The 61,577-nt window shown below is 34.9% G+C and overlaps 4 protein-coding genes and 1 long non-coding RNA gene across 15 annotated transcripts; 4 read left to right on the top strand and 1 right to left on the bottom strand.

Moving 5' to 3' along the window:
- The first annotated feature begins 1,934 nt into the window (after window positions 1–1,934).
- On the top strand, window positions 1,935–9,164 carry LOC147559015 (casein kinase 1-like protein 10). Its single transcript, XM_086660781.1, has 14 exons — window positions 1,935–3,115; window positions 3,205–3,245; window positions 3,660–3,729; window positions 3,918–4,066; window positions 4,215–4,310; window positions 4,420–4,490; window positions 5,522–5,583; window positions 5,693–5,756; window positions 5,872–5,956; window positions 6,204–6,330; window positions 6,554–6,624; window positions 6,699–6,762; window positions 7,370–7,509; window positions 8,678–9,164. The coding sequence occupies exons 1-14, from the start codon at window positions 3,040–3,042 to the stop codon at window positions 8,957–8,959; spliced, it is 1,398 nt and encodes a 465-aa protein (XP_086516907.1). The 5' UTR covers window positions 1,935–3,039; the 3' UTR covers window positions 8,960–9,164.
- Window positions 9,165–9,621: 457 nt separating this feature from the next.
- VPS2.3 (vacuolar protein sorting-associated protein 2.3) lies at window positions 9,622–15,490 on the bottom strand. Of its 6 annotated transcripts, none has more exons than XM_086660785.1 (11): window positions 15,286–15,490; window positions 15,041–15,085; window positions 14,468–14,502; window positions 14,327–14,377; window positions 14,104–14,208; window positions 13,898–13,969; window positions 13,556–13,627; window positions 13,334–13,414; window positions 11,893–11,928; window positions 11,749–11,804; window positions 9,622–9,919 (listed from the first exon to the last, which is right to left on the bottom strand). In XM_086660785.1, exons 1-11 carry the CDS (start codon window positions 15,317–15,319, stop codon window positions 9,868–9,870), a joined length of 639 nt encoding a protein of 212 aa, XP_086516911.1. In that variant the 5' UTR covers window positions 15,320–15,490; the 3' UTR covers window positions 9,622–9,867. The 6 variants fall into 6 exon arrangements, with proteins under 6 accessions (XP_086516911.1, XP_086516909.1, XP_086516912.1 ...); XM_086660783.1 differs by having other exon boundaries at window positions 9,622–9,922; window positions 15,286–15,488; XM_086660786.1 differs by having other exon boundaries at window positions 9,622–9,922; window positions 15,407–15,470.
- A 2,233-nt stretch (window positions 15,491–17,723) lies between these two features.
- Window positions 17,724–25,416, top strand: LOC147559013 (serine/threonine protein phosphatase 2A regulatory subunit B''beta-like). Of its 6 annotated transcripts, none has more exons than XM_086660776.1 (14): window positions 17,724–18,273; window positions 18,562–18,722; window positions 19,560–19,805; window positions 19,939–20,044; window positions 20,180–20,279; window positions 20,510–20,615; window positions 20,807–20,897; window positions 21,810–21,951; window positions 22,138–22,285; window positions 22,379–22,488; window positions 23,227–23,383; window positions 23,471–23,596; window positions 23,695–23,845; window positions 24,831–25,416. In XM_086660776.1, the coding sequence occupies exons 2-13, from the start codon at window positions 18,564–18,566 to the stop codon at window positions 23,833–23,835; spliced, it is 1,632 nt and encodes a 543-aa protein (XP_086516902.1). In that variant the 5' UTR covers window positions 17,724–18,273; window positions 18,562–18,563; the 3' UTR covers window positions 23,836–23,845; window positions 24,831–25,416. The 6 variants fall into 6 exon arrangements, with proteins under 6 accessions (XP_086516902.1, XP_086516901.1, XP_086516903.1 ...); XM_086660780.1 differs by having other exon boundaries at window positions 17,879–18,273; window positions 24,981–25,416; XM_086660778.1 differs by having other exon boundaries at window positions 17,879–18,273; window positions 24,883–25,416.
- Window positions 25,417–39,551: 14,135 nt separating this feature from the next.
- LOC147559012 (uncharacterized) lies at window positions 39,552–40,601 on the top strand. The gene is made up of 3 exons (XR_015233580.1): window positions 39,552–39,959; window positions 40,160–40,274; window positions 40,359–40,601. It is a non-coding gene; the product is annotated as an uncharacterized LOC147559012 (long non-coding RNA).
- A 687-nt stretch (window positions 40,602–41,288) lies between these two features.
- On the top strand, window positions 41,289–46,844 carry LOC147559011 (uncharacterized). The gene is made up of 2 exons (XM_086659135.1): window positions 41,289–41,910; window positions 46,834–46,844. Exons 1-2 carry the CDS (start codon window positions 41,289–41,291, stop codon window positions 46,842–46,844), a joined length of 633 nt encoding a protein of 210 aa, XP_086515261.1.
- The last annotated feature ends 14,733 nt before the right edge of the window (window positions 46,845–61,577 follow it).

Below are 61,577 nucleotides of genomic sequence, written 5' to 3'. Positions count from 1 at the left end.
GTACGAAAATATCATTTTCCACTGTTTGATTGGAAAATAAGGTGGGAAAGTCGTTTTCGTACGAAAATATCATTTTCCACTGTTTGATTGGAACAAAATGATGTGAAAATCCAATTCTCATGGTAAAAAAAGGTAGGAAAAGAACTTGATAATTTTACCACCTAAAAGGTGTGAAATTCATTTTCACACTCTTGAGAACACGCTCTCTCTCCTCATCTCTCCCGTAACTTCTAATCTGTCTCTCGTCCTTTATCTCTCCCATACTCTTCCATAAATTCTTCTTTCTCTCTCTATAAGTGTAAACCCCAAATAGATTTGGGGAAGAGATCTGAACCATGAAATCTCTGTTTCTCTCACAACTCTTCAGAACCATCTCCCAATCTCTCTCTAGCATCTCCCTTTCCTTTCAACTCAAGCAAACCCTAGTGCAACTGAGAAGTGGCAATGCTTTTATAGAAAATAAGGTATTTAAGTAAATGATGAAAAGATTGGATCAATCACTTAAGAAATTGTCGGACTTAGATTGTATAAATTCATGCAATCAAACTGAAGAATACTCAGAAAATGTTGAAGCCATTAATGGTTTTAAAACCCTAATGACAAGTTGGGATTAGTTTCAACCCAAATCTGGAAGTGGAACTGATATGAGATCAATTTAACCTAACCCAATTAGGATTCAATCACCATTATTCTAATTGATATGATATCAATTTAAGAAGTCAAATTGAAAGAGCAAATCGATCTTTATCACATGATGCAAAATTAACCCCACACGAATTGAAATTGACAAAGGAAGTCGATCGATTTCATGGTCGGATGAAACGCCCTTAACCCTAATATTTGAAGAGAGAGAGAGTAAATGGGATTGACGAGAAAAGAGGGGATAAACGAGAGGGACCATGGATTGCTTCCTGGTTCATTTAGCCATTGGGTATTAAATTAATAAATTTTAGGATTTTCTAAAGGTGCCCATAATTATTGCTACTAGCGCCCATCTTAATGTTAAAAAAGTGTCAACAGAAACAATGGTGGGTGCCATTAGATATTTTCTTTCAATTTTCTTATGCTTTATCAAACACCAAAAAATGACTTTATGATAAGAAAATCTTGGTTTTCTTTCTCATCAGAAAAAAAAATGGTTATCTTACTCAGCCTTTCTAACATATCAAACGGACCCTAAGTATAATGGCTTTTTGTAGGTCATCTTCTTGGGTGTAATTATAAATGTGGTTAACTCCCTAAAAAGTGATACTTTACCTTTTTCTACCCTTAGATGATGGATGCCGTTATCTCAGGATTAAAGTTAACCAAATTATCTTTTTCTGCAGGTACTTGATAAGTTCATTTGATTGTTCCAAATTTCGGTTCCGAATCTTGAATTTGGAGGAAAAGTGACCATACTACGGTTCCAAACTTTGTTGGACATTCTTACAGCTAGCCTATTTTACAAGAGAGTATATTTGAGAGATTCCAACAGATAATCTACAATGTAGGTAAACAACAATTTTAGAAAAATTGTACCTGGATATATCTTTGATCACACTCCAAAAGCCATGTATACATCCTTCATCTTTACTTACTTTTTCTCAATATTGTTTTTTTTATTTTCCTTTCTAAATTGGTGTGACAAACAAAAAGAAAAAAAAGAAGAAGCTAACTTTACAAACTCATGCTACGTGCTTTGAAGAGTACGGTTGAAGAACATGATGATGTTTCAACATTGTTGGTATACATTCGCATCTCTTGCTACATTGTTCATAAATTACAAAGCAAATTATTTCATGACAAAACAACTCATTTTCTGGAAATCTTTCAGACACAACCAATTTCCAAATGTTAGATTCATGTAATTATCCATTTCCTTGAAATTGTTCAAAGCTACGTGTCACTTCCACCAGACACAATATAAAACAAGAAAAAGAACAAAAAAAATTGGGCCAAATTTTCTTTAGAAATAGTCTCAATTTAGTTGTTTCTTAGTCTTTTTCTTTAATTTCATCTTCTCGATCTTCGTATCTTCATTAACCTCTTCACTATACTCGCTAACGTCCTCACATCCCTAGCTCTTCCAACTCTTCTTTGGAAGATGTATAAAGACGTAGATGAATCCTCTAGTATGAGAGACATAAGGGTAGTTTGGTCAAGTAAGTGCCACTTTATATGCAATCCGTCATCTCAGGGTTGGTATGTTAAATTACCAATTCTCAGAGGAGTAACTTCAAAACTTAATTGAATGCAAGGAGATAACCTAAATAAAATAGAGAATGAGAAAATAGAACAACATAAAAAGTAAAAGAAAAAAAATAATCTTCACCAGCTTTTGCTCTATCATTCCTTGCTTTCTTCTGCTTTTCTTCCTTCCTTCTCTCTCTCTCTCTTTCTCTCTTCTTTCTCTCTCTAAAAATACCTATTGACCTCAATCTTCAATCTGTTAGAAAAAAATTTGTCCAATTTCTTTCAAATTAGTCTTCTATTTCTCTTCCCAGATCCATAGAAGGAAAACTCCTTCATTTTTCTCTTGCCTTTCGTTTGGCTTCCCTTTTGTTGATATATCTTAAATTTCTTTCGTATATTGTCGGAGAAATCATTGATTATTGATCATCTTTTTTCTGATCGGTTTTTGATCGCATCTGACTTTTACCCTCCTTTCCTTTGTTAATTTCGTTTATTATTTTGATTTCCAAACTTTCTTAGGGTTCATATTCGCAGCCTCTGTAGAAGGAGAAATTTGGGTTTCTATTTTAGGTCAACAGATCGGGTTTTTTGTTGATTAAACAGGGAAGGTTTTGATTTGGGGGGTAAAGGTGGTTCCTTTATTTTAAAGGTTGGTCAATCATCAACATTTCAAGAGCTATATGTTCATGGAAACTAGTCAGATGTGGTGAATTTTTTTAGCTTCCTCAAGAAATCGGTGGAGGAAGAAGAATAATAGTGTGATTGATCAATGAGAAAGGGGATTTGGTTGGAAAAGGTTAGGTGAGAGGGGGTTAGGGTTAATTGGGTTATAATTGCTGCTTCTTAACCGGAATTGATAAGATCATGGAGAGTGTTATTGGGGGTAAATTCAAACTTGGACGTAAGATTGGAAGTGGGTCCTTTGGTGAGCTTTTTCTAGGTATACAAACTCTCTCTCTCTCTAACTAGATCTCCTAATTGGGGTTTTCCTGAATTGTTCTTGTTATATGATGCTTCAATTTTATGCAGGTGTTAACATACAAAGTGGGGAGGAGGTGGCTATTAAGTTGGTAGGTTCTTATTAACTTATTTGGGGTTTTTGTTCAAAATGGGTATGGCTGAAATTAGATACCAACTTTTTTGTTGCTATTAAACCTGTAATCATTCCTGTGGTTTGTGTTTGGTACTTTATTCTGACAATAGAATCTTTGATTAGTGATAGAATTTAAACTAGAGTCACAAGAATATTTAATTTTTTCTCCTAATTAGTAATTTAACTTGTTGTGGGATGAATTTGGTTCTTGTGTTTGTATCATTTTAGCTTGTATGTCACTCAAAAATGTAAAGTCTGAAGTGGTGATGATGTTTTTGTGAAGTAATGTCTTACAGCCAGTTTCTTCCTTTTAGCGTTTCTGTTTCCATATTCTCTAATAGATTACTCAATTTAGTCAATGTATTTGTCTTATCTCTGTAATCATTCACAGGAATCTGTGAAGACGAAGCACCCTCAGCTCCATTATGAGTCCAAATTATATATGCTTCTTCAAGGAGGGAGTGAGTTCCTTCTATAATTCCATGTTCACTTCTTTTCAGGGTCTCCTTTAAATTTTTCTAGCATAAAGTAGATGGGGTTTATGGATAATAACAGATGCATTTGGTAGTTGTCATAAAAGAAATTGTTGATTTGCTTGAACAGTTAAATTTTCTATTCAATCTGACGAGTAATTATTTTCTTACTGAAGCGGGAATTCCCCATCTGAAGTGGTTTGGGGTCGAGACTGAGTACAGTTGCATGGTCATTGACCTTCTCGGGCCTAGCTTGGAAGACTTGTTTAACTACTGTAATCGGAAGTTCACGTTGAAAACAGTATTGATGCTTGCAGATCAATTGGTGAGTATATGTAACCTACTCCATGGTGATTAGTTTGACGAGTTCATTTCATATGTTATTCAATATTCTACAACAACGGTTTTAGCTCGCTTTTGCAGTGCCTTGTTTTTACTATATTGTGTTTACTTTGTTCTCCTTTTTGGTGTAGATTAACAGAGTTGAGTATATGCACTCTAGGGGGTTTCTTCACCGTGATATCAAACCTGACAACTTTTTAATGGGCTTAGGACGTCGAGCAAATCAGGTTAATTTGCAGTTTGATATTGAGATATCTACTGAACTGAACAATGTCACAGAGGAATTGCTCTTGAATTCTGATTAACTTTTTTTCTCTATTCTATTATTCACTGCAGGTATACATCATCGACTATGGCCTTGCGAAAAAGTACAGGGATCTTCAAACTCATAAGCACATTCCATACAGGTACACCATCAACCCTATCAGAATATCTTTATTGAGAAAGTTAATCGGAGGATATCTGAGCTGTACCTTTTCGTATGATGTTAATGCCATATTATGCTGCTTCTTTAATTTGTGTTGGCTTTCTTGTTGGTGACTGAAATCTTAGAAATACAAAATTGTTGATAAGAATGCATTCAAGAGTGTCCTAAGCGTAGAAAGCACCTCAACTAAAAATTATTTAGTATGGTTGAAATATTTGAATGATGGAAGGACGGTCACTAACTTTCCTGCGTATTTTCATTTATTATTATTTGGATATGTATGCACTTCTCTTTTGTTTATGCTCATATCAAATGTCTAAACAGACTAAACCTTTTATTTCTGTTCGACTTGCTAAGGTAAGGCCTATAATCGCGGTTTTCTTGCGAGGGCCTGGAACCTTCTTTCGCCTACTTACTTGTTATAAAGTATATACACTTCCACTTACTGCCACTGTAATTCTGCCACAGTTTCACTTATGGAAGAAAAGGAAAAAAGTTTTGTCCTCTCTTTTTAGTAGACTTACATAATTCCAATATCTTAATTTTGAGCTAAGGAAGTATTCTTCATATTAAAATAATTAGAACAACTTAGCCTTCTTACCAGATGGTCCCCGTAAGAAAAAAGAGTAGCTGGTAGAGTCTGGGTAGAGAATCGGAGAAGAATATCTCGAATAACTTCAAGTATATTAATTAGCATACCTTTTATCTTATGTGTTGCTCATAAATGAGTACAGCATATAGAACAAGTGCAATGTGATGGCATTGGCATGTATTGGGGATGTGACTATGATCTATGCTACTATTAGTTAGTAAGAAAATGTATTCTGAAGTTGTGTTGCATAATATCGTTGTGGTACTTTGTATTATCTCGTTCAACGAGCACTTAGCAACATTTAAGCACAACATAGATTTCTTTGACTGTGTTATATGATTCTTTCCTACTTTATTAGGTAGGTTGTGGGATTTGTAATATGATATCTAATCCCAAATTCGAATTTGACTTGTGTACAGGGAAAATAAGAATCTCACAGGAACGGCGCGTTATGCAAGTGTTAACACACACCTTGGAGTCGGTGAGCGTAGTATATCATTACTGATTTTGAATGTGTTTGTGGTATGAGTCTCTGATTCAACATAGTCCATGTTATTGTTCATTTTATTAAAGTTTTTCTTACTTGACAGAGCAAAGCAGGAGAGATGATCTGGAATCTCTTGGTTATGTGCTTATGTACTTCTTAAGGGGGAGGTTGAAAACAGAACTCTATCTTGGTCATGTGTTTTGCTGATATTCATTTGGGCTTCTCTCTACTGTTCTGCATCATTCCATCTATTTAGTTAACTCTTCGTTTGCATCCTCTCAGCCTTCCGTGGCAGGGACTAAAAGCGGGAAACAAGAAGCAGAAGTATGACAAAATCAGTGAAAAGAAGATGCTCACTCCCATCGAGGTATCTATGCTATAATAGGCTATTGCTAGTCTAGGGGTAGTTAGCCAATCAACGACTGGGCCTGAAAAGTCGAGGACTAGTGAGACCTGGTTATATATAGATAGAGTTGATATTCTAGGTAAGCTCAGTATGAAAGAACTCATATCTTGATCAATGGTGCGACCCTTGTAGAAGCTTCTAAGTATAGATTTACATCAATAATGGTCATGCTCTATAAATTTCCCTGAAATTCTAATCTTACCTACAGGTGCTTTGCAAATCATATCCATCAGAGTTTATATCATATTTCCACTATTGTCGGTCACTGCGGTTTGAAGATAAGCCAGATTATTCATATCTGAAGAGGCTGTTCCGCGACCTATTTATTCGAGAAGGTAAACCCTCAAAACTAATATTTGATAAGTTTTGATTAACATCGATGACTTTCTAAATTAGTATGATAGCTGACTACTGCATAGCCTTTATATCCTGTTCATGAGTTCCAATCTCCAGGTTAGAAGTCCAAATCTGCTAAAAAAATATATGTATATTGTATTTTTTGTGTAAGAGTTATGTTGGAAGCTTATATACCAAGAGTTCATCTTCTCTCTGTTACAGGTTATCAGTTTGATTACGTATTCGATTGGACTGTATTAAAGTACCCTCAGATTGGTGGCAATTCTAGAAGGGTAAGTGTTTTCACTATTTTTTATGTGTGGGCTCATCTTAAGTACTCTTTTCTGATCCCCGTGTCTGTTTTCAGCTGCCCAGTGGTAAAGTAGGCACAACCCCAGGACCATCCGCTGAAAGAACAGAAAGGACTTCAGGTTTGTTTTCCTTCCCTGTTGATGAAGCCGGTTTCTCTAATATGATAGGACGCCTTGTTTTCATCTCTGTGGTTGACTTGAGACTCATTAAACATCATTCTTTTCACGCCAAAGCTACCACTGATCTCCATGGAAAAACACATGGGGATAATGTAGCCGCTGATTTTTTGTGAGGATGATCTCACTTTTATACCATCCTTACAAAAAATCTGATCAATCTAAAACTCGTAACTCCATCAAAAGTTCGTAGAAAGCTAAGTTTGAAATGGATGGTTCAGAAAGCTTAAAAATTCGATCAACTTTTGATATGGGTGCAGCTTTAGGACATTTCAATCCATGAGGTGTTTTACAAGTCTAGAGCATTTTCCAGATTTCGTTCTAATATCTACATGTAGTACACAAAGGATCTGTGTAACTATTATATTGAAAAATGATCTTGTTATTGATTTGGTCCGATATGTAAAAAATATCTCTTACTCGTGCAATTATAGATTTCTGTCTGCAAATTCATCGAGTTTCAGGGCACTTATATTCAACTTAAAATATGGTGAAGATACTTTCCTGGTTGACTCTTGTTACCAATCCTGATGTCGTAATTTAATTTTAGGCCTGGTGGGACAAGAGATTCGTGACAGATTTTCAGGTGCAGTCGAAGCATTTACTAGAAGAAACAGTTCAGGTTCCGGTTTACATGGTGACCACTCTAAGCTCAAGAATGGAGAGGATTCCCCGACACCAAAGGATTTGGTGAGTTACTGCTATAAGAAACTCACTTTGTTTTTCTGTTGGGTTCAATCATTTGTTGAATCCAAGGGCAGAACCGTGAATTTATATTGGGCCAAGCTGAAAATGAGAGTTAACCTATCTGGAAAATCACTATATTTCTAGTGCAGAACCAAAATTCTATGTTTTTGAGGTTATATTTAAAATTAAAGCTCTATTACTGACATATGTTTTGTTTGATGGAGATAGTTTGGAGGAATTCTTGGAAATGATGATTTAAAATAAAGTCTTTCTATTGATGTAAAGACTTAAAGGAAAAACAAACAAACTTATGATACCCGTAACTTAGTAAAAGTTTGGACCAAGGTTACCAGATTCGTTGCACCCCCTTGCAAATCGCGATCTGGTTTGCGCGAACCCTTTTAGAGTACGTTTGCGAACCAGATCGCCAGATCTAGCGAACTGCTTCTCATGAAGAACAGTAGAGTGAAGCAAAGACATACCTTAGATTTGAGTTTTAGGTTTTGAAATTTCAAGTAATTGCTAATTTATGATTTTATCTTCATGTTTTAAGTACTATTATGATATTAGACTTTGAGTAATTAGTTGTTTCATCCTTAATGAGGTTTGAAATAATTATGTCTATAATTAAGAAATAATTTTGGAATATTTAGTAATGAACCAAAATTTTATATTAAGCGAATTATGTATCAAATTAGCGTACCGAAGTGGTACACCCCCACGTACCGGATACACTCTAATAGGCGTACCGCGTACCCGTTTTCGTACCGCGTATCGGAACGTACCGCGAATCTGGTAACCTTGGACTTTCTATCAGTAAAGAACATTTTTAGCGAAATACAGATAAACATAAGATTTCTAATAAAAATTATAAAACTGGAAATGTATTATTGGAGATGTGAACCTCTTATGTGCTAATCCTCAACTATATGAACTCCAGTTGAGAATTAAATAGTAAAAGTTTCTCTACCTTACCGATTTCAAAGTTCTAACTATTGGATAGAAGAGTGAGATTTCTTGCGTCAAGTGGCTACATGTTTCCATGCACTCTTTTTGTTTTGTACTTGACAGATATACCTGTAGTGAAGTTATTATTACAACGTGCAATGCTTGGTAGTTTTGTTATCATAATTAGGTGATATTGATATCACTGCCTGCTTAATTTTGTCAGGTACCTGATTCTGAAAAACTTCGAACTTCTTCTAGGAACGGCAGCACTTCAAGGAGAGCCGTCGCATCAAGCAGTCGGCCTACTTCTTCTGGTGAACCTAGTGAGAGTCGATCAAGTCGGTTACTCTCAGGCAGCCATCGTGTTTCTTCCACGCAAAGGATCCAACCTGGACTAGAATCGAGATCGACTTCTCTCACTCGCTCCACTGGTGCAAGGGGTACACGTGATGATCCTCTTCGAAGCTTTGAGCTTCTTTCAATTGGCAGAGAGAAGCGAAAGTGAAGTAAGCAACTGAGTAAAATAAGGTGTTTCCTTTTCCTTGAAATCGAGGGAAATTCTCGTTTGTTGTTTGTACTGATTTCTTTCTCGAAGTACTTTAAATACGTAACTATGTATATGCAATTTGTTTATTTCCCTGAAGTCCGTCTCGATGATGTTACTCCATCCTTATGAACACATTAATATCATTTTCTTGTTTAATCTTCAAGAGTCTTTTGTTCTTTATTATAGCTTCTTCATCCTCTCTGGGGGAGATGGAAAGAGGAGAAACCTCACTGTTAAAACTTGGTTCTCAAATAAATGCTGTCTTTTGTTTTGAAACTTGGATATTGCAGGTGTCATTTGTTTTCCATCATTGATATCTGGACTTGATTAGTTTTCCCTTTAGTCTGGAAGATCGATAACTTCGTGAAAAAGACACAAAGAGATTTGCTTGCAAGAGGTTTGCAACTGGCTTACAAAAGGTTTACATTACAACTAATTGCAACAGGGTTCCAACTGCTTATCAAGCATTCTAGATTTATAACCAAGCCCTTGAATTGCTAATCCTTATATGGCTGACGTATCGACTCTGCAATTTCAGTAGCTAAATTTACAGCAGCAGAACTGGAAATGAGTCAGACACCTGAATTACAAACTTCAAACACGAAAACCTGAACATGAGCTACAGAAATCAACCCATTAATTCATCAAAGTAGGGAAGTACTTGATGATTTTCCTGAGTGCCGAAAGAGGAACAAAAAATCACAGACAAGAATAATTATGTAGATAAGTTTGAGATAATGAGACTACAAGAAAATAAAGTGTAAGACCATTTCCTTCTTCAGACATATATATGACTGATATGAACAGAGTATGTATAATTGTAGATATCGACAAGTAGTCGAGATGAATTTTCAGCTCTCTTTACTTCATGGGTTTCTCAAAGCAGCCAACCTCTCCTCCAGTTCATTCACTGACGAACTGCTACATAACAACAAGAAATCAAATGTGCGAGACAAATAATGGAGGATAATCAATTCTTATCACAATTACCCTGAATTAAGTTTGTACTTGAAAGAAAACACCAAAACGCAACTTACTCTATATTCCCAAATATATATTGAAAACCGAGCAGAACCATTACGGTTTTAAGAAAACAAACAAAGCGTAAGTAAGATATCATTTGCTTATAGTCCAGGCCTCCAGGGGGACTACATATGATAGTCTGTCACGATATTAACTACAGTAGCCTATTAAATCTTGTCAAACAAGATTTAATAAAAACAATAAGATTTAATAATAACAATAAGATTTAATAAAACAAGATTTAATAAAAAGAATAAGATTTAATAAAAAGAATAAGATTTAATAAAAACAAGATTTAATAATAATAAAAAGAATAAGATTTAATAAAAACAAATTTAATAAAAACAATAAGATTTAATAAGGCAGCCAACCTCTGCTTATTGTACTATTGAGTCATATTGTCAAGTAATAACTTCTCCGTTGCTTGTACACTATGTAGTTGGTCTCGGTCTCGATCTCGGTCCGGCCAAGATCGAAACGGACCGACATTCTAAGCCGAGACAGCAAGCGTAGCTATTAGCTAATGGCCTACTACTAAGGCATAAAATAAATCCTATTTTAGTAAAATTAGGTTCTTCTGTTCTTTACTTCTTTATTAGTTCTTAATTCTAGTTTTTACTACTTACTACTTATTCTAACTTAATAATTATATAAATAAATCCTAACCTACTATAATTTTGAAAGTTTCTACAGTTTTATAAGGCATAAAACCTAAAAATTCTATATAGTATTATTGCTAATTATATTAGATTCATTGGGAATACAATAAGTACTTGAGATTTAAGAAGATAATAAATAATAGTACAAAATTAGGTCTAAGAGTTTTCCAAAAAAAAAAGTTTCAAACATTAAAAATTACTGCCTCGGTCTCGGGTTGTCTCGCCTGAGTTTCGCCGAGAATCTCGGCCAAATCCTAACTCGGGTTCTCGGACGAGTCTCGTCTCGAGAGATGGACGAGACCTAGACGGGACCCGAGATTCTCGGTCGTCTCGGCCGAGACCAACCACATAGCTTGTTCAACACAAACTCTCTATAGAAAATAATGATCTTCTCTGGCCTAAAAATGATACTTAACGTCTGTTAGTAGCCGACCAAAAAATTTACTGTATACTCGGGTTCACGGATGAGAAAATTCATTTGAATAGGAAAACGTAATCAAATAGCCTAAGTTTATTTTCAACAAAAAAAAGTAAACTAAGTTTATTGTGATAGTTTTAGCGGTTCCTTTTTTTCTTGCATATTCCACAATTGTTGAAAAGCTTGTAAAGTTCAATATTGGAATCTGCAAACTAGTCCAGTCGATCCTCTGCAAAATATTCACCTAATGAAGATGATACATGCTCGGACCTAGGCTATGAATGAAAGCAGAGGGACAGAAAGATCTTTTTCCACTTCCAGAAATGTATAATATACGAGTAATTATTTATATGACATATAATATATGAAACATATAGGGTACGAAAGGAAGAACAATTAGTCCATGGTTGTTAAGGTGGGAAGTTGCAATGGACTGGCGTAGCTCTGCTATAAGATGTACAATTTTATTTATCAAAATCTTCACACTCGGTTTTTTCCAGTTGTACTTGTTGAACAGTTGAAGTATCTATTCCTTTAAGTTATGTCCCAAATTCTTTTCAAGAATTTTTAAGTAGTTACTATTATTTTAGGTCAGTTCCATCAAATTATTTGTAATACTAATTAGTAGAGAGAGAGAGATAACATACCTGCTGACATTCTCGGTCTTCCTGGCTGCAATTTTTCCCTTTGGGGCTGCCGATAACTGTAGCAGTCAAAATATGAAATTCATTATTTAACTGAAAATCCCTCAAACTGCACAAGAATACATAGGCGAGGTTACAAATACCGACCTGTGATGCGACATCTACACCAATTTCATCCAACACCTACACCAAAACAAAATAAAAAAAGAGATAAGAAGTCTAAGACTCTCTTAGGCATGTGATCACATAAATTCTGAGCAAGAAATAATAAAATTTGTTCGATGTGAGTGAGGTGGATTATTCTAAATTTTCACTGTCTCCTGAAACTATATAGTTGTTTCATTTCTTCAGCATATATATCACAAGATCCCAATATAGGTTTAACGCATCGACTAATCTCGTGTCCTAACCACACATGGATCTGCCATCAATCCAATTAGATTTATCAAATTGATGAATTGGGTATGCATTGGCAAACCAGGATTCTACTCCACTTCAGGCACAATTGAATGATTGAAAAAACCATTGTTTGAATAGGTAAAATGAAACAAGTGTTTATGATCGTTATTGTTGTGACAAAAAGATGGTTGTTATGACAGTGTTTTCTTTAAAAAAAAAAGGTGTACCACGAAAAGAGTCAATAACGGAAAATGAATGACAGAACAAACTGTTATCAGATCCTCTTTATCTTTCAAATAGTTTTTGTTTAACGAACAAAAGGCATTATAATGTTAAAATGTTGTCATAATAGTCCCATAGAACAAAGAAAATGTAATGCCTCGAATAAAGAGTGACAGTGAAGGACGTTTACATTAAAAGTCATTATAACGACCATTTTTTAGACATTAAAGAACAAAAATTGTGCACAACAAATTTAAATAATGAAACAACATTAACTGTTGAACTCCACATAAATGTTAAATTTTTTACTCGTATAGCTGATGCGGTCGTCACTTTCTAGTTTCTACGCAATGATAACGTAGACAATAACATTAATAGTAATCTTTTTATCCCATTTTAAGAATAAGATTAGTAATAAGCTTATAATGAATCATACATTTTTTACCCCTTGCCACTGGCTGTGTGGTATCAGAATAAGATTTAATAACAAAAGATTTAATAACAAAATATTTAATAAAAAGAATAAGATTTGATAAAAACAAGATTTAATAAAAACAAGATTTAGTAAAAAGAATAAGATTTAATAAAAACAAGATTTAATGCACACAAGATTTAATAAAAAGAATAAGATTTAATCAAAACAAGATTTAATCAAAAGAATAAGATTTAATAAAAACAGATTTAATAAAATTGAAATTTAATAAAAAAGAATAAGATTTAATGAAAACAAGATTTAATAAAAAGAATAAGATTTAATAAAAAAAGATTTAATAAAAACAAGATTTAATAAAAAAGAATAAGATTTAATAAAAACAAGATTTAATAAAAAGAATAAGATTTAATAAAAAAAGATTTAATAAAAACAAGATTTAATAAAAATAACAAGATTAAATAAAAAGAATAACATTTAATAATAACAGTGGTAACTAATTGACCATAAAACAGCAAAAAAGCATTTAAAGATTACCTGGTTGGTCAGCTCTTCAGATTCTTCTTCTGCTTCGTCATCGTCCAAGGCATCATCAATTGCATCTGACATCATCTCTGTCTACAGGTAATACGACACGAGTTAGTAGTACAAAATTCAAATGTAATCATCAAACAAGAGAATCAAACTCTTAGGCTCGTCTAGAGAGAATTAGACTTGGTTGAAAATTTCATACACTTCAAGTACATGTAGTTAACTTACCATCATATCCATCTGTGCTGATTGTCTCTGAAATTCTTGCACCACCTTTGCTTGCTTTGCAGGCTCCATTTGCTGTGGAAAAAGATTAAAAGGGAGTTAGTAGAAGACCTAAACAAACAAACAAACAAACAAACAAACAAACAAAAATACAAGAAAGAGACACAACGAGAATATGGTCAGTAGTCCTTCAACCATATTTGAAGTGATAACTAATTCAAGAAAAAAATCCTCCCGCATATCCATAATACATTGTCAATAATTTATTTCAAGTTATAAAGGGTGGATATACCACAAGCTTATAACACACTGACAGAAACAAATAGAGTTGTATTAGCTTCACACCTTATTCATTGCAGCCATTGCCTTACTAGCGCCTTTCATGCCAGTAGCTACAGCAGTATTGGCACACATTGCCTGCAAATAAGGATAAATACAGTTTTAAGAACTAAAACTTCTATCACAAGGGAAAAAGGGAATGGAGACAAAGAGCAAACAAAATCCATCTTAATGAACCTAGGGAGAAGACAATCAAGGGTTTGTTGATGCACCTGTGTATGTGTTGCAATACCTCGCATTTGTGCTCGACTACCTTGTAAATTTGCAATTTGTTGTCTTAGCCTTACAAGCTGACGGGCTAGAATCTTTGTTGCAGCCTGCAAGATGACAGATATACTCCCGATTCATCTCAAAAGTACGAAAAAGAAATTCTGGCACGAAGACATGGTTTTGCTGCGACATAGATCAAGATTCTAAAACTAATAGTTGACCTACCTCATTTCCTGTTTTTGCAGTTCTCTTTATCTCAGCAACAAGCCTTTTTTCCTGTCATAGTGGTGGGTCAGGCTACATCAAACACAACCCTTCAAATCAAATTTAAAAATTGATTAACAAGGGCAACATCTAGTGGCTTACTTCTAGTTGCAGCGCCCCAATTTCTTTCTCTATTCCTGAAACAAGATAAATATCCAAGGGAGGTATTTGGTGAGTAAGATAGTTCCATCAAGTTCAAATTTCAATATGAGAAAATTAAAAGTCAGATAAGGAATTTGGGTACAATACTTTATTAGAATCTAACCCTTGTCTTAGTAAAATATCTGTTGAAAACCAGACACTTATCGTTTCTACCCTGAGTTTCTTGTAGCAAATCAACCACTCCCTTTAAGTCCCATGTATATGCGTATTGCCTCATTACTTATCGTTTTATCGAACAAAAAAATTCCGCCTTTTTTCACATCACAACATTTATAGTGACAAAGGGTACTAAACAATTAATGTATACTACCATGATTACATGATTAGGACTCTAAACCAACCTTCACCTACTAAACTACATTACCCATGAATCATGAATGGGTTTGCTTAGCAAAATCGAACAAAAATTCGCATCATCAAATTCAATTGTGATCAAAGGGTTTTAAAGTCTAGCTGTCATTACATAAGTAGTGAGAGAGATAAAGAGATTCATGAAGAAAAAAAAACAGTAACCTCTTGTAGCGTTTGTCATCTCTCTCTTACTTGCCCGCATCGCTTCTGCTAACATATACACATTTAACAAAGAAAATCATAATTAGAGAAAAATAGAGAATTCAATTGAGACATAAAAATGTCATCTTTTCAAAGAATTGAAACATGGGTAATATCAAATCGAACAGAAAACGAAGATTACTAAAGAAAATTTTTGGAGATGATAAATTACAGAGAGAGAGAGGGAGAGGGGTTAGGGCAAAAACCTTTGGCGGTGGGTTTTTTGGAGAAGAGATTCATAGTTGATTGGAACGAAATCGAAGGGGACTTGATCGAGAGGTCAGATCGAATTTGTGAAGAAATCTAGAGAGAGAGAGAGAAGGGAACCTGTTTGAAACAACTGATAAGAGTCGGACGACTTCTCTTCTGCTTTCTTTCTCCTGACGAAATTAACAGATGACAATTTTACGGAAAAAAAGTTGTGAAAAGAAGGTTTATATCTTATTGGTACCATACTATGACTAACTCACTTTTTTTACCCTCATATTTTGATCAACTCTAATTTTCGCTCCCAAACTAACGGTTTTTTATCGACTAAGTTAGAGTAGTCAGTTCTTTTTCATTGATGCCTGACTGACCCCTCATAACAATCTAATTTTTCATTTTATCATCATTTTGTGTGGATGTGTGTTTCAGTCTCTGTAACTTTTGAAATTATCAAAAATAATATAAAAGGAATCAGGAGGCGGTCTAAGTGGACGTTGATCTAAATGGTCTCTTGGTTTCCATTTTCATTTCCTTCTTTTGTCGTGTGTTTGAGTCATAAATTCGTTTTCATTAATGCTAGACCAAATACTACTTAGATATTTCACGTGACTGACTGTCCCTAACGATCTGACCATCCATTTATCATTATTTTCTTGACATGTTTGTTTCAATCTCTATGACTTTTGGAAATATTAGAACTAACATAGAAGGAATCAGGAGGCCGTCTAAGTGGGAGTTGGTCTAAATTTTATTCATTTTCTTTCCAATTTTTCCATTTCATTTTTATCTTGCCTCGCCTTGAAAGAGACAATTCCGATATCATCTCTTGGTTTCCATCTTCATCTCCCTCGTTTGTTTCATACGCATGTCGTACTTCTAATTCATAGGTTTCACTGATGAAGTTCTTCAATCGACTAATGGAACTATGGTAATAACTCTCGTTAAATGGGTTGATGATATTTTTCTTACTTTTCTTACACCAATAAAAGACTTTTTCTATTGTATATTGAAACCAACTGTTCCTTCTAGGTGACTCATATTTATAAAATTTTGTACATTATAGGTCCGAGTTATGAATTGTCATATTCACAGGTTCATGAATGTATTAATATATCCCAACTCACAATACATAATTGGGAAAACTCACTCCAGTATGTTTCTTTTTTGTCGAAAAGGTAGATGAAAATTTGTTAGCTTCAACACCTCACATGAGGCTTGCACGCAGGTGAAGTTTGTACAATCGCAACGAAAACTGTTAAATTGTCTCCATGTATTTGTAAGAGTATTAATATATCCTCACTCACGGTACAATAGAAAAACTTGACCAGAACTCCATATGCCCTATGCCGACATTTTATTAAAAAAATCTATCAAATCATTTTAGCTTACGTAAAGTTTGCATGTAAATTAAGATTTTTACAAGTTCTTAGAAAAGATTTGTATACAACTTTGTTATGATACGATTCATACAGTTTTATTAAATTACTAAAAATCTTACCATTAGAGATCAAACTTGCCCAACTCCATCAATAATGATAAATATAACCACTATGTCAAACAAGATTTCACAAGATTTACGCGTAATTTGTGAAATGACTAAGACAGTTTTAATTGATTAACAAGAATCTTACTATTATAGATCAAGTGTGTCCAACTCTGTCGACAATGGTACATATTACTACTCTGTACTAAAGACGTCACAAGATTTGCACGCAAAAAATTGTATCTTTGTTCTGAAATGATTCATAGGGTTTTAATAAATTACTAAGAATCTTACCATTAGAGATCAAGCTTACCCAACTCTATCGACAACGATACATATTACCACTCTGCCAAAGAGAACTTCACAAGATTTGCACGTAATCTGCACAAATTTGTATTTTTGTTCTGAAACGATTCATACGATTTTAATAAATTACTAAGAATACCATTAGAGATCAAATTTAGCCAACTCTATCGACAATGATATATATTACCACTATGCCAAAGAGGACTTAACAAGATCTGCATGTAATCTGCACAAATTTGTATTTTTTGTCTGAAACGATTCATACGTTTTTAATAAATTACTAAGAATCTTACCATTAGAGATCAAACTTAGCCAACTCTTTCGACAATGATACATATTATCACCCTGCCAAGAGAGGACTCCACAAGATCTGCACAAATTTGTATTTTTGGTCTGAAACGATTCTTACGGTTTTAATAAATTACTAAGAATCTTACCATTATAGATCAAACTTCTCAAACTCTGTCAACAATTATAAATATAACCACTCTACCAAAGAGCGTTTCACAAGATTTGCAGCAAACTTGTATTTTTGGTATGAAACGTTTTTTACGGTTTTAATAAATTACTAACAATCTTACCATTAGAGATCAAACTCCCAAACCTTGTCGACAATCATAAATATAATTACTTTACCAAAGAGGACTTCACAAGACTTGCACGTAATCTTCACAAATTTGTATTTTTGGTATGAAACGTTTCTTACGGTTTCAATAAATTACTAAGAATCTTACCATTACCGATCAAGCTTGCTCAACTCAGTCGACAATAATACATATAACCACTCCGCAAAAAAAAACTTCACGAGATTTGGACGTAATCTTCGCAAATACGTATAGGTTTGGAGAATCTTACAAAATTTTCATAGCCCTAAGTCTAGAAAATATTGTCTCAAGTCATTTTAATAACCTAATAAGACCCAACCCAATTTCATGTGGGCGAGAAAAGTTCAATTCTCATACTTGGTTAAATTCTGTATATCTGTATTTCCCCCTCCCTCCTAGATACATCATCTTCCCTCCCCCAAGGGTTTCGAGGTTAAAAATCCGCAACCACAAACACCTGAAACTCGAATCTGATCTACTTTTCTCTTTCCTCATATCTTTCTTCATCTCAGAAACTACGAAGATTCAGTTTCTTCGTTTTGATCTATAAAGCTTTTTCGAACCTAGAAGAAAATCGTAAATGAGGTGATTTGGTAAGTGTTTTGGAGGTTAGAGTTGTGTTTTTCCGATAACGTGAATCTAGGGTTTCTGCCAAAAGGTTCTTACTTTTTATTATTTTAAGCTTTTGAATGCGTTGATTGGGAAATTATTGACGGAGGAGGTGAAGAAATGATGTGAATTGTGATTTGTAAACGAGGGGTTATATTTTATGTGTTATTGAGTTGGTGAATTAATTAAAAGTTTGGTGATTGAAGAAAAGTTGTAGTTGAGATCTAGGATTCTAGGGTTTGGGTATTGTTTGATTTGGTTCGTTGTTACAGATATGGCTAATATGGATATGGAAGTTGTAGGGGATGTATCATCCTTAGATCCGGAATTGTTACAGCTTCCGGAGGTTTCTCCATTAGCAATTAAATCGAATCCTCAGCTTGCTGAAGAGCTGTTTTCACAGTGGCTTTCACTTCCCGAAACCACTCGGAAGGTATTATTATTGTTTACTTTTATGTTATGCTTATTAAAGTTTCCGCCTTTCGCACTTCTAGTACTGAAATTAGCAATTTCGATTTTTCGCGATGTGGTTTCCTTTAAAATTTATATGCAGTTTGTTAGTAATTCAATTTTGACCGTTTTCGCTCTTATCTCAAATGAATTGGCTTATAAGTGTGGTGTTCGGATAATTCTGATTTAACATAGAACAAGATAGGTAGAAGTCATAAAGTATTACAAGAAGGTCTCTCTTAGTGTTAACAATTAAATTCCACCAAAACAATTGATATTGTGGTTTAGGTGAAAAATACATTTGATGAAACATTGTAGTCATTTCATCATTGTTTTTATATCGTCTGTCTACTTCCTTTATTAGGCGAGTGAGGTGAACAGGGTTGTCTACTTTGTTAAGTTCAACATGCTGTTACCTTTCATTTGAAGTATTCAATTCAATATAATGAGTGTATATAAACTGTCTGTTGAGTGATTTAACCCCTTTAGTACAAAATCAAGATAAATTCAAACGAAGGAGTAAAACTATATTACTTTGTTATGCTAGATGCAAATAACTTTTTATGTGTATTTTGTGCATCCTTATTGTTCTGGTTAGTAATTCATAGCCTATTGTAAAAAAATTTAAACCTTTGGGGAATGAACAATTAGATTTTCACATCCCTTTTTACCAAGATGGAGTTTTCTCTGGCTCTGAAGTCTGAATGGCTAGATGATATATGTGTGTTTCATTATTTCTATTTCGTGTGGTTTCGTTTCCTATTATTTGTTTCTCCATAATTCAGCTGAAATATTTTTCACCATTTGAATGCCCATTCAGGTTAAAGCGTTGCTTGATGATGCTAAGGCGTCTGCTCCTTTGAATGCCTCCGGGAATTCCCCTAGTGCAAATGTTGCTGTCAGCAATTCATTGCCTTCGATGTTTCCTGCTGGCAGTACACCTCCACTTTCACCGAGAAGTATATCTGGTTCTCCACGGTTTATGAAACGACAAGGGGTTGGGCCGTCCTCTTTGGGCTCTCCACTAAAGTTAGTTAGTACACCAGTACGAGAAGTTATACCTCAGGTAATAACTGACCTATTGTTGGTATCATGCCTAGGGACGTTGCTTTGTTCTTCTGTACTCTGTTTATGTGAAAATTGTAACATGACAATGTTATTTGTTGATTGAATTTGACGAGTACTTGAAATTCTTGCAGTTTTACTTTCAAAATGGTCGTCCACCTCCAAATGATCTGAAATCACAGTATCTTGCTAGAGTAGATCAGCTTTTCCTTGGTCACATGGATGGACTGCAAGTTCATGGTGAGATGAACATGTTACAAGTAAAAAAGAAAAAAAAAGCACATTCCCACAGTTTTTTTTTGTTATGCACTCACTTCATGTATTCTTTCTTGCTGCTCAATTCTTTCCCAATAACTCAAAAAAATCTATGTCCAGAATTTGAATCTGTTACAAAGGATATCTGCAAGCTACCTTCATTCTTCTCCAGCACGCTCTTCAGAAAAATTGATGTTGACTGTACTGGGATAGTGACAAGGTGTGCAGCTTCCTCCAATTAGTAAATTTCAAAATCCCAGGATCGATTTAGTTATATAAGGATCTTGATTAGCTGTCTCCAGTGATTATTATTGAGCTTGAATGCATGAAAAAAAAGAATGTCTTAAAAATTGAATTAAGAAATTGTATAAAGTTATTAATAAAGCTTTTACCTTTTCTTTTCATCCGAGTTTAATAAAGCTGATCAAGTTTACCGATCCATGTGTTAAGGGATGCTTTCGTTGATTATTGGGTCAATAAGAACATGCTGACAATGGATATTGCAACACAAATATTTACAATTCTAAGACAACCTAATCAGAAGTACCTTACTCAGGTAAGTTACCATTATTTTTCCTTCCAAAACTTGTGCTTTTTGTACAGTATGCTTGGGTCTAGGTTCTCCGCAATTTAATCATCTTTTAAAGAACTAATAGATAGACGTTTTTGGTGTGTGATTTGGTCCTTTTTTCTTTCATTTATTTTCCTTGCTTAACAGTTTTCTTAACTTTCTTTGCTTCAATACAGGACGACTTGAAACCCGTTCTTCGAGAACTCTTGGCTACCCATCCAGGTTTGGAGTTCTTACAGAGCACACCCGAGTTTCAGGAAAGATATGGTATGCCTGTATCTCATTTTTCTTCCTTATTATGTTGACATTTTGTCAGTAGTCAACTTCTACCTATCCTGAAAAACTTTTTGATTCCTCAACTGGCAGATATATGTTTCTCAGTCCACATCATATTCCTGTGTTTGAATTCTGTTATTTAGTATGTTATAGAACAGATAATTGTCATCTTTAACAGAAATCAAGTTATTTAAGGTTGCTTTGTTATTTAATTAACTTGTTTTGTTGACTTCATTCCAATCCTTGCATAATCAGATGATTGGAAATGAATGAAAGAACAAGAGATTATAATCAGAGCATATTAGTTGTTTGCATGTCCAAATTATTGACATATGAAGAAAGAATGATGTGCTTTGCATGTGAAAATAAAAATCTCAAGCAAAAGGGGTATTTCTTTCGGTGTGATGATTAACAAGCGTATGAAAGTAGTAAATCACAGCTAGCACACTCGAAAACAATATTGATTTCCAATTTTACAGGCGAGAGGATGAGTCTGATTGAGTGTTCCGTGAAATTTAAGACCTAAGTCAGTTGTCTATTCTTTGGAACAAAATAAAATGGAAGTTATTAGATTTTTCACCCAGTTGGTGGAGAGATTCTTTATAATAGGAACTTTCTTACAGTCGAAACACTTAAAGATGGATGGAGGAAAATAATGCCTGTGGACTGTTGTAGCTAGTGTAACTGTGCAGTTTCTTGACAAAGTTCAGTGTTCAGCTTGATTCTGTTGAAGTTGTATAGCGGTGGTTCCAACCTGAGCTGTATATGTCAGGAAGTTACAAAGCTACTTGTTATGGCACAACTTGATTTTTTTTGAGCGTTTCGTCTGTCCTGTTAGTGTTAGGTTTGCTGTTTGATATTGGTAATAGACTATAACTTGATTTTTTTTTTTGAATGGACCAGCTGAAACTGTCATATACAGAATATTTTACCACATTAATAGGACAGGAACTGGTCATCTTACGCTCAGAGAGCTGAAACGTGGTAATCTGATTGCTGCGATGCAACATGCGGATGAAGAAGAGGACATAAACAAAGTGTTGAGGTAGGTGTGTGGTTCAAAGTTTAAATGTCTTGGAATTATGAGTCTGAAACTGCGAAAATGGGACCTTGTTGTTCGATAGATTATAGTTTTTCAGCTAATTTATACTTTTAGTCTGTATGAGGTTTTCACTAGAACCTATTATGAGTTCTGTTAACTTGTGCTCCATTTTTAACTCCATTTCTACAGGTACTTCTCGTACGAGCATTTTTATGTGATATACTGCAAATTTTGGGAACTGGATACGGATCATGATTTTTTGATTGATAAGGAAAACCTTATAAGATATGGTAATCATGCTCTTACCTACAGGATTGTTGATAGAATATTTTCACAGGTTCGCTTTCCATCTGCTTAATAACCTCTGCTTTGTGCTTTTTAGCATTTGTTTTTCTTTCAATTATTTTAGTAACTTTTGATCTACTCACAGGTTCCTCGAAAGTTTACCAGCAAGGTAGAAGGGAAGATGGGTTATGAAGATTTTGTTTACTTCATGCTGGCAGAGGAGGATAAATCATCCGAGCCTAGTCTAGAGTATTGGTATACACCTTGTCCTTTTCAAATATAGTACACTTCAGCATACTTGTTGCATTTGTTTTTTCTATCGAACAAATTCTTTTGTGTTACGCCATTTGTTTTTTCTATCGAACAAATTTATTTATTTTAGTACATTCTAGATAAATCACACACAAGCTCACAGTTGCCTATATCATCTCTTTGTGACAGCAATTTGAGGTTTATTGCAGTAATGAAAGTTCCTGTCTAGTTATGATGTTTTGCGTTTCTATCCTATTTGACGTGGTGCGTGCTTAGAGAGAAATTGGGTATTACTGTAGTGTCGGAAGTTCAGAACTCAATTTTAATTGGAGTGCCGAATTCAACTATTCATTGTAGCACTGAGACGGAGTGTTGCATCTGTCTGCTTTGTCTTTGCCTTGCTGTCCTATTCGTACTGTTATACCTCCAATCTGATGGCTGGTGCTTGTAGAAAATAATTGTTAATATATCATACTAACCTTTAAGCTTTGTAGTAATCATAAGATAACTTGTGTTATGGACTTTGTTTTCTGTAATTAATTAAACCAGTCATTTTTCCCTTTCGTGTTACATGCAAAAGCTTCATAACGACTTCATTTAAAAACAGATGTGCTGAACTATTAGTGTAATTAGTTAGTCTTGTTTTTTGACATAATGGCCCGAGACTTGAGATACTCTGTAAAATTGATAGTGTTCGATTGGTATCTTAACAGCACTTGTTAAACAACTTATATGTTACAGGTTCAAGTGTATAGATTTAGATGGCAATGGTGTGCTTACACCCAACGAAATGCAGTTCTTTTATGAAGAACAGTTGCATCGTATGGAATGCATGGCCCAGGAACCTGTGCTTTTTGAAGACATTTTGTGCCAGATGGTTGACATGGTTGGACCAGAGGTGATTCTGAATGTACTTTTAAGTAGCTTGTGTGTTTTCAGGTCGATACAACTTTGTTGGTTCTTTACACTTCATATTTGCTTGCAGAAAGAAAGCTATTTCACAATACGCGACTTGAAAGGTTGCAGACTTTCAGGCAATGTTTTTAACATCCTGTTCAATCTCAATAAGTTCATGGCATTTGAAACTCGTGATCCGTTCCTTATCCGTCAGGTATTATAAGTATTCTATCTTTGTTCTTTGCCATGTTATGATCCATATCTGTGGGGGAGAAACATTATTCACCCTCTTTTGATATTGGCAATGAGCAGGAGCGAGAGGATCCAACTTTGACAGAGTGGGACCGTTTTGCACACAGAGAATATATCAGGCTTTCGATGGAAGAAGATGGTGAAGATGCATCAAATGGAAGCGCAGATGTCTGGGACGAATCACTTGAAGCTCCATTTTGATTAGATTGAGGTGAGTGGGTTTTCGTGGTACAGAATTCTTATTATTTGCTGGTGATGTCTGGTTTCCTGTTCTACCTATTCCAGCAGTTTCACTTCATTTTTGTGTATTCAGTATCTCATTTTAGTGAGTATTTCTCATGTCAAATATATACCTACCTTAGCAAGAGGTTAAGTATCTATTATTCTATCTTGTTTGACTCGTTAGAAATAAATTGACTCGTACATTCCTACTTACATGCAATAGCTTACTTGAAACTAGAGCCGCTTAAAATGTTCTCAATGCATAGTACATTAAAAATATGCTTCATTAGATGGTGTTCTACTATATTTGTTACACGAGAAAAGCTTGAAGAATATAAGAAGATGGTACTTCTAGTCACTATTTTATGTAGACAGTAGACATTGTGGCACTAGCTAACAAAAATCGAATACAAGTCACTCGAAGAAAAAAACATGAACTTTTTTGTTTTTAAGGAACACAAGATTATATTAATAGGCCCGAAGGGAAAAAAACCAGAGATTGCATTCCCAGAAATACTCGATCCCTTATATTTGTAGCTGTTTCCCTATATTTTTCCCAGTCTGCAGATGGCTTGGGAATAATCAGCCAGTGCGTGAAGGGCCCACACGTGGTAATCCTAATTAGGGGGCCTGATAATCAAGGGGAAATAGTGACCAATATATATGGGGGTAGTTTTATGTTGGTGTGGCCGATCAAGTCGCCCTTGAGATGAGAACAATAACTAATATTGTCGATATGTGATGCTAGCATGATTTCTTGTTTCCTCACGGGAGCAAGGAGATATATATTTCTGTGATAGGCTCTACCATGTAAAAGGTTTGATCGACTTACTGTGCTGCGTTCTTTCCTTCATTTTTTGTGCCTAGTAGAATATTAAACCGCATTGCTATACCCATCTCTTGAAATCGTTGGTGTTTCTTCTATTGCAATTTTTCATTAATAGGTCTTTTTTTTTTTACTTTTACTTGTAAAGAGATGCTGAAGGAAAGTTATCCGTGCTTTTACTTGAAATTGCTCACAACCAGAGAAACAAAGGCTGCATCAAGATTCTTTCGTCTAAATATCAAACCTCATCGAGTGATTCTTAAAATCTGGGATCTTGGTCGTGTCAAATGTTTCTCAGATACACTTACAATTTTGTTGGAGCTTTCTTCGCATACTGATGGAAGCAAGCAACTGTTGGAGTCAAATGTTGTTGGAAATGCTTGTCAAAGAAAGGCACTACCTGCTAATGAAATTGTCAAAAGGTAAACATTAGTTTATAATATTTAAAAATCAATTTTTCTTTCTTCTGTTTGCAAGGAAATTAGTCGATTTATGTTTTTCTGGGTCTTCCTTGCCACATTTTGCTATTTGTTGAGTTTCATGTATGAGAGTCTGTCTTTTAGGGTTTATTAGCGCGATGAGTTCTCTGGCTCTGGTGGTTGGTATCTGGGATTTTACTTCTTTCTTGGTTTCTCTTCATACTCTTTTTTCACATATTACTTTTCTTCAGTTGAATCATGGGGGCTGAAATTGGAGAAAAAACATTGAATTATATAAAACTTTGTTTCAATCAATGTCTTCGTTTCCTATATCTTCATTTCTGCATTTGCTATTCCAAGTTCCAACTGTGGGACTGATCTGGTGTTTAGGGCAAATACCATATCCAGTGAAAAGTAAAGTGTTCTTGGAGAAATCAATGGAGCACTTCCCATGAATGCCAACTCCCATTTATATTTAAACTTGCATCTGCTAAATGTTTCTCTAACCTACTTGAGAGAGTTGGTTTCGATTATGTACGGATATATCAGATGGAATGCAGTGGCTGAGGCATTATATGATTTTTCCGGACAGCTAGAACTCTAGAAAAACTAATAATGCACCACCTCCAAGATTGGATGATTGAGTATTAGCCCTTACCTTCAGACCCAGCAACATCGAATCGTAAACCCTTGAGGAATCTATTATTGAGATTTGAGACCCTAATTCCATGAAGGACATAGTGGTGGAACATAAGATGGTTTTACTTTTCTAGGGGTTTTGGTTTGGTACCCTTATTGTGACAACTTTGTTACTTGCTGGTGATATGGAGCTTAAAGATGGAGAGAATTCCATTAGACTAAGTTTCTATATCTTTCCACAAGTGGTACCAAGGATGGAATTTCGTCCGATTACTTTTTATCGTCTGATAGGATACTTGTAAAGAATGGAGCTTGGGGTTGAAACCGTTCGAAGTGAACGTCTTTTCTAATCTAAATTACTTCACTTTCTAAACGTGTGTCGGTCCTATACAAGAGGGTCTTTTAAAGGTCAAAAATCCCACACAACCCACACAGTTCAAAACTTTTGAAGTGACAGATTTAAGAAAAATACTTTTTTTTTTTTCGTTCTCATTGGATATGTAAGTAATGTGAACTGTTATATGTAAAAAGAAGTAAGTTCAATAGTGTTAATTTGGGATGTTGTAGTCTTTGTGAAGAACACAATTCCTTGGGGTGTTGTAGTCTTTGTGAAGAACAAAATTCCGTACTTGGGTGTCTAAAACAAAAATAGATTGAGGTCAATAAAATCTAATGAAGACAAAAAAACAGATCTGAGACCTAACCACAATCGATAAAGAAGATTTTGTTCATCAAATCTAAAACTAAACGATCGAAATATTGGCTACTTAGTATGAAAGCATCAAGAACTGACGGAAGTGTGAGTATTATGTTAATACGTTTTGGACCTCTCTCACATTGCAAAAAAAAAAAAAAAACATTTCCACTGGAGTTCTAACAAGTCCGCATATTTGTAGACTTTGGTTGTATTTTATGTTTCGGGTAGAGAAGAGAACTGTTTGGAGTCCAACCCCCAGCAGAGAGGCCCCAAGAGTTGAGTCCTTTCCAAAGGGTTCACAAATGGGGCCTTTATGGTGAGGCTCTCCTAACCAGCCGTTGGGTCTTTGGCTAGTTTGAGTCTAGCCTCCACAAAATTCCTTCTGCCTTTATTCCTTTGTTTTTTCAAGATTTCTAAGACAATCAGCCAAAACATTACAGAAATAAAGGATTGACAAATTTTGGAGTGAACATATAGTTGAAAATTGAAATTAAAATCTCACCCACGTACAAGACAAATTTTGAATTTGGGTTGAGAACCCTTCGTTTGGGAGCCTCTCTTGCAGTTGGGAACCGAAGAAGCTTTCAAAAATGTAAACATTTCCAAAATGAGATGAGAGCCTCCCCTTTCGAAAAAGAAATCTTCTACGATGGTTAATGTTGAGGAAACACTTTTTACAAAAAAAAAAATTGGATGAGCAACACATAGACTGCCATATTTTTCAAAACCTTAAATCCAAATAAAGATGTGTGTATCACAATGAGAGTTCAAGAGTTTATGCAACCATGTTAAAAAATACTCATAGGACTTCTCATCATTTTCACATTAATTAGCAACTTATATTTCATTTATGTCTCTTAGAGATGAGATGAGATGAAATTTGTTTCGTTCTCTACCATTTTTTCCAAACTCAAAATATTATTTTTCATCACCAGCGGAAAACGAAAGCTATAAAGAAGAGACGCAAAAAATGAAAATAACATATCTAAAAAGTTTGGGGATGTAAAAAATGAATGAGATTTTATCAAGAAAGAAGTTTTACTATAAATAATAAAAATTGAGTTAAAGGGTTCGTACGACACTTATGTTACTTTGAGACAGACATACATGACGAAGAAATTTATAAACCAAATCAGTTTCTACCATATATACATGAATTTCATGAAAATCATTGTATTTGTTTCTTTTGCGTGCGTCAAAGTAGTGAATAGTTCGTAATCAAAAGCGAAAAATTAGTACTTGCATTAATTTGTGGGTTCAAAAGTAAAATAGGCAAACAATAATTTTCCATGCAACACAAATAAGATCTTTAGTGGTATTATAATTGTATAATATAAACATCAAGCACCACTAAAGAATAATTTGAAATAAACTTGAAAGAAATAAAGGGACAAGAAAAGGAATTGAAATATTATTCTCACAAGTAGCTAAAGAGGACTTTAATTAACATGGTGGGGGTGGATATGCAGTTTTAGCTAGGGTTTTTTGAAAATCAGATAGCTCAGACAAAAAAGAACAGAGATTACTTAAGATAACTAAGTTTACCTATTCATTGATTAGAATCATATTTTACCTCTATCTCCGACATTACATACCGACAACGTTTCTAGCTGGTTTTTTTGGAGGTCATCTCCTAATATAAGACAACATTTCACTTCTATATTGTAATGCCCCAAACCTTAGCAGTTGTCGATATTGTCCCCGCTTTAACCACCTCACACAGGTACGGGGTTTTGTCCTTGGCGAAGGCACCACAAGCCTACCCAAAAAGCCTTGGTACTTACTAAGCTTGAGCTTACACATATAGCCCAGTCTCTGGACACTCTTGTGAGCAGTGTGCGACTATTACATATATGCTCCAACGAACTTAACATATTACTCATCATATAGCCTCACAATGCTCAATAATTTTCTAAAACTTGTATAAAATTGTCGAAAAAATTTCTTCAAAATATAAAGACCTATATGACTATATATATAGTCTATGATCACTCTATAACCCACAAGATATCCTCAACCAAGTGATCCATGACTCTCCATTCAAATTGGTAGTTGACTTCCTATTTTTGTCTCACTAGAAGCAGATATTGAAGTTGATGTGATATATACAACTAAAGACACCAATGAGTAAACTCATACTAATTATCTAACTCAATTACATAATTTCTAACATAATCAGCTAAAACCCTAGGGAGTGAACATAATTAGCTAAAACCCTAAATATGATTCTATATTGTTTCTGACGACCCACCATCACTTAAGTTCAACATTAATTTTACACAAACATTTTGACAAAAACGCAATATATGTATGATTCTATATTGTTTCTGACGACCCACCATCACTTAAGTTCAACATTAATTTTACACAAACATTTTGACAAAAACGCAATATATGTCATGAAGACGTCTAACAAATGGATTCACCAAAACCCTGAAATCAAATTTTCTTTATCTAAAATGTCATTTCAATGTTTAAAACATCATTATTACGTTCGTATTAGAATATTAAATATTCCATCGTGAAAACCATATAAAAATAAACTACTACTTTATCAATCATCATGTCTAGATTAAGATCAAAACCTAAAAGTTTAAAACATAAATGAGATTATAATAACCTGATCAGCTCATAGATTAATTAACCCGTAATGGTCGCTTCAGAATCACCATCTTTCTCATTATTTTCTGCAGCTTTCAACTCTAATTTTTCTATGGCATTCAAAAGATTCATAAGTCTATTCTCTTGTGCCCCCTCCTTCTTTGACTCATCCTCTTCTGATTCCGCCGTTCCGAACATCTTCGCGTCATGCTCCATTTCAGATAAAAGGTTAGCCATATCATTTTTAAGCTTAGAGATTCGTGCATTTGCGATTATTATTTTTTGACAAGGTAAGCAATAAACATTTTTCAGCATCATGTAAACTGAGTCGGGTATTATAAATGACTCCCCGATTTGTTCATCATCCATTCTTTCTTTCCTATTCATATCACGAAGTAAGCTAATGAGTTTGTCGAAACTGCATCCGACAAATTTCCAGTGAGTATGACAAACTATTGGCCAATATTGTCTTGGACTAGCTTTGGTGACCGTCTTATCATCTACTTGTTGGGAAGCTAGGTGAGGCCGAAACTGTCCTGGAATAACCACGCCCGTCTTAACTTCTACAGATTGGGAAGCCCGACTATAATACGTCTTATAAGTATCTACCTGGGGGGAACCTAGAGGAGGCAAATACTGTTTCGGACTAGCTTGACCCGTCTTAGCTTCTACATGTTGGGAAGCTTGAGCAAGAAAATACGGTCTCGGACTAGCTTGACTCATCTTAGCTTCTACGTGTTGGGAAGCTTGAGCAAGCACATACTGTCTCGGACTAGCTTCGAACTTCTTAGCTTCTACATTTTGGAAAGCTTGAGCAAGCGCATCCTGTCTTGGACTAGCTTGACCCGTCTTAGCTTCTACATGTTGGGAAGCCTGAGCAAGCACATACTGTCTCGGATTAGCTTCGAACGCCTTAGCTTCTACATTTTGGGAAGCTTGAGCAAGCACATCTTGTCTTGGACTAGCTTGACCCGTCTTAGCTTCCACATGTTGGGAAGCTTGAGCAACCACATACTGTCTCGGATTAGCTTCAAACGTCTTAGCTACTACATGCTGGGAAGCTCGAGTAAGCACATACTGTCTCGGATTAGCTTCAAACGTCTTAGCTACTACGTTCTGGGAAGCTTGAGCAAGCACATCCTGTCTCGGACTAGCGTGACCCGTCTTAGCTTCTAAATTTTGGGAAGCCCGAGCAAGCACATACTGTCTCGGATTAGCTTCGAACGCCTTAGCTTCTACATTTTGGGAAGCTTGAGCAAGCACATCCTGTCTTGGACTAGCTTGACCCGTCTTAGCTTCCACATGTTGGGAAGCTTGAGCAAGAACAAACTGTCTCGGATTAGCTTCGAACGTCCTAGCTACTACATGCTGGGAAGCTCGAGTAGGCTGTCTAGGACTTGCTTCGACCATCTTAGCTTTCACTTGTTGGGAAGCTTCAGTAGGCCAATTTTGTCCTGGATTCGCTTCAACCGTCTTACCTTCCACTTGTTGGGAAGCTTCAGTACTTTTCTCCAGTCGAGCATGAGCATTGAAACCAAATCTGCTGGTACCTCTTCTCTTGTACATCGTTCTTCGTTCACTGTACTTCATGGTGAAGAAAATATCCAGAGAGCTAGAGTGAAAGAAAGGGATTGATAGACAAGTTAAAATGTTGAAGACTAGGTAAACTATATAACATCAAATCATTAAGATCTTGAATATAATTTTTAATGAGTACAAAAATTAAAATCAGAAAAAAGTTAATTACATTTCTAAACTATTTCTAATCTTTACTTGTCAATGTTTGAAAATGAAATATATATTTTGAAAATACTAACTAATTAATTTCTCATTTTGGGTTTTATTTTTCGTATTATCATCAGTTTTTATGGAAATTTTATTTTTGGTAGAAAAAATGTTCAAATTTTGCTCTAATTCTGTCTTCCTGATGAGAACCACAAGATTCTTCGGTATCCCTATTAAGTCTATCTTTTAATTCGTCCTTGTCAAATATATTATACAAATTTCATGCTTTTTTTAGTAGAAAAGTCATCATTTATAAATAAATGTTTTTCTTACAACATTTAGCTAAAAGATTTCAATTTTCTAAGTTTAAAAAGGAAAATACTAGCTAAAAGATTTCAATTTTCTAAGTAAATGCATTATCATATATTTTGAAAATACTAACTAATTAATTTCTCATTTTGGGTTTTCTTTTTCGTATTATCATCAGTTTTTATGGAAATTTTTTTTTGGTAGAAAAAATGTTCAATTTTTTTTCTAGTTCTGTCTTCCTGATGAGAACCACAAGATTCTTCAGTATCCCTATTAAGTCTCTCTTTTAATTCGTCTTGGTCAAATATATTATAAAAATTTCATGTTTTTTTTAGTAGAAAAGTCATCATTTATAAATAAATGTTTATCTTAAACTTTTAAATTCTTTCTACGTTCGATAAGTAAAGTTTGACTTCTCTTTCTAAAAGATTTCAATTTTCTAAGTTTAGAAAGGGGAAAGAATTTATACCTTTCTATTAGGAAAATCTGTATATTTCATCCAAATGATTATGTATTGATCTATCAAAAGAACATTAATCCTCATTTATAAATGTACGAACAATAGTTAGTTACCTAACTCGAGAATATTAATTTTTCGTGCTCCAGACTCATCTGAAATATTTCTACGAACCGTTTACAAAATAATATTTTTATTAAACCTAGAGCATATGGCATGCATTATCTTTCGTTCCTGTCATATTCATCCAATATATATATAAGTTTTTTCATATTTTTTTTTTATGAAGGATATAAGTTTTTTCATATATTCACGAATTTCACAACATCTTCCTTTGTGGAATATAGACAAAATAAACTTTGTTTGAAGTACTTGAACCGACAAAATACTTCATCTGAACTTACGCTTTGTGAGTATATGAAAAAACTTCAAAAGAAGTAAGAAATTGTCGGGAAAAACTTTCTCCAACAAGACAAAAATTGACGAAAATGAACTGTCAATTATACTAGTGTAGGAAATATCTTTCCAACGAGCTGCTTTCGTCTAAAAAAAGACTATTTCCGACGGTTTGTATCTAGTATGTGTTTTATGCCAATAGTTTCCCTCGCTCCTCACGGTTTAGGAGCCAAGTCGTCGTTATTGTATGCTATTTGCGAGAACGCCCTCGAATTCTGTCAAATTGTACCTTTACGACGGTGTTCATATAATACGTTGAAAATAGTCTGTTACAAAAAATTCATATTTTTGTTAAGGGTATTCGTTGGTTCGGTATCCGGTATTTTGGTGTCATCCGTTACCAAACCGCTCATGGTTGGTTAGTGATTTCTCAAACCGTTACCAAATCGTTAATGAGCGGTTGGATACTACTGGATACCAAACCATCCGTAGAAACAGTTTGTTCTCCATGAAAATCGGCGAATCGAGTTACTTTTTTTTATACATTGACATATAAAATTAAGACAACACTCCTCAAAAACCAAAAGAAACAATTAAACTAACATAATACGTTGAAAAATATTTTAAACATTTTAGACATGTGCAAGCCACCAACCAAAACATTAGATAGTAGCTAGTAACAGTAATGACACATGGGTTGTTTTAATCTAATAATAGCTACTAACATTTTATTGTAGTAGTGTTGTTGTTTTGTATATGTAGTTGTTATTCTTGTTTCTGACAAGAACTTGATGAAATATATGTATTTGTATGAAATTATAGAGATATTTTAGAAAAATTTATGTATACATATATAATCATGTATATTAATTAAATTTGACTAATTTGGTTTGGTTTTAATGGTTTTTAAAAACTACATTCACATAAAGAACCAAACTAGTTGGTTTTTGAAAATTTACAGTCGCACCGAACCACTCGTTGCTTGGTTTAGAACGAAAATTGACTGGACCAGTTTGGATCGGTTTGGTTTGGTCTCTTTTTGCACACCCCTAACTTTTGTAGTGCGTCTTTTTATTTTTGGTGGGACTATTTGACTTTAAGCCTACTAGTAATTACCCTTACTAATTGTCGATCAGTGACTGAGTGTGTGGAATGAAGAGTGCGCTTGGTTGGACGAATTTGTAGGAAGATATGATTTTGAGATATTATTAAGGGTCGGTGGGTATATAGACCAAAATAATGTTAAAAAAAGGTTTATGATCCAATCTTCTCAAAATATGGATATTTAGTCCTTTTACATTATGGACATAAAAACCCTCACTTTCTAAACACATTACCATCAATGCCCCACACTCAAATTTGACGTGGAGATTTATTAGCAAAAAATATGGAGATTTATTAGAAAAAAAAATGGATAGAAACAAATCACAATTTCTCTCTCCTCTAAACAGATTTGGAAAGCAAATTTTCTCTTTCCTATTATCCGAATCAATCAGAAACAAAAATCCTAACCAAAACGAAACGTCATGATCACGGATATTTCCAAATCAATTTTCTCTCTCTTCTTTACAGATTTAGAAACCAAATCAATCAGAAACAAAAATCCTAACCAAAACTACTGTAAAGTATGTATAATTTATTCACAAGTTTTTTTTGCATGGTTATTTTTCATCATAAAGAATTTTGTTTCAACGTTATGGTGAGATTTTGGGTTGATTTTTATGGTTTTTTCTGTTGTGACATAGTTTCTGATGTTCAAAGCTTCGTCATAAATCAATTTTTAGAGATCTGTTTGATAAATTATATCAATTTTTGTCTGGTATAACTTAAACTACTGTAAAGTATGTATAATTTATTCACAAGTATCCGTGATTTACCACAGGATTCGGTAATTTTTGATAAATAACCAATGATAACAACAAAAATGTAAAAGTTTTTAATTGGTCAAACCTTGTAATTTCTGATAGTGGTTATTTATATGAAGGAATTTATATTTTATACTGATATACAATAAGTATGTTTTACAATGGGATTTAATGATGTACAACAAATTCTGATATACTAATGATAAAGTATAATTTTAAACGTTATATACCTAAACTGTAAATACGATATTATGTATAATTTACAATAAATTATGCAAACTTTATGAAAAATAATGAGACATCTATCACAAATAATGAAATCATGTTTCCTTTCCATGTCTTTCAATATGAACATAGAATCGCATTTCAATGGTGACCATCCATGCACTATCCATTTGCAATCTTCAACAGGACACACAACAGTAGCACGTTTAGAATCATTCTTTATGAATTTGAAATCATGCCCGTTGTTGATGCTATATTGCCTAAGAGCATATCGAAAAGCTTTTGCACCCCCAGGAAATAATTGTCCTAGTTCTGTAAATATCTTATCCCAACCATCTGATTTCAGTTTGATTTCCTTATTTTGATTTGATGATTCTGCCTGGAACTCCATCTGTGATAACAAAGTGAGATAGATTAATTCAAATAAATTATATATACAAGTATATTATTTGCAGTAAATTATATGAACATTTGAATAAATTACATGTACTTTACAGAAAAGTACACAGGATTTACATATGTAAATCAAAGATGTTCTAATAATGAAACGTGAACTGTTTTGATATTAAATCATACATAATGTTCCATAAATTACGTATGATTTACACAAAATAATATAATGTTGATGTTATTCGTGAAAAATTTGCAGAACCAGAACATATATCATGTTCTCAATTTGATAAACATCGCAGGGAAAAGTTTATATAATTTACGTTACATTATGGTAATTTATTCTAAAGTATATATAATGTTAATTCTGTTATGAGTAACCGTGCGAAAGAATCACGTTTCATCAATCTGTACGGAAAAAAATCAGATCTGGAGAAAATTTGAATATCATACTTTGCATAAACTCCAAATCTATTGATAACTGATATGACGATTGATTGCAAACAATAAGTAAACTCGATTTGTAAGATTTAGAAATGAAGTATTAATCTCATGAAGATCGTGATCATTAATACAAACTTTAGAGAGAGAAAGACAATAATAACTTTCTTGATCTGAAACATAATCATCAAATAAGAAAATTGTTTACCTGATTAACAATTAAGATGATGATTTTTAATAGCTCTAATGATAGTGAAACAAGTTAATGGAAGATTTTCAATCGAAACATAATCAAAAAACATAAATTTTGGTTTGAGTTTTACCTGAACTTAGAAACTCAGTTTTCTGTTTTAATGGAGGATAGTTTCAAAAGATGAAGATGTAGAGAGAGAGAGAAAGATAGGACGAGAAGGTTTCGGTTACAAAATTTTTTGTTTTAATGGAGGATAGTTTCAGAAGATGAAGATGTAGAGTGAGAGAAAGATAGGACGAGAAGGTTTCGGTTACAAATTTAAGGAAGATAATGATTTCTTTCTTCCTTTAGAGTCGGTAATTGGAGAGAGAAACAGGGAGATAAAAAAGGGAAACGAATATTGGTTGATTTGAGCTTAAATTAGATCTTATATATATGGAAGATTAGTTTAGGTATTATAAATTATTTGGTATTCTAGGGATTTGTGTTTTCTCTCTAGATGACACCAAATGGACTAGATATCCATTTGTATTATTTTTTTGGTTTTGAAACCCTTTATAGGATTAGAGAGGACTAAAAATCCTATTAGGGTCCGTTTTTTGGATTATAAGCCCAAAAATTCTATTATTAAAGCATCAAGTTCAGAAAATGTAAGATTCAAATTCACATTAGAAGCGGTCATAAATTTTAGCAAGTTTCTAATTCTTCTTAATTTTATTTTCTCTTTACAAAGCTCCCAAGTAAAAAAAAATTAGAAACAAGCTAGGGCGTGAATAATCTGTTGAAATATCTTTCTATACGTTAAAATATCCCATATAATAATATTCGAAAAATCAAATATTAGAAACTAGTAAGCTATTAGGAACTAGTAAAAATATTAGCATAAAACTATTAGAAACTAGTGAAATATGAGGAATTAGTAAAATTAAAAACTAGTGGTATTGTAACTCTATAAATAGAGTCTTATATTTCTTTTGTAAACCGTCAAGGAATAAAACAAGTTCGTTGATCAATCTCAACTTGGTACCAGAGCCAACGATCTTAAATTTGTTTTTGTTAAAAATTTTGTCGATTGAAGGAGAAAGAAACTTCATCTTCATCTTCTTTTCCTATCTTAATATCAAAGAAGGAAAAAAAAAATCCTTCATTAGTTTTGGTATTAAAAAGAAGGCAAAAAGACAAAACAATAACTTTAATTGTTATTGTGTGATCTATATTGTCTCACAATTAACAAAACTTTGAGTTGGTAGAACACATCTTCTCAATAACTCAGTTTCTAAAAATATTTTAAATAAATTTTTCCTCATAATTAATATAGTAGAAAATATGGATCAGACAATTGGTACAATTTTTCAGTCAGGAGGATCCTTTAATTCAGTGATTATGTCGAATGAAAAAAATTATGATATGTGGTCTCAAATCATGGAGATGCATATTACTGAAAAAGAAAAACTTTTGTTTATTCGAGGTAATTCATTACCACCTGCTGAAGATGACGTTAAATATGAGAAGTGGTATGCAGAAAATCAAAAAGTCAAGAGATGGTTGTTGATGTCTATGACTCCCGAAATTATGAAGAGATACAATCATTTACCTACGGCTCGTGATATTTGGAAAGCTTAATCTAAAGGTTTTTATGATAGATCTAATGAATTGCAAGTCTTCTCTTTGAATTAGAGGGCATTTTCTGCCAAACAGAATGGGAGGATACTCTCGGTTTATTACGGTGAACTGGTTGAGATATTTAGTGAATTAGATCACCGTGATAAAGTGATCATGGAAAACGAAAACGATATTGTATCTTATCGTAAATCAATTCAACGACAATGTGTGCATATTTTTCTTGCAGGGTTAGATGGTGAATTTGAACAAATTCGTGGTGAAATTTTGAGAAAGGATCCCATTCCCGATTTAGAAGAATGTTATGCTTTGGTTTGTCGTGAGCTTGTTCAACGCACAACGATGAACAGTGAATCTGAAACAACTGATGCTTCCGCAATGATGATTCGAAATAAGACAAAAAATAATATTGTTAAAGCAATTTGTCAATCCGACAAATCTTCTTATAAGTGCACCCACTGCAACAAAACTAGTCATACCAAAAATTATTGTTATGAATTAGAAGGTTATCCTGAATGGTGGGATCATAATCGAAAGAAAAACTCTAAGAAACCCCTTGTAGCTGCACTTGTTGAGATGGAGGAAGAAAATCCAACTGTTAGGCAAGCTTCAACAATGATAGTCACTACATGTAATGTAGAAACGAAGAGGGAGAACTTTAGAGATAAACTATGCTACGTGGAGCAGTTAGAGAATCTCAGAAATCAACTAAACGAGTGTCTGCACCAAAAGTGCGAAGTGGAGAAGAAACTATCTAGTCCTAGCTCTCTATCTCAAGAAGGTAATTCTGCAGATACAAGTATTTTGGTGAACCAGTTGCAAGAAAAGTTAAGGAACTATGAGTCTGAAGTCGAAGAAGCAAGGAAGTTGAAATCATCTCATCAAAATAATGAGTTATTAAAAGAATAATTATTGGAAGAAAAAGACCGAAGAGAGTGTGCGGAATTCGAGTTACTGAAACAACAAGAGACTCAATTTGATGTGAGAAAGTTGGATAATGAACTAATGACATGGAAGTCATTAACCAATGATATTCTTGGTGTTTCATGTCCAAGTGACATACGTATTAAGTTCACAAGCTTGCAGAAAGAGGTGATTGAAAATATGACGACCGTTGGTCAAGTAACCGCATGTGTAAAGCAAATGGTGGTAACTCTTAAAGAAGCTGAACTTGGTAGACAACATGTAGAATTTGTGACCTCATTAGCCAACCAGAAGGCAGAAGATTCGGAATCTAAAGTTAAACAGTGTGAATTGATGATCAATTGTCTTAATGAAGAAACAAAAAGATTAAAAAAGAAGGCTATTGAATTTAAGATGCACAAGAATGTGGAAATAGAGATAACAACAAAGCAAGGAACTCTTATTCAGGAATTGGAGGCATCACTTGCTAGAAAGGAATCCTCCATCAAAGAACTGCAAAGTAAATTATCAGAACAAAAGGAGGTCATGGCTCACCAGCATAACAAGATAAACCTGCTCAATGAACGGCTAAACAACGAGGCACAGAGGCTAAAATCATTGGAGCAGAAGAATGACAAGCTTAGTGAAGAAATTTATGTTTTGAAGTCTAAGTCGGGCCATGATTACAATTTCAACTCGAATATTTTCGCAGTTGGTAGACAAGTTGGGCATATGCGATATCTATGCACCAACTTGAGGGGGAGTGTTGAAATATCTTTCTATATGTTAAAATATCCCATATAATAATATTAGGAAATATCAAATATTAGAAACTAGTAAGCTATTAGGAACTAGTAAATATATTAGCATAAAACTATTGGAAACTAGTGAAATATTAGGAATTAGTAAAATTAGAAACTAGTGGTATTGTAGCTCTATAAATAGAGTCTTATATTTCTTTTGTAAACCGTCAAGGAATACAACAAGTTCTTTGATCAATCTCAACTTAATCTCGACTACAAATCCAACAACAAACTTCCCCCCACCACCACCACCGACCCCCAAATAACAACACTCTCTCTCTTCTTCTTGATTTCATGTCTCCCTCAAACCCTAGCTATACACATAATCATCTTTCAAACGCTCAACGATTGACATGTCTGAAATGTCGGCTTCTTCAGAAGTTAGTGATGAGTTCCCCTTTGAGTTTGAATGTAGTAATCTCAGTCATGAAGTTTGGTTGGAGAAAGAAGATCAAACAACTGCTGACACCACAACCAGTTTGGATCGGTTTGGTTTGGTCTATTTTTGCATACCGCTAACTTTTGTAGTGCGCCTTTTTATTTTGGTGGGATTATTTGACTTAAGCCCACTAGTAATCACCCTTACTAATTGCCCATCGGTGACGGAGAGTGTCGAATGAAGAGTGCATTTGGTTGGATGAATCTGTAAAAAGATACGATTTTAAAATATTACAACATCAAAGTCCAAAAAAATAAGATTCAAATTCACACTAGAAACAGTCATAAATTTTAGTAAGTTTCTAGTTCTTTTTAATTTTATTTACTCTTCACCTCCCAACGGTAAAAAAATAATAAAATTAAATAACAAACTATGGCGTGAATCATACCGGCTATAAATACAACAACAAACTTCCCACCGCCACCACCGACCCCCAAATAACAACACTGGAAATTTGGCCAAAACTCCCTAAGAAATTATGAGTTTGGTTAAAAAAGACTCATCAAATTATTTTAGCCTTCACCTCCCTGGTGACAATTATGTAATTTTCTATTTCAGTGACAAGACCAACCTAACCTAGTATAAAAATTACACTTTCTCTCTAAATCCACAATTACAATTTTCCTTTCTCTCTCTTAAACTCACACATAATTCACAAGGAAAGGATGTAGTATTGGGAGAAAGAATGGAGTCTAGGAAAGGCAAAACCAAGCTGAAATTGGTTGTGTTTATGTTGATTATGATGTTATTTGATTCCTTCGCAAGGCTTTTGTTTAGGTTTTGCTGAAATCGGGTCGTTTAAATGATGAACAGACATGCTCGACGAAATACTTCAATGAGCTTGCACTGTCTTGCAAACATCTTGCACTTCCTTGCAGACACGTTGCACTACCTTGCAGACACCTTGCATTGTCTTGCAAAGCCTTGCAAACACCTTACACTGTCTTGCAAACACCATGTTAAGTTTAATTTATGTTCTATAATTAGACAATCCAATAATATTTTTGTAAGATTTATGATCTCTTGTCTAACCATAAAATTCTTTTGATGGACAGTACAGGTGAAGCAGAAATGGTATCACTTGAACTCTATGATACAAAAAATGAGAATCGTAAGAGAAAACTTGACAAATTCTTCACTTATGCAAATGGATTGGTAAATTTCAACCCTTGATGTTTGTCTTTTGTTTTCATGTTTGTCATTACAATACGTTTTAAATAGATTGCACATTCATTGCAAGTCAGAACTCCATGCAGAGCCTTGTAAAATCCATGCAGAGTCTTTGCAAAGCCTTGCAAAGTGGTTACAGAGTTGTGAAAACTCCATGCAAACTAAGTATTTGTTTTATATTGTAGATAAATGTTGTAGATGCATGTCTTCTTTTGCTTATAATAGCAACAATTCGCGTCCAAATCCTCCTTCACGAATATTGCAAATGCAAGTAAACTGTCCACAACAATTAGAATTTTCGTAAGTATAAAATCATCATTTTTTTACTACATCAAGAAATGTTTTTGGTTATTATCAACTCAATAACTTGTCTTTTCTTTACAGAGTCTATTGTGCTAGTTTACTTCAATACTACGAAGGGTGGTGATATTGAAGGAATGCAGATCACACCATCTGATATGACAAAACTTAGAGAAAAGTTGGTTGTTGATATAATTTCTGATGAGAAATACTGTTGGTCAAAAATGAAAAAAAAGTCTGAATTTGTCTCTTGGATATGAACATTTTGATGAATGAATGAGTGTATTTGTTAATAGAGTGTTTCTTGGTTGTGATATTGAAAGTATTTGTGGTAATAACATTTTGTGTTATACATAATGGCTGCCCAAAATTAATGGATGATGGCACATGGATACATGGGTTGCAAATAGAGTTAGTTATTGTGGGTGCCTTGATGAGTAATCTCCCTTCCCTCCATGAACGTCCAAGTGGGATGTGATGAGAAGACATCTAACACTTGTGAGATGTGATGAGAAGACATCTAACACTTGTTACTTAAGTTTGAACACTTGTTACTTAAGTTTGAACACATGTTCATCAAGTTTGAACACATGTTCATCAAGGATGGAAGATATGGAAAACTAAGTGCCACCTCAACAAAACCACCTCTCCATCTCTCATTTGTTTTTCCTATGAATACCTTCACCACGGTTGTAATGGAGTAGAGATCATCCTCATGTTCATCTTATAGACTTGACTCATTTTCATATTTGTGAGCTTTGAGATATTATATTAACATTCTAATATAATAATAATGTTCAACTCTTTATCTCTATGTTTGTGTATTTCTAGTACAACACCCTTTATCTCCATCTTTGTAACTTTTTTATAACACGTTATCAGCACGAGTCTCTAGCCAACTGAGAGAAGTCGTTACTCTGCTCCGTTGCCGAAGTCAACATCTGTGAAACATCGAACAAACTAAGCCACTACTCCGTCTGGTGAAAGGTATAATATTTTCATTTATATTTCATAATGTCTAACCTTGCTAGACTTGAATTTGCAGCACTAGATATCACAGGTAAGAATTACATGGAATGGGCAGTCGAAGCTAGACTGACTCTAAAATACAAAAATCTCCTGAACACTATTGTTGAAGGGAATAATGCAGATGAAATGCTACGGGCTCATGCTTTAAGCTTTTTGAGACGTCACATACATGATGACCTGAAGTCAGAGTATTTGTATGTGGAAGATCCCTTGGCTTTATGGAATATCTTAAAAGATAGATATGATCACCTGAAGATGGTCATCCTTCCAAAAGCTCGAAATGATTTTATAAATCTTCGACTACAAGATTTTTCTTCCATTTCTGCTTATAATTCCAGCCTTTGTAAAATTGTTTCCAGATTAAAAGTGGGAGGAGATATTATCACTGATGAACAGATGATAGATAAAACTTTGAGTACGTTCCATGCCTCGGATATTGTCCTGCAGTCACAGTACCGAGAGCGACGTTTCTCTAAATTCTCCCAGTTACTGACTTGTCTTTTGGTCAATGAACAAAATAACCAGTTGTTATTGCATAACCATGAATCTCGACCCACAGGGTCTGCACCAGTGCCTGAAGCACATGCGATATTGTCAAATGATCATGGTAGGAAACAAAATTACAAAGGGAAACGTGGTTCCGGAAGAAACCACCAACGTGGATCCCGCACGAACAAATGGGAGAGAAACAGGCAAACCCCTTACCACCGGAAGTGGGAAAAGGGAGAAAATTCAAAGAATTACGCAGCGAGAAAGCCTGATAAAGTAAAGGGTAAAAATAATACCCCTCCCAAAGCTCGTGAAGAAGCTTGTTACCGTTGTGGTATGGAAGGTCATTGGTCCCGTACCTGTCGTACGGCGAGACATTTGGTGGACCTATATCAAGCATCTCTGAAATCTAAAGCTGCACCAGAGATGAACCACATGGAACTTGATCCACCATTGTGTGTTGGAGATTATCTCCCTGAAGGAGAAAATCAAACTGATGATATGTTTAATATTTAGTGTACTAACTTTTATGACTATTATGCTGCTAAATTATAATGTAAAATAACTTTTGTCTATTAGATATTAGATAGTATATTATATGTACCTGTAATAGTTTTGTTTATGTAATAAATATAAATAGTTCTGGTTTGAATCTTATATTATATTATGAAAGGTATGGATTCCAGAAGAAACATATCTAAAGGTGATGAAGATATCTGTCTAGCAGACAGTGGGACCACAAATTCGATACTTCGAAATACAAAATATTTTTCGACCTTAAAATTATGTGACACAAATGCGATTACTATCGCTGGCTCATCAAACATTATAGAAGGCTCCGAAAGAGCTACTATAATATTGCCCCGTGGTACGAAAATAAATATTGAGAATGCTTTGTACTCGACTAGATCCCTGAAGAATCTATTGAGTTTCAAAGACATTCGTCTGAATGGGTACCACGTCGAGACTGGGGCTGAGAATGATAAAGAATATTTATATATCACCTCGAGTATATCATGGCAGAAGCGTGTTCTGGAAAGACTTGAAGCTCTTTCTTCTGGGTTATATCTTACAGAGATTAAAACAGTTGAATCATATGTCGTTGTCAACCCGAAGTTGCACGATCCAAATACGTATAAAATTTGGCATGATCGACTAGGACACCCAGGATCTACCATGATGAGTAGAATAATACAAAACTCTCAGGGACACCCTCTTCAGAACCAGAAGCTTCTGATAGATAGGAATTTTACTTGCACTGGTTGCTCACTGGGGAAGTTTATTACTCGCCCATCCCTGACGAAAGTACATATCGAATCTCCCAAATTTTTGGAAAGGATTCAAGGTGATATATGTGGCCCTATACACCCGCAGTGTGGACCATTTAAATATTTTATGGTATTAATCGATGCATCATCTAGGTGGTCTCATGTAAATCTGGTCTCGACGCGGAATCAGGCGTTTGCAAAGTTATTAGCTCAGATAATTCGTTTACGAGCTCACTTTCCTGATTATCCGATCAAGTCGATTCGTCTAGATGGAGCAGGAGAATTTACATCGAGTACTTTTGATTCCTATTGTCTCTCAGTTGGAATTAATGTTGAACATCCTGTAGCTCATGTTCATACTCAGAATGGTCTAGCTGAATCATTCATTAAACATATCCAACTAATTGCGAGACCAATGTTGATGAGGACTAAATTACCGGTTACTGCATGGGGACCTGCAGTTCTTCATGTTGCAACCTTGATAAGGTTACGTCCTACTTCGAATAATCAATTCTCACCTTTGCAATATGTTCAGGGCCAGCAGCCAAACATATCTCATTTGCGTATTTTTGGGTGTGTTGTATATGTTCCTATTACAGCCCCACAACGCACAAAGTTTGGGCCTCAACGCCGACTGGGAATATATATTGGTTTTAATACACCATCTATTATTCGATATCTCGAACCCCTGACGGGTGAGACTTTCACTGCACGCTTCGTCGATTGTCACTTTGATGAGACAGTTTTCCCACCATTAGGGGGAGTAAATTTGCCTGAAGCAAATGTTACCAAAAAGGAACTTTCTTGGGTTACACCAAATTTGTCTCATTTTGATCCTCGTACTAATCAATCTGAAGTTGAAGTACAAAGGATAATACATCTACAAGAGATTGCTAATAAAATGCCTGACGCATTTAACGATTCAGCGAGAGTGACAAAATCACATATACCTGCTGCGAATGTTCCAGCAAGGATTGATGTCCCTGAAGGACGCGATAAAAATATTGCAGCAAATGAATCGTCCAAAATACGTCTGAAACGTGGACGACCAATCGGTTCTTAAGATATAGTTCCCCGGAAGAGGAAAAACCAACCACAAGCAAGTAATGTTCCAAAAGAAACGACAAATGCACCCCTAGAAGTGGGTAAAGCCCCAGAAGAGGTAGAAGCTCTTGAAGAGCATGAGTTATCTCCAAATGAAGAGATATCTATAAATTATGCTTGTAATGGTAAAGTGTTTAATCGAGATAACATAATCATGGATGATATATTTGCGCTTTCAGTAGCCATTGATATTATCACTGAAAATGATGATTATGAACCACATTCTATTGAGGAATGTCGGAAAAGGACTGATTGGGTAAAATGGAAAGAAGCAATCCAGACAGAGCTGATTCACTGTCAAAACGTAACGTTTTCGGACCTGTAGTCCTGACACCCAAAGATGTAAACCCTGTAGGTTTCAAATGGGTATTTGTTAGAAAACGAAATGAGAACAATGAGGTTGTCCGCTATAAGGCGAGACTCGTGGCACAAGGTTTCCTGCAGAAACCAGGGATCGATTATGAAGAAACATATTCTCCAGTTATGGATGGAATAACCTTTCGATATTTGATCAGTTTAGCAGTTCTGGAAGAACTCGAGATGAATTTAATGGACGTGGTCACTGCGTATCTATATGGAAAGTTAGATACTGACATTTATATGAAAGTCCCTGAAGGATTTAAATTGCCTGGAGGCAACCCACGTACCATGTATTCACTAAAGCTTAATCGGGCTTTATACGGATTGAAACAAGCAGGACGAATGTGGTACAATCGTCTTAGTGAATATCTGATCAAAGAAGGTTATGTTAATGATCTCGTTTGCCCATGTATATTTATCAAGAAAGGAGATACTGGATTTGCTATTCTCGCAGTCTATGTTGATGATATCAACCTTATAGGAACTCCAGAAGAGCTCTCTAAAGCAGCAGAATATTTAAAGAAAGAATTCGAGATGAAAGATCTCGGGAAAACAAAATTTTGTCTTGGCTTACAAATTGAGAGAAGCACAAGTGGCATACTTGTACATCAAACATTATACACTGAAAAAGTCCTGAAGCGCTTTAACATGGAGAATTCTTATCCGCTTTGTACTCCCATGGTTGTTAGGTCTCTCGATGCTCTTAAAGATCCATTTCGACCTAAAGAAGAAGACGAAACACTCCTTGGTCCAGAAGTACCATATATGAGTGCTATTGGTGCATTATCATACTTAGCTCAATGCACTAGACCGGATATTGCTTTTGCAGTAAATCTATTGGCCAGATATAGCTCTTCACCAACTAAGAGGCATTGGGTTGGAGTGAAGCAAATTCTAAGATATCTGAGAGGAACAACTGACATGGGATTGTTTTATTCAAAGGACTTATCCGGTGATTCTCAAGTAAAAGGATACACAGATGCCGGTTATATTTCTGATCCGCACAAAGGGATTTCACAGACAGGCTATGTATTCACAAGTGGAGGTACAACTTTTTCATGGCGATCTAGTAAACAAAGTATGCCCGCTACCTCATCTAACCATGCAGAAATTATTGCTCTCCATGAAGCAACAAGAGAATGTGTATGGCTTAGATCCATTATTGAACACATTATAAGCTCAAGTGGTCTTGATTCAATCACAAAATCTCCCACAGTCATCCACGAAGATAATTCAGCTTGCATCGCTCAGATCAGAGAAGGATACTTCAAAGGCGATAGAACGAAGCACATATCCCCTAAATTGTTTTACTCACATCACCTCGAGAAGAATAATGAGATTGATATCCAGAAGATACAATCATGTGAGAATTATGCTGACTTGTTCACCAAGTCTCTGCCTACTACAACGTTCAGAAAATTAGTAGAAGGCATCGGAATGAGACGCTTGAATAACCTGATGATGTAAGACTACGTCGTTCCAAGATATGATATTCATCAGGGGGAGTCTATTATCATGTGCAGGTTCATGTATCGCCATCTACGCTCTGTACTCTTTTTCCTTCGTCCAGTTTTTGTCCCAATGGGTTTTTCTGGCAAGGTTTTAACGAGGCAGTATCCAGCGTCACTCACAATCTATTATTTGTACTCTTTTTTCCTTCATCAGATTTTGTCCCACTGGGTTTTTCTGACAAGGTTTTAATGAGACAATAAATTGTGGTCATCCAAGGGGGAGTGTTATACATAATGGCTGCCCAAAATTAATGGATGATGGCACATGGATACATGGGTTGCAAATAGAGTTAGTTATTGTGGGTGCCTTGATGAGTAATCTCCCTTCCCTCCATGAACGTCCAAGTGGGATGTGATGAGAAGACATCTAACACTTGTGAGATGTGATGAGAAGACATCTAACACTTGTTACTTAAGTTTGAACACTTGTTACTTAAGTTTGAACACATGTTCATCAAGTTTGAAAACATGTTCATCAAGGATGGAAGATATGGAAAACTAAGTGCCACCTCCACAAAACCACCTCTCCATCTCTCATTTGTTTTTCCTATAAATACCTTCACCACGGTTGTAATGGAGTAGAGATCATCCTCATGTTCATCTTATAGACTTGACTCATTTTCATATTTGTGAGCTTTGAGATATTATATTAACATTCTAATATAATAATAATGTTCAACTCTTTATCTCTATGTTTGTGTATTTCTAGTACAACACCCTTTATCTCCATCTTTGTAATTTTTTTATAACATTTTGAACAATGTTTGTGTATTTGTATTTTCATATTTGTCTTTACAGGTTTTGAATAGATTGCAAACTCCCTACAGTGGCTTGCAAAGTGATTGCAGTGCCTTGCAAAGTGATTGCAGTGCCTTGCAAAGTGATTGCAGTATCTTGCAAAGTGATTGCAGTGCCTTGTAAAAACCTTACAGAGCCTTGCAAACACCTTCCAGAGTCTTGCAAACACCTTGCAATGTCTTGCAAAGTACTTGGAGTGTCTTACAAAGTTACATATTCTAAGTTACATATTTTGTGTACTAATTTCTCCAAAAAAACAGGGGATCCACTCCCGAACCCAGTAAAAAGAAGGTCAACAACAATTATAATACAAAGATACATATTTTATTTTATTTATTTTTTGGAAAATTTCTTCAAAAAATGGGGCTCCGCCCCCTAACCCCCGTAAAACGGAGACGAACATGATGTGCATAGAGTTCAAGGTTATTTCAAATGATTTTGATCAATCCTAAAAAAAGTTTCCAAAGCCTTGCTAAAGCTTGGAAGAGTTTTGAAAACACTTTGCAGAGCCTTGCAAACACCTTGCATTTTGAACAATGTTTGTGTATTTATATTTTCATATTGTCTTTACATGTTTTGAATGGATTGCAAACTCCTTGCCGTGCCTTGCAAAGTAATTGCAGTGTTTTGCAAACACCTTGCAAAGTACTTGCAATGTTTTACAAAGTTACAAATTGTAAAGTCACACATTTTTTTTGTATGAATTGCTTTGAAAATTTCTTCAAGAAAACGGAGGTTCCGCCACCGAACCCCCGTAAAAAGAACGCCAACAAAATTTACAATATTAATGTCAAATTCTTAAAGTTACATTTTTATGCATTTATTTTAAAAATTTCTAAAGTTACATATTTTTGTATAAATTTCTTTGAAAATTTCTCCAATAAAACGGGGGTGAAATCCACGTAAAAAGAAGGTCAATAACAATTACAATATAAAAATACATATACATTTCTTTAAAAAAAATGGGGGCTCCGCCCCCGATCCCCCGTAAAAAGAAGATGGACATGATGTGTATAGAGTTCATGGTTATTTCAAGTGATTTTGATCAATCATGAGAAAAGTTTCCAAAGCTTTGCTAGAGCTTGAAAGGATTTTGCAAACACCTTGCAGACACCTAGCACAGCCTTGCAGAGCCTTGCAAACACCTTACATAACCTTCCAGACACCTTATACACACCTTGCAGAGTCTTGCAAACACCTTGCATAGACTTGCAAACACCTTGCAGAGCTTTGCAAACACCTTGCAGAGCCTTGCAAACACCTTGCAGAGCTCTAGCACCATCATTTTATATTTCTTCAAAAAACTTCCAAAGCTTTAATGAAATTTTCAATTTAAACATAAGCACTTATCATGATTGTCCAAGAACAAACATTTCTCACAGGCATTTCATCTAACAACTTTATAGCTATTTCAACCAACCCAAATCTTGTATAACCAACTAACATTGCATTCCAAGCAATGACATCTCTTTCAAGCATTTTATCGAACACATTTCTTGCATCAACTATACTTCCACAACTTCCATATAAATCCAACAAATAAGTTTGAACATAAACATCAAAACATCATAACTAACATAGTAAAAAAATTAATTCAATCCTAATGATTAAAAACTTGAAAATTGCAACTTTCTCTCTCTAGAATTCTTCACAAAAAACTAACTCAAAACCTTCAAAATCATCTTCAAACAACAATTAAAGAGATCTAATCACAAAAACCTAAAATAGATTGACGATCAAAAACCAGGAAATCATTTTCGACATTATAGAATCAACTCGAAAAAATCTTCCAATTCCCCACGCTCGTTTGGTTTTTCCATTGGTAGAAAACAACTTCTAAATTTATTTTTTTGGTATTTTTCATTAGACAAAGGGTATTTCTGACCTTAAAAATGTGAGTGCCTACAAGATTGTCCTCCAAGAGCATTCTGAAAAGTTATTTGGGGCCTAGCTCTTTAAAAAGATGAGATGTCTTTTTAACCAAAAAAATGAGGAAATGTCTCTACTTACTATTTTCTCTCTCTTCTTCTTGATTTCATCTATCTCTCTCAAACCCTAGTTATCATCTTTCAAACCCTCAACGATTGACATGTCTGAAATGTCTGCTTCTTCAGAAGTTACTGATGAGTTCCTGTTTGAGTTTGAATGTAATAATCTCAGTCATAAAGTTTGGTTGGAGAAAGAAGATCAAACAGCTGTTGAGTCTGATTTATCGTTTGATGTTCGGAATACACAAGAAAACTCAATTGATATTAAGATTACCATCAGAAATCGAAGATGGGGGAATGCTTGTTTATGATGAAAGTTTGGAACCATACAGAATTGTGAGTAGATTTCGTCTCAACCCCAAGTATTGTGATGAAACACTTTATCTCTCTTTATTCCTAATCGAAAATCGGAACATCCAATTGAAAATACTCCAGACGATTAGAAGCTTTGCAACCCAACTGGCCCATCAAGAAACCAACAAGTATCAGATTAAGTATATTGTGTGGATTTCGCAATAACTGATGTCTATGTTTATGAAGCAATGTTGTCCGAGATCGAAAGGGCTTTGATTGAATCAACTACTAGTAACCAGATCAAGATGGTTCCAGCTTCTCAACCCTCAATCGACAAATTAGATAAAATCGAATTTGATGGTGATCCTTCTCAATTGACAAAGAATTCTAGTTGCAGCGTCTGTTTGGAGGAATTCGAGAAAGGTTTAGTACTAACAAAGTTGTCGTGTTCGCATATATTCCATAGTGATTGTATAACTCAGTGTCTCCAAACGAGTCATTACTGTCCTATTTGTAGGTTTCAAATGGCCATTTAGACACTAGCTAGTAACTCATTCTTTTATCAAATTGGAATATGAGCTCTTCATCTCTTTCTTGTGTCTTTTTTTAACAAACCAGACCCACCCTTATAAAGCCTTATTACAATTTACATGGACTTTAAAAGACCTAACTGAATGAAACATTAGCTCACAAGTGTACCTAATTTCACTCCAAAAATCATGTGTACTTTTTATGGTACAAAACTGTCCAAAGAGGCAGAAACCCGTCCGAAATTTTTCTCCAACGAATTTTATACCTACCAAAATGAAACAAGGTCAGGTAATTATAACCGCGTAGAAAATACTTTTTCCGACAGCCAAGTTTCGTCGCAAATAAGTTTATTCCCGACAGACTCTATTTATTATGCCGGCCTAAATAATGTTTCCATATTGGGAGGAATAATTTGCATTGTTATTGGCAGCAGCTCTTGTCTGTTTAGCCGACGGAAGTAGTGTAACACTGACGACACCTACACCATCGAAATTTCTCTCTTTTTTTTAATTTTGTTTTTTTATAAATTGTCAATCACACAAAATTAGAAAAAGAAAGAACGGCAACTTTACAGAAAAGAAAAACAGAACGCACAAGTAAACAGGTTGTATTGAACATCACAAAACAAAAATAAATTATGTTAGTACATTCATAGTAAGTAATTAAATAAGTAGTTAGATGCAATTCAATACCAAAAACTATGTGTATGAATAGCTATGCTCAAACCACCCTTAACACTATATTGCATATCTCGATCATTCGTTCTGAAAATTTATCATTATAAACAAACAATCACTACAACAATTCTTAGCTCTTTCAACTGACTTGATCAAGAGTGCTCCCTAATCTGAGATTTCGATTATATCATGAAGTATGTGTTGGGGTCCCTCCTTATAATTAAAGGACTCCTAGTTGGAATAGGATTTCCCTTATTCCTTGTTTGGGGAAAAAAATAGAAACTTCTATTTTTTCAAGCCTAAAAAGGAATTCCTATTTCTATTGGTAAACCTCCTTATTTATTATTATAAATAGGGAATGAAAGGGAAGAGATTATACACAACAACTTCCAGAACAAAGAGAAGTCAGAGAAAGAGAGATTTCTGAAGTGGTTCTTTCAAGAGAGATTGAAAGAGCAGAATATTGGTTTGAAGAAAAGAAGATTATTAATCTTGTGAAGCAATTTAGTTTGTGGTTATCTTCTTCAACCTTTAGTAATCTAGGATTTGTTCAAATCCTAAGGAGTAAGAGATTTTATTTCTTTGTTTCTTTGTTCAGTTTATCCACCATAGGTTTGGTGAAGAGTTGTCCAAGAGTGTTTCTACACATCTTGAAGAATTGTGTAACCCATTATTTAATTATAGTGGAAGATTTCTGGACTAGGTCCCGTGGTTTTTTACCTTCTAGTTTGGAGGGGTTTTTTGCCACGTTAAATAATCTTGGTGTCTCTACTTTTACTTTCGCATCGTTTATCTTCATATTCCTGAACAAGTTAATTAGGTTATTTTTCCTAACAAGTGGTACCAGAGCTAAGGTTGAATTTATTGTTCAGAAATATGGAAGTGAATACTAATCGCATGATTAGTTTAGATGGAGAAAACTACTTGATGTGGAAAGCAAAAAATGGAAGATTTGTTATACTGCAAAGACCTAGCTGCACCCATTGAAAATCACGGTACAAAACCGATGAAGATAGATGAAGAAGACTGGAAGGTATTAGATCGTAAGGTTGTTGGATTTATTCGACAATGGGTAGAACCCAGTGTTTTTCATCATGTATCGACGGAGACTTCCGCTTATAGTCTATGGAGGAAATTAGAAGAATTGTATGATCAGAAGACAGCTGCCAAAAAGGCTTACTTGTTCAGAAAGCTAGGAAAATTACAATATAAAGAAGGAACCTCAATTGCTCAACACTTGAATGAGATGAAAAGTCTAGTAAACCAGCTTTCTGCAATGAAGTTAGTTTTGGATGATGAGTTGCAGGCCTTACTTCTTCTAAATTCTTTACCAGATAGTTGGGAGACATTGGTGGTGTCTCTTAGCAATTCTGCTCCTGATGGCATAATGCGTATGAATCACGTAACAGGTAGTTTGTTGAATGAAGAAACAAGAAGGAAATCATCGTCAGACGAGTCTCATTTAGAGGCACTTGTTACAGAAAGACGGGGGAGAGGTAAAAGTAGAAAACCTCATAACCGTGATAAGTCAAGGGGGAGATCAAAACCAAAGAAAGAAGTTAGATGTTTTGGTTGTGGAAAAATGGGTCATTACAAGAGTGATTGCAAGAAAACAAAGAAGGAAAATAAAAAGGATGATGAAAAACAAGATAATGTTGCGGCAGTTGCCTCAAGTGATGACATTATCTTACTCTCAGGTTGTGGAGACACTTGCTTAAGTATGGCTGAGTCAGAACCAGAAACGACATGGTTGGTTGACTCAGGTGCTTCGTATCATGCTATTCCATGTAAGGATTTCTTTAACTCTTACAGAACTGGTGACCTTGGCAAAGTCAGGATGGGAAACTTAGGTTTCTCAAAAATCGTAGGAATTGGAGAAGTGAAAATTGAGACGAGCACAGGGAGTACATTGATTCTTAAGAATGTGAGGCATATACCAGATCTTCGATATAACCTAATCTCTACCGGAGTATTAGATGATGAAGGGTACCACAGTCACTTTGGTGATGGAAAGTGGAAGCTCACAAAAGGGTCAATGGTGATAGCAAGAGGGAAGAAGTGTTGTACTTTATACAGAACTCAAGTAAAACTGTGTAAAGGAGAATTGAATGCAGTTGAAAAAGATTCTTCCACTGATCTTTGGCATAGAAGACTCGGGCACATGAGCGAGAAAGGACTTCAAATCCTTGCTAAACGACAAGACTTACCGAACGTAAAAGGTATAAATTTAAACACTTGTTCTCATTGTTTAGTAGGAAAGCAACATAGAGTATCCTTTCAAAGGAATGCATCTGAAAGAAAATCCAGTGTTTTGGAGCTTGTTTATTCTGACGTTTGTGGACCTTTAAAGGTCAAAACACTTGGTGGTGCTTTGTATTTTGTTACTTTTATAGATGATGCTTCTAGGAAAGTTTGGGCATATGCCATAAAGACCAAAGATCAGGTACTTGCAGTTTTCAAGAATTTCCACAACATGGTAGAACGGGAGACAGGAAAATCATTGAAGTGCATTCGCACTGACAATGGAGGAGAATACATCGGGTCGTTTGAAGAGTATTGCAAAACCCATGGTATTCGACATGAACAGACAGTTCCCAAAACTCCACAACAAAATGGTGTAGCAGAACGCATGAACCGCACTATTGTGGAGAGGATCAGATGTATGCTCTCAGAAGCAAAGCTGCCTAAAAGCTTCTGGGGTGAAGCAATGCGTACTGCATGTTATCTGATTAATTTATCACCTTCAGCACCATTAGATGGAGATGTAGCTGAGAGAGTGTGGGCTGGGAAAGAAGTCAGTTATGAACACTTAAGGGTGTTTGGTTGCAGGGCTTTTGTGCATATACCTAAAGATCAAAGAGCAAAGCTTGATGATAAAGCCAAGCAATGCATCTTTTTAGGATATGCAGATGAGAAATTCGGGTACAGGTTATGGGATCCAGTCGATAAGAAGATTATTAGAAGTAGAGATGTGGTCTTTCTTGAAAATCAAACTATTGAGGACTTCGGGAAAGTTGAGAAGCATGAGAATCATAGTAATGATCTCATTGATCTAGATCCACATATCTCTTCTAAGGTTATGCATGATAATGCAGGTGAAGAACAAAATCATGAAGATGAAGCTCATGAAGATGTTCCTATGGGTGATGATGTTGAGCAGGAAATGGAAGTTCAACATGAACCACCAGCTGAATTGAGAAGATCGACTAGAGATAGAGCACCATCTACCAAGTATCCTCCACACGAGTATGTGATGGTTACAGATAGTGGAGAACCACAGTTTATGAAGAAGCCATAGATGATGAACACAAGAAGGAGTGGTTGAAAGCTATGCAAGATGAGATTGAATCATTGCATAAGAACAACACCTTTAAGCTGGTTGAAAAACCTAAGAATAAGAAAATTCTTAAAAATAAGTGGGTTTTCAAAATCAAAACCGAAGAAAGAAATTCACAACCACGGTATAAGGCACGCCTAGTGGTGAAAGGATTTGGGCAGAAGAAGGGTATTGATTTTGATGAGATTTTCTCTCCGGTGGTGAAGATGTCCTCGATACGGTTAGTATTGGGATTGGCTGCAAGTATGAACCTAGAAATTGAACAACTAGATGTCAAGACCGCTTTCCTTCATGGTGACTTGGAGGAAGATGTGTATATGGAACAACCAACTGGGTTTGAAGTTAAAGGTAAGGAACACTTGGTTTGTAAGTTAGAGAAGAGTTTATATGGGCTGAAACAAGCACCAAGACAGTGGTACAAAAAGTTTGAATCATTCATGAAGGATCAAGGGTATCACAGGACGGCTTCAGATCATTGTGTTTTCGTTCATAAATTTCCTGATGGAGATTTGATTATACTTCTACTTTATGTTGATGATATGTTGATTGTTGGTCAGGATGCTAATAAAATTAGCAGGTTAAAGAAGGAACTAAACAAGTATTTCGATATGAAAGACTTGGGTCCAGCAAAACAAATTCTTGGCATGCATATCTCTCGTGATAGGAAAGCTGGAAAACTTTGGCTATCACAAGAAAGATACATTGAGAAGGTTCTAGAAAGGTTCAATATGGACAAGACAAAACCAGTGAGTTGTCCATTAGCCAGTCACTTCAAGTTGACTCGTGATCAGTGTCCATCAACTAGAAGTGAGAAAGAAGAAATGGAGAAAATTCCTTATGCTTCAGCTGTAGGAAGCTTGATGTATGCAATGGTGTGTACAAGACCGGACATTGCATTTGCAGTTGGAGTAGTAAGCAGATTTCTTGCTAATCCTGGCAAAGAGCACTGGTTAGCAGTGAAGTGGATTCTGAAGTATCTTAGAGGTACGTCTAAAGCTCGTATATGTTTTGGTAATGATAAGCCAGTATTAGTCGGTTACACAGATGCAGACATGGCAGGAGATGTAGACTCTAAAAGGTCCACATCAGGCTACTTATTTACATTTTCAGGGGGAGCAGTGTCATGGCAATCTAAATTACAAAAGTGTGTAGCTTTATCTACTACAGAGGCAGAATATATTGCCATTACAGAATGTTGCAAGGAGATGTTATGGATGAAGAGACTGTTAGAAGAACTTGGTATGAAACAAGATAATTATGTTATTCATTGCGACAGTCAAAGTGCCATCCACCTCAGTAAGAATTCTAGTTTCCATTCCAAGTCCAAGCATATAAATGTGAGATACCAGTGGATCCAAGATGTTCTTGAAGAAAAGGTGTTGAAGATCGAGAAAATCCATACTGAAGACAATGGTTCAGATATGATGACAAAACCATTACCCAAAGGCAAACATGAGCTATGTAGCAGTGTTGCAGGTTTGGGGATGGTAGGTCCCTCTTCATAAGTCGGGAGGGGGAGTTTGTTGGGGTCCCTCCTTATAATTAAAGGACTCCTAGTTGGAATAGGATTTCCCTTATTCCTTGTTTGGGGAAAAAAATAGAAACTTCTATTTTTTCAAGCCTAAAAAGGAATTCCTATTTCTATTGGTAAACCTCCTTATTTATTATTATAAATAGGGAATGAAAGGGAAGAGATTATACACAACAACTTCCAGAACAAAGAGAAGTCAGAGAAAGAGAGATTTCTGAAGTGGTTCTTTCAAGAGAGATTGAAAGAGCAGAATATTGGTTTGAAGAAAAGAAGATTATTAATCTTGTGAAGCAATTTAGTTTGTGGTTATCTTCTTCAACCTTTAGTAATCTAGGATTTGTTCAAATCCTAAGGAGTAAGAGATTTTATTTCTTTGTTTCTTTGTTCAGTTTATCCACCATAGGTTTGGTGAAGAGTTGTCCAAGAGTGTTTCTACACATCTTGAAGAATTGTGTAACCCATTATTTAATTATAGTGGAAGATTTCTGGACTAGGTCCCGTGGTTTTTTACCTTCTAGTTTGGAGGGGTTTTTTGCCACGTTAAATAATCTTGGTGTCTCTACTTTTACTTTCGCATCGTTTATCTTCATATTCCTGAACAAGTTAATTAGGTTATTTTTCCTAACAGTATGAACTCTATGCACTTATCATAATATAAAACTCGCTAAAAAAATTTAGGTAACCTACCATATGAGCAAGGTAAAAAAAATGAGTAAGTAAATTATACGGGTGGTGATGAAGTAGAAATGTGTGCTTGCTTGCAGATTTTCTTTTTACAAAAGGTAATTAAAACAAGGCCAAAAAGTAGTCGAAAGAAAAATGCGAAAATATTTTGATTTGAATTTTTTCAGTAATAGTCTTACAGTCTCATAAAGATCACCATGCGAAGAACAGATATTTATGTCAAGTAACGGTACACAACAGTTTCAAAGTGTGGTTATATGTTTAGAAGTAAAATAGAAACATCTTAATTTTTCGGCCAGGCGTAAGTAGATATTTAGAATGCTTTATAAAAACATTAAGTATGTACAACGTAAATTGAAACAAACTAAAATGTTACACAACTACTGAGCTGATGTAGAATTATGAAGATCTTGTGACAATCCACATCGCTCGCGGGAGTGTTCAGAGACTGAGGTATAGGTGCACGCTTAAGCTTGATAAGTGTCGGGGCATGTCGGATGAGCTCGTGGAGCCTTCGCCAAGAACAAAATCCGTACATGTGGGCTTGGACTTAGGTGTTTAAAGCAGGGCCAATATCGATAACAACTAAGGTATGGGGAGTCACAAATGGTATCAGAGTCGAGGACGACTCGTTGCCTAGAGTGGGGAATCATGATAGTCCATATCGCTTGCAAGAGTGTCCAAAGTCTGGGCTATAGGTGTATGCTTAAGTTTGGTTAGTGTCGATGCCCATTGCGTGGGCTCGTTGAGCCTTCACCAAGAACAAAATCCTATACATGTGGACTTAGACCTAGGTGTCTAAAGTGGAGATAATATATATCGGTAACTGCTACGATTTGGGTTGTCACGGATAGAATGTCTTTTTCTCTATTCTCACCATTGATGTGTTATCTGATCTAGTAAAAGATTAATGCTTCTCAACATGTGAAGTACTTGATTTCCTAAAAGTAGTGAAAGCCATCAAACTAGAAAATATCAAAGAAAATGTTGATCAACTTGAGTATCGTGGAGCGAGTTGAGATGATAATTTCTTCTTATCCATAATATGAAGAAGAAAAAAATGGCACAATAAGAAAAAAAAAGACAAAGTTGATAAATTTCCCACTTTATTCATAAAAGAGATTACTAATGCATAAAATTCAAATAAAAGAAACATCTTTGAAATAAAATAGTTTATAAGCACAACATAAAGGATTTCACTTCAATATTAGTCCTTCTTATTTACTAATTTCATCAAATTTCCTTTTGCCCTTCTTGTTCCCCACCAGCTGATCATAATAAGCATTAGGAGGAGCTAATGTGAGTTCTAGAGACAACCCATAAGGCAAATCAGCACTAGAGATTGGTGGAAGATCGGATAGTTTCGGATGGATTTTGGCGTTCGAAGACATAATTGGTGGATTCACATACATAATGGTGGAAATTGGAGTAGGCATTGGAGCCGTATATAGTTGAGAAAATTGAGAATATTGTTTGCTTCCTCATTTCCTTTTCCCCAAAGAAGTTTTTTGATTCGACATTGGATGATCGAAATGAGAAAAACTTGTTTGAGAAAAAATCAAGAATATTGGACTGTGAAAATATTTTAGACATAAACTTATAGGAAATGTATAAGATTAACAAATAGTGTTTATAGTTTTAAGGTTTTATTTATTAATTCAGTAATTTAAGTATTAAATTTGTGGTTATCCATCTAGAAAGAGTTTTTATAAAATAAGAATTCTCCTGACATGTGGTTTAAGAACACATGTTAGGTTATAACCTTTTTCCAATTTTCATGTCAATGTATTTGACTAAATAAATAGACACCTTCAGGATATTATTTACCAAAATGATATATTTGTAAAAGGATATAATCAATAGTATTTACATATAACATTTGTCATGAAGTTACAATTTCTTTTCACTTATAAAAGTTAAAATTGTCTAATGGACAGGACAAATTCAGAATTTCAAAAATAGAATGAATAGATATTATAACATGTGTTAGAAAAAAGTTCACATATTAAGGAACCCCATTATTATCTGGCATTTAGTGTAAAACCTAGAGTTAGTATGTGTATATATACATCGATTCCAAGGCCAAGATGCATCTAGGATTTGCTAATCTTCTTTCAATTATGCATTCAAAAAACATTCATGTCACTTTTGCTGTTATTTGCTAATCTTTCATATACAAAGAAAGTGTTGAACTTGTTCAGTCTTTGGTAATCTAGGATTTGTTCAAATCCTAAGGAGTTAAAATTTTTTTATTTTCCCTTTCTTGTTCAGTTTATCCACCATAGTTTTGGTGAAGAATTGTTATCGAAGAGTGTTTCCACACATCTTGAAGCGTTAGTTAATCCTCTATACGTTAGGGAAGAATTGTGTAACCCATTATTATCATTATAGTGGAAGATTTCTGGACTAGGTCACATGGTTAAATTATCTTGGTGTCTCTATTTTTTATTTTCACATCTTGTATTTTCATATTCCTGAACAAGTTAATTAGGTTATTTTTCTTAACAGAAAGATAAGACAACTTCCATACCATGCTAATGAAACTATATAAAACAACCTAAGGTGGTGCTATTTCTTATTCTTCCCTACAAATTTCGATACGAAATATGATTGAAGATCTGAATTAACTCAACTGTCCATGACTTCAAACATCTCTTATTATCTGACTTGTCTGAATGATTGATTTTAGGTTTATTTGAATCGGACATAAAATAAGTCTGAAAACCTGTATCACAGATTCTCTAACTTCTTAACAATGTTGGGGTCTAAAGCTTTGCTTGCTTTTGGTTTGGGCTAGCTCAATGATCAAACTTATTATGTTATGCTATGAAGATCTAAAACATTAGACGCGATCAATTAAGGGTTGGGTTGATAATCTTGCAATCGACTTACTTGTATGAGGTGATACTGTGATAGATTAACAAAGTTTGTATTAGGCCAGTGGAAGATTATGCAAACACTTGCTCAAAATCTAACTTATTTGATACAAAATTCTCTTAAACAAAATATCTACAACAGTAAAATTTAGATATTTGTACCATGTGGAAGAATGAAAATATATGACTATTTCCGACGGTTTGTATCTAATGTGTCGTAGAAAATAGTGGTAGGAATATGTATTTTCTGCCAACACTTTCCCTCCCTCCTCACGGTTAGGAGCTAAGTCGTCGTTATTGTATGCTATTTGTGAAAACGTCCTCGAATTCTGTCAAATTGTACCTTTACGACGGTGTTCATATAATACGTTGAAAATAGGGGTTATTTCCCTAATGGCCCCCAACTTTGTGACCAGCTTCCCGTCTGGCCCCCAACTTACGAGAAATACCCATATGACCCCTATTTCCGTTAACTTTAACTTTCCGTCACTCTCTCTCCTCCATCTCTTTTTCTCTCTCTGCCATGTCACGCCACATCATCTGTTACGCCACTTCATCACTTTCTCCGGCAAGGTCGTCGGCCGGAAATTTGGCTTAGGGCCACTTGTAATTACCCTTACTAGTTGTCCATCCGCGAATTGAGTGTGTGGAATGAAGAGTACGTTTTGTTGGATGAATTTGTAGGAAGTTTTAAGATATTGAAGCATCAAGTTCGAAAAAATAAGATTCAAATTCCCACTAGTAACGGTCATATATTTCAATAAGTTTCTAATTCTTCTTAATTTTTATTCTTTATTTTCTCATCCTAACGGTTATAAAAAAGAATTAGAAACAAGGGCGTGAATCATCTCGGCTATAAATACAAACTTCCCCCACCACCACCGACCCCCAAACAAAAGCGGTCATATTAGAGAAAATCGAATTTGATGGTGATTCTCAACTGACAAAGAATCCTAGTTGCAGCGTTTGTTTGGAGGAATTGGATAGAACCATAGAGGTTCATCATTGACAAAAATTCCATGTTCGTATATGTTTCACATTGATTGTATAGTCATTAATGTCCTATTTGAAGGTTTCATATACCCATATAGACACTAGCTAGTATCTCATTCTTAATAGAACAACTTCTAGTGATGAGATGTATATATATATATATATATATGTAGTGAACTTGATTTCCTATTCTTTTATTAATAAAATGGTTCTAAGTATAACAAAGAAGAAGTGATTTTGCTTTCGAAGTGTAGAAGGGTAGGTTAAATGCCTTGAGTCAATGTCCACGTTGCAGGCGCTCTCAATGTCGACAGGGCCGGCCGTGGGCCTAGGCGACCCAGACGGTCGCCTAGGGCCCCCAATTTATATAACATTAGTATATAGAAAATATTATTACATATTTGTTTGTGCAAATATATAATAAGATTGTTCGGGTAGTGTAGTTTGTAAAGTACTTGAATTTAGAACCTACGGTCAAGGGTTTAACTCCAATGACTTTTTTATTTTTTAGATAATTTTTTTCTTTAGAAAGAGACACTAAATGAAAAAATGTAGATACCAAATAACCAGGGACGGAACCAGAAATTTTTCTAGGGAGGGGCCGAATCATTCTAGCCATAAACTTTTGAGAAATTTATACACAAATAAGTCATAGAAATTAAACGTTCAACAAAAAAAAATCATAGAAATTAAACACAAATATCAATTCCAATCCGTTCAAAACTACCACTAAAACAAATAATCAATTCTATTAAAAAATAGCACTGAAAATATCAATTAAGTCATAAAAGATTAACAAAAAAATAAGAAAAATAACATGATACTACTACACCTGCTAATTTTTTTTCTTTAATGTATTAAAACGGAGTCATTGCTCATTCAAATCTCTGATAAATTTATGTTTTTTCGAATTACAATTCAAGAGACAATTGCTTTTGAGTAATAGGAGATTATGTTTTTTTTGTTGAAACATAAAAGCAATTGAAACTTGAAATAACATAAACTTGGAATAAAAACAATTGAATTTTGAAGTATAGAAATTTAGAATTTTGAGTCGTGGAAGTACGGATGTAAGATGAGATCATTGGGTGGTAGGAATCTAAATTGGTTGGTGTGGATCTACATTAGACTCAAATTTTAGGTTAAGTTTGGATTGGAATCATTGAGTTAAGGTTTAAGAGGAGAGGGGCCAATAGAGTAAAAGAAGATTGCACATGGATGTTTTAGGTGGCAGTTAGTTTGCAAAATTTGTGGGTCAGGGGGGCCATGGCCCCTCCTGGCCCACACATAGATACGTGTTATAACTAAAAATCGCGGAAGCTATCGAACCTATCTTAGAAATTGATCCGATTATGAAGATTAATCGAAAAGCTAAGCCAAAATCAAATATGCGAACAAAATTTAACGAGGTTCGGCTTTAAGGCCTACGTCCTCGGGCGAACAAGAAATCTTTATTGAAGGATAGATGAAGACGACTAACACAATCCGCAAGTTCGTCCCAAGATGGTACCGTATAGAAATTAACCTTCTATACTAAATCTTCGACGACCGAGAAATTTAACACCGCTCAAAACTATGAACAAAATCTCTCTCACTTGCTCTCTATCTAACTCTCTCTAAAGAAGAGTTGTTGTTGCTTGTGTTGGTGATGTTGTGGTGGTTTACAAGCACTCAATTCCCCTCCTATTTATACACATGTATCCACCGACCATAATAGGGAAAATTAGAAACTTAAATAGAAACCAATTTGAATTGGCATTAAACCGCCAATGTTCAATTTGGAAGTTGCCTTAAACTTGGAAATTGCTTAAACCGCCAATGCCAGCTTAAACC

Source organism: Eschscholzia californica, unplaced genomic scaffold, assembly GCF_041429995.1.
Source record: "Eschscholzia californica isolate CP2 unplaced genomic scaffold, dmEscCali1.0.p SCAF_2, whole genome shotgun sequence".
NCBI classification, from domain to species: domain Eukaryota; kingdom Viridiplantae; phylum Streptophyta; class Magnoliopsida; order Ranunculales; family Papaveraceae; genus Eschscholzia; species Eschscholzia californica.
This window is presented reverse-complemented; position numbering and strand designations above follow the sequence as displayed.

Coding starts and splice junctions, on each gene's coding strand:
- LOC147559015 (XM_086660781.1), top strand. CDS start 3,040: ATGGAGAGTGTTATTGGGGGTAAATTCAAACTTGGACGTAAGATTGGA. Junction 3,116..3,204: donor CTTTGGTGAGCTTTTTCTAG/GTATACAAACTC, acceptor AATTTTATGCAG/GTGTTAACATACAAAGTGGG. Junction 3,246..3,659: donor AGGAGGTGGCTATTAAGTTG/GTAGGTTCTTAT, acceptor AATCATTCACAG/GAATCTGTGAAGACGAAGCA.
- VPS2.3 (XM_086660782.1), bottom strand. CDS start 15,319: ATGAATCTCTTCTCCAAAAAACCCACCGCCAAAG. Junction 14,378..14,467: donor TTGGGGCGCTGCAACTAGAA/GTAAGCCACTAG, acceptor CCACTATGACAG/GAAAAAAGGCTTGTTGCTGA. Junction 13,970..14,103: donor GTATTGCAACACATACACAG/GTGCATCAACAA, acceptor CCTTATTTGCAG/GCAATGTGTGCCAATACTGC.
- LOC147559013 (XM_086660776.1), top strand. CDS start 18,564: ATGGCTAATATGGATATGGAAGTTGTAGGGGATGTATCATCCTTAGAT. Junction 20,045..20,179: donor GGATGGACTGCAAGTTCATG/GTGAGATGAACA, acceptor ATCTATGTCCAG/AATTTGAATCTGTTACAAAG. Junction 22,286..22,378: donor TTGATAGAATATTTTCACAG/GTTCGCTTTCCA, acceptor ATCTACTCACAG/GTTCCTCGAAAGTTTACCAG.
- LOC147559011 (XM_086659135.1), top strand. CDS start 41,289: ATGTCTAACCTTGCTAGACTTGAATTTGCAGCACTAGATATCACAGGT.